Source organism: Callionymus lyra, chromosome 5 (genome assembly GCF_982586985.1).
Source record: "Callionymus lyra chromosome 5, fCalLyr1.hap1.1, whole genome shotgun sequence".
Lineage (NCBI taxonomy): Eukaryota > Metazoa > Chordata > Actinopteri > Syngnathiformes > Callionymidae > Callionymus > Callionymus lyra.
The window spans coordinates 32068897-32139691 of NC_141822.1; the positions used below are offsets into that span (position 1 = coordinate 32068897).

The window sequence follows — 70795 nt, forward strand, 5'->3', positions numbered from 1 at the left end:
TGTGGAGCGTGTGTTGCCAGGCAACAGCGACATGAAGGTACATTGTTTTATCGCAGTTGGCCACACACACACACACACACACTCATACACACATACTCACTTGACTGCCCACACAGACTGCACTCCAGTGTGGAGTCCAGCTCTGCATAGGCGAACAGCACCCGGAGGACTCACAGTGTCCAAATGTGCTCTCTGAGGGGAGGGGGGGGAGGAAGGGGGGGCCATGACTTCCTGGCGGACAGGAAATTCAACTTCCTGTCTTGATTAATGGGGACTGTGGGATCACAAAGCGGCAGTGAGGGCCCCCCGCACACATTTCACCTCCGTGTCAGGCCCTTTATCGTCTTGATCTACTGCGATGAGTTCCTCTCAGCCTGTGCTCACGTGGAAGGTTGTTTGCTTGTGTTGTGTTGTGTTGTGTTGTTTGTGCGAGTGTGCGGGTCAGATCCAGCAGAACTGCTGTTTCTCAAGCTGGTGTCAGCATCACTGCCAACAATGTAAACAAGGACCGGACTGGACTGGACGTCAGCGTGTGAGAGGAATGTGGATCTGGTTCTGCTCCGGGAGGCGGACCTGGACTCACTGAGGCCCCGGGGCCATGCCCCCCCCGGAGCTGGAGGTGTCGAGTGTCGGTTGGTGTCTGTCAGGAAAGAAGTAAAAACATTTTGTGACTTTACAGTCAACACACGCATCTGAACCTTTAGCTCAGTCACATCAGTGTGTTTGTGTTTGTGTAGCATATGACAACAGTTATCTTCCTGTTCTTGTTTGACTTTTTTTTTTACTCTAAAAGAACAATATTGTTTTGGTTTAATTGTTTTAACTTTTAGTTGGTTCAAATAAAATACTTTTTTTTTAGCAAGTATTTTTATTTTTATTCAAAATAATGTTTCCTGGTTATATATTTTAACTTCCTTTTGTTTGCATCCAGAATTTTCATTATCAATTTTTTTCCAGGTACCAGGTACTTATTTTTCATGTTATTTACTATAACGTTGTATATATGAATGTACTGTATATACTATATACCGTATATTTGTATATTTTTGCATGATTTCATGATTTCAAATAGTTCCAGCTTTAGTAACTTTTAATATAATGCGACCTAACTTTCTTTAAATCACATTTTCACTTTTTATTAATTCAATTTTAACAATTCCATATTTATTATAGTTTTTTTTTAATGCTGAATGTTTTTACTTCCAGTGTCAGTTGATTTATTTTTACCTTGTTTTCAACCATATTTTTAAAATCCTGCACTGATCTGTTACGAGAAAGTCTTTGAATTTGAAACAAACTTTAACAACTCGACAATTCCTCGAAACTCAAAACTTCTGGCCTTGTTGACCTCTGACTGACCCTGGACGAGTCCTCCCACGCTACAAACTCATCAGGTGAGCGCTGGTTTCAGCTGGTTTCCACACTCATATTTTGCAGCTCTGTTTGGCTCCTGCTGGTTTGGATGACCCCTGGACTGCCTCCTCTCGTCTTCAGCTCCATCTGCAACTTCCTGTGGAGCCATAGAGCATTTCCACAGCGAGCTGGAGGGTCTGGATTCAGAGCGAGCTCCTCCAGCCCCCACAGTTTGCTGATAAAGGTTGCTGTTGCCAAGGTGACAGCAGAGAGGAAGAGAAGGAATCTGACTGAGATAAGATGATTTCAGTTCCTCCTCCGCACTACAGGAGATGTAGCCGATATCAGGCATGAAAGCGATGTTTGTCGATCAATGAAGGGACATATTTACCCACAGGATTTCACAAACATGAACTTATCAAACTGATTGATTGTTGTAGTTTAATAAAATAATAAGACTTGCGTTAAAAAGTGAATTGTTTTAGTGCAAGTCTTGATTAGCATCCATGCTAGTATTGTATTATCCATACATAATTCTGAATGATATTATTATTATATTTTATTATTGTTGTGGTCGTCACCATTAGTACTCTTAGTACATTCATTGAATAAACACTTCAGTTAAAACTTTTCATGTGCATTTAACAGATATTGAATTGTGTTTGTAACTGTCATACAAAAGGTACTTGTGTGTTCGCCTTAAAAGATGTGCGAGCAAGTTTCCCATCAGTGTACAAGGATCAATCATTTGTGTGGAAGGTTACATGTGTTTAAAAGATTTCCATACTGAGTTTCACATGCTGTATAGAAGGTTGCATGTGTGTGAGTTTCAAACGCTCAATGAGTTTCTAATGTATGAACAAGGTTTTATAAACCTGGCCAGGGTTTTGTGTGAAAGTGTATACTGTATATGTGCATGTCAAGATATGTGTGATTATGTCTTACATGTTGAATTTAGAGCTTCCACACAGATAGTAGGTACCTTTTTAATGAAAGGTTTCATACACGGATGAGACATGAAAATAAGTGCGTGCGTTGGAGTTTTAAATGTGTATTTGAAAGGTTACATTCCTAAGGGCAACTAATGTGAAAACCCAACTTTCCAGATATTTTCACATGATTCAAAGGCTGAAGAAGATGCAGTAAATCCCTCATCATAAAGTTCTCCCCCGTCTGTAATTGCGGCGAACAAAAGGTTACGAGAGCAGAATCCATTATGACGTAATAATGGTCTTCACTTCTCCCCAGCCAACTGTAATCATGCCCGCTTTGTTTATACAAGAAGTCCTTTGGAGGTGAAAACATTCGGGATTGATTTTTGGCCAATACCAGCAAAGTGGGTGTGGTTATTGTAAACAAGAGTTTGTCTCCAGAAAAATGTTTTCAGTGGGCGGGGCTTAAGATCATTTTCTAATGTAAATAGTTCAATGAAAAGAGAGTTTTGTATAGACACATACTGATGAGTACAATATTGGTCCAAGATCTTTTTAATTGACACTTAAATCAACACATTAGATGTACTTTAAGTGAGGATTAAAGAGACGTTACATGTTATAACTCAGTACGTGTGTGTACAAGATTCAAATGTGCGTTTAAAATATGTATATGCTTGTATACGTTTTACAGATTCAATGTTTGTTCATAGTATTTCATATACGTATATAGGTGTGGGTCGGTTCCTGCATAGCTTCTGGTATAATCTAAACACTACAAAGTCAAAAATGAGAAGAGACCGTTTAGTCAAGAGGAAAAAACTCTCATGTTTATTAGCCATGGATTTCACATGGTGAAAAAAATCACATGTACAAAAAAATGTTGTAAAAAATAGAAAATGACCAACAACAAATGAAATCAACACGTTCATGTACATCGTCGCTCTGGGTCTCGCAGAAGAGAGTGGGCTGGAGACGCCACTTAGCAATTAGGTAGAAAACCAGGGGTCATTCATTAGACTGTTACCGGGGAGATTCCAGCGGAGCAGCAGAGACGCTGGAGCTGATTGGCCGACCGAGGCCTTCTGTGGTTGGAGGAGGTCACAAGGGTCTCTGGAAGAGAAACTGACGAATCCTTGGAAGCTTTTTATTAGAACTCGTTCATTCACCTATAATAAGATTTCCAAGCCTTTTCACAAGCCAGTTAAGTTCTGACTCAGGTGTCTGGTTCCATTTGCTTATTTATTCTTAAGCTTGAAGGTTAAAATAAATTTACATTTATTATATTAATCATGATTTCTGTTCTCATTAATTCTCTTCCACTAGAATTTGTCCAGGATATCATAATTTATATATTTATCTTAAAATGTGAATTTTGTTTACTCTTTTCCTTTTCTTCATTGGTTTTCTTTATATTTTTAAATATTTTGGTCTGATTAAAAAACAAACTTGCACTTGACCACTTCCCTTACACAATAGGAAAGCTATGATAAAAAAAAAAAGGTAATGCCATCCTAGTTTCTTCAAAAAACATTCGACATCTCCTGAGGGTCCATCAACCGTCCAAAGACGAGACCACAGGTCTACGACCCGTCTGTCTGTAGGGCTTTCACTCGCTCAACAATCAAAGTTAAAAATTGTTCACCTTCAAAATATCATATTGTTGAAGAAATATTGTCGTTTCTTTAGTTGTTAGTTTTAGTCAAAAATGATCTGGCAAAAGAAAATAAAAGTTTTAAATTTAAAAAAAGAAAGATTTAAATCATGAAAAAATAAGTGACAAATATCTGAAGGGTGGAATCTTTTTAAAATAAAGGACATTTAAATAAAAAAAAAAATTTATAATGGTTCCTCATCATTGAATGTTTCACGAGTGAACGTCACACAGACACTGAAGTCAACTTAAGGCCAGGTAGCTTAAAAAGACCACTTCCTCCCTCTACCACTTTTTTTAAAGTCATCAGAACTGGATTGTGCAAAATATTAAAGAACAACATGTTGCCATGCATGACAAAGACGTCCTGGTGAGGTTGCAGGCAGAAATAAATAGATCCAACAGTTATCTTGGCATAAATTAAGACTAAGATTAAGAACATGGCAGCAAGTTTTAAGACCACATCGACAAGTTCATGCCAGTTTTACTGATTCACCACGAGTGATCGGAGAGATGGCCGACGCTACGTCCATGCTAACATGGCTTTCCTTTTTAAATAGCTTTAAATACTTTTCTTTTGTTTACAGAAGTCATTGGGCCAACGTTGCGAAAAGTCATATTAATTGATTAAACCACTTTTAGTTAAAAGTTTCAATTCATTCTGAGTAAATAATTGTATTTATTCCATGTGATTATTTCAACAAGTTACAAAAACATTAGCATCTTGGTATAAGGCTAGCAACAACATGCTAATCGCCTAGTACAAAACTAATCTTTTCCAGCCCCACAAAACTCTGTAAACACCATAGATTTTACCCCTTCATAGTTATACAACTGTACAATGATTTAGGCAACTTATATTAATGCTTCATCTGTAACACTTCGCAATTTTGGCGGCTGACTTAATTCCTAGGTCGGAAAATGTTATACTTTGGTTTTTAGTTCCCATATTTCAGTAATAAAACGTTTTGCAAGATTTGGCATCTCATGCTACTAATTTAGCATTTGTCTTTAGCGTGGTACTTTGGCTCAAACGAGACTTGAGCCTAATTCGACATTTGTTTAATTCAACAAAAGATAAAGATAAAACATGCTAGCTTGGACGTAGCATCTCGGAATAGAAGCGCGTAGATAACAGAAGCCGGTCTTTTACAGCGTGAGTGTGACAGAAAGGCTGGAACAGTAAATTTAAAAAAAAGCTTATCATTCAAGGGGGCGTCTGCTCCTTCGTGGTGGCTCGTCCTCCCCGCACCGATCATTGCATCCACCCCCTCGACACCTCATGCAAGACAGTTGCAGTCCATCGAAGCATAATCAGGTTTTAAAAAACTTTGCACGGCAGCAGTGATGCAGCAGCCTGATATGTTGAGGCGAGCAGCGGCTTTGTTTTCGTTGCTACTGTGTCGCGAAGCGGCTCACGATGAGAGATGACGTCGGTCCGGTGACATGGTTCTGCGTCTTTTCTGTCCATTTTGACTGTACAGCGGCCGCTCGGCGAGGACGACTTCTTCACAGTTGAGTCCAGTAGATGATGAAGAAAGCGAGAGTCTGAGAGAGGACACAAGAGATCGAGTCCACTGTCAATATCAAGATCAGTTTCTTAACAAAAACTCCACCATTCCCTTGCATTGCTAACAGCAGAACAACTATTATGATCTACTGCAAAGTTGTAGGTGCTAAACCTGAAATCTGAGCAACTCATGTATTTAATCTGTACTTTTTGACTCAATCGTACATCACTTCCTCCTGGGCTACTATTTGACTTGGAATTACACAAAAAGTGTCACACAACATTTTCTTGTTTTGTGAAATTTTGTGTCATCTTGAGAGCACGCAGTTGTAATATACAGATAACTAAACATACTGCACATCACTATGGTTGAATAAGAGAAATCTAAGCAGACCTTGCAAAGACCTCCATGCCCTAAATTAAGCCCAATAAAAGAACAAAGTATTTAGCAATGAAAACCTTTTCATTTAAAATAAATACATAAAGTCAAAAATGCAATGAAATCCATTTGAAAATTCAGCTACACAAGGTCGTCCAATGCAGGTTCCAGAGGACGCTCCTAGACCAGCGATGGTAATGTAAAGGCTCAACATTGTGGGCCATGTCGGATAGTGCCATTTTGTCCACAAGATTCTGATTTTCAGACAATATCAGACCTCTGGGGAGAAGTCTCCTCCACCACCCGCCACCCCAGCACCCTTTTTAACTCCTTGTGTTTTTATATCCTGTTTTGATCGACTGATGACAACAATTCATGCTACTTTAGCTATGATGACCTATCATTGTCTCCCTATTTGGTGGAAAAGCATACTTTAAACTTATTTTCTGTGTTTCAATTTATCAGCCAAGTATTGCCAAATTAAGATGATATAGAAAGGCGCTATATAAATAGAGATTATTATTATTATTATTATTATATATATTATTTGATGTTATATGTATTATTTGTTCCAAATCTTTAACAAAAGTCACTTTTTCTTGAGTCTTTTCTGCTTGACAAGTGATTTTTATTTCCTCCTCCAAATGACACAATCGCAGTTGTTAGTCAAACTGTGATCAGGGCTGTTTCCTGAAGTGACAGTCAAGCCCACTCGCATCTCTATACGTTGCCATCACAAATGTTGGATTGCAGCGTGAGAACGAGGCTGAGGAGCTGGAGATGAAGCCGAGGAGACTGAGCGAGACCACCACTGTCAGCAATGATGAGTGAGGAAGGGAGGAGGGGGGGTGTCACTTCCTCTCCTGCCACTTCCCTCTCGCAGGACGAACACTCACCAACACTTACTCGCGCCAGTTGTCGCCGAGGGTAAAGACCATAACCTCATCAAAGCAAGAGTGGATTAGAGTCGGTGGGCTGTGTAGCCTGCTGCTTTGTGGCTTGTCTAATTGGCAGACCCTCCCTCCCCACCCCACAGCCATTACCCACTCTTGCACAGATTCTCCCCACAGGAGCAATAAAGGTATCCTATTCTCTTTCAATTACCCTCCCTGTCCTCTGGCCCATCCACACAGCCACATAACTCACTTAACTAATGCACACAAGCCAGAATCCATCCCCGAACAGCCCACCAACCCGCCTTTGCAATATGCTGACTCGACACCTTCTACTGCTTAGCATCATTCTTATACTGAAATCTGCAAGCCGGTGAGAGAACGACATTAGCAATACTTCTTTGGAGTAATATCTCAGTCCCGGTGGAATAAAGGAAGTGATTAAAGTTTTTTTTAAAGTCTTGAATCGCTGCAATGTAACCAACCAATCATTTTACTTTTGTGTGCAGCTGCTGAGTTAAGTAAAAGTTTTCAACTGATAAAGTTGAGCCAAGAGTTCACCTACCTTATTAAAGGTCGTCGTAAGGACCTGGCACTCATGCAGGCAGGTGTTTCCAGGTGCTGACGAAAGCAGTGGGGATGAGTGAATATGGCACAGTGGTGATGCTGTTCCAAGCATCCAGCGTGGGGTCGTAGCAGTCCAGAGTTTTACACCGTTGCGTGCCAAAGTAGCCACCCACCACGTAGAGTTTATTCCCAGACGCCACGGCTTGACAGCTCATTCGCTTCGCTGTCACATCGCCAACCTTAGTCCACTGGTAAGTCTCGCTGCTAAACTTGTAGGCGGAGCATGCAGAGAACTCTGTATCGCCGCCCATGACGAAGATCTGATTTCCCAAGACGGCGGCAGCAGTGTAGCGCCATGGCTGTGGGCACGATGCGGGCACGGTCCACCTGTTCTCTTGTGGGTCATAGCACTGCACTTTTGGAAGCTTGTCGTGGGTGACGCTTGTTCCACCAAAGGCGAAGAGCTTCAGTTTGACACTGACCACAGCAGCGTTACTTACGCCCTCCCTCAAGGGGGCAACCATAGTCCATTTGTTTGCGATGGGGTCAAACTGCTCCACTTGTTTAAGGGACACAGAGGGTGACGCAGGAAGGCAGCCTGTTGCCGCAGTATGGCCTCCAACCACATACAGACAGTGTTTGAGCTCAGCAGAGCCATGGCCAAATCTTGCGATGAGCATGGGTGCTGCTTTGGACCACTCTTCATGAACTGTGTCATAGACCCAAACATCTTTGGACACACCATTCTCAGAGCCTCTACCACCTGTGATGTACACCTTACAGCCAATGGCACAGGCGCTGAATTCCTTTCTTGGACTTGGAATGTCAGCCTTAGGGATGATTTCTTTGGCCTTCTGGTCCACCAGGTACAACTTATCACACATGAAGGTCTGTCCTCCAAGAAGAAAAAGGGCATGACTGGTCTTTCTCGGCCGAGCACACTGACTGTTAACTACGCCATCGTTCTGTAAGATCTTCAGCTTGCATCGGATGGCCTCGTCCACCAGCTCCTTGCTTTTGGCCTGGGCGTTGATCAGGTCTTCGGTCGAGACATTCTCCATTAAAAAGATTGCAGGAAGCAATGCCAGCCGGACCGTTCTAAGGAGCTCCGGTAGGTGGCAGTGCCGTCTTTCCAGATCATAGTTGATCCAGTTCAAGGCAGCTTCGTAGACAAGCCGTTCATCCTCAGTCTCTAACTCCTCGTGCGACAAAAGCTGGACAACCATATCTTTGGGCAGTTGCAGGAAATCCTCTGTCTTACAGATGGCAGGGAAGTTACTGAGACACATTCCCCACGACAGCTCAGACAACTTTGTACATTGGTGTGCGTCTGATAGCAGCAGCATTCCAAGACAGTTGGTTGGGTGGAGGTTTCTTTCCAGGAACTCTGCGCAGGCATCCCGTATGTCCTGAAATTCCAGCATGTCTCCGGCCTCCAGCAGTGACTCGGCATTCTCCTCATTGATGACCACGCGTGACGAGTAAGCATAATCCAGAAGGAGCTCTAAAACCTCTGGGTGGATGGAGTCATGGAAGTCCACCTCACTGGCCTGGCTCTCCCTCAGCCCACCACTGAACATAGCCTCGAAGTACCGACTGCAGGCAGCCAGGACAGCTCGGTGGCAGGGGAAGGAGCGACTGCCAGCGTGCAGCAAGACGTCTGTGAACAGCTGCTGCTGCCGCAGCGTGTTCAGATGCATGAGCACACTGTCTGCGTAGGAAGACTTATGGAACAGGTAGATGTTCATGGAGCCTGTGCTGGCTCGCGACTTTCTGTTCTCATGGACGCACACGGACATTTTCATTGAATCCTGAAAGACAAAAAAAGCAAAACGTTGATTATTAGTAAAGCACATCATTGACTATAATGTCTTTATTTTCAAATGCAGTCGCCGACTAGATTTATAAATTCAAATGATTTTCTCCTCAAAGGTTTATTATAGCTAGACGTGTAGAGGTTGACAAGATTTCCTCATGACGATTTTATACTAACCCACCAAACACAAACATTAATTTATATATCAAGTCAAATAACTGAAAAATCACTTCTAAAAAGGTTTTATTTATTTATTTTTTGTCTTAGACATAATCCGCCGTCTGATTGTAGGACGCGTTGCTACTTTGTCTAAATGCTTGCAGGTGTTTTTTGTTTTGCTGTGAAGATTATATTGGCCCAACAGCGACTCCCTCCTTCGACTGTAAATTACAATCTTGGGTCTGGGCAAACGAAAATGTGTCGCTGTGTCTGGAAACCATTTGCCGAGGGGAACTTATCTGTGGAATGGAATCCAGCTCCGGGCAAGGACGGGACAAGGACAGTCTATCACTTTTACTTTTCACAAACTAAAGTCCGCCGTCAAAACAGACTCACTGGAAACTACTTTCATAGTTAAAGTCCCAGAAGTGTGTGTGTGTGTGTGTGTGTGTGTGTGTGTGTGTGTGTGTGTGTGTGTGTGTGTGTGTGTGTGTGTGTGTGTGTGTGTGTGTGTGTGTGTGTGTGTGTGTGTGGGGCGCAGCTCTTGCTAAACGTCTCAGAGGACTGCAAAACTCCCCTCATTTATCATCTAATTGGCCGAGCGGCTGACGCTGTAATATTTCATCGCCGCTGACTGTGCGACTCAAAATTTGGACGACTTTCGTGCTAAGTAAGCACAAGTGAGACAACGAGTGTAAATAACTTGACAGAGTAAAATTTATGGAAATTAGATAAACAATTACAGGCACGTTTTAGGGGGCATTTCAAGTTGTATACTTAATCACTCAGTATAACATTTGTTTTACCTCCACAAACACAATCTGCATTAGAGCACGGCCCACCCTGATGGTTTAATAAAGAGCCAAGTCAAGCATTGAAAGCCAGACAGATTTTGCTCGACCACTAGAAGTCAAGTTAAAGCATTTTATTGCAATAAGCTCTGCGATTCATCCCCTGAAATGATGGATTCACAAGCAAGTATATAAAGTTTATAAAGAATTTTAATTAATTGCCACCATAGCTCTTTCAGAGTATCAAACATATTAGCCACCATTATTTAAACTGACACATCAAGTGATCCCCTGAGAGTGAAGATGCTTAAACAATCACCACTAAAACACTAAAACAGAGTGAATACTTTCATGGCAGTTATCAGGTGCTTGTTGTTTGAAATGTTTGGCAGGTTTAGCACCTTCAAATGTAAGGAAATTAAGTTGATCCTGATCACTATTTGTGATTCTTCTTGGCAATGAATTGAAATCAATAAACTGAGTAAAAGTAAAACGTTAGGCACAAACTGGGTAATTTGAAACAACCAAAAAATGTGTTTCTGAACAAAGAATTGTGATTTTCAGTTATGTATTGTTTAAAGTTGCACTTTTCCATTTTGCAGAAATAAGTGAGCACCCCAGGCTTCAAACACGATCACGTTGCTTACTACACAGGTCCACGTTACTCGAAAAACTAGTCTGAAATTAATTAGGTGAACACTCACTGAAAGCAGCTCGATAGAAAACACACACATAAGCAAACATTTACAACTGACTAATTATCAGGAATAACTAAGGGTTTGCTAGCTAATGTGACCTTTCTGGTAGTTTGGGCCTATGAGGCATCGAACAAATAATGTGAATTTTTGTGACACTGTCATTCTTTGTTTGTGACCCTGGTCTGGAAAAGCACTATATAAATACAAATTACTTACTTACTTACTAGAGAGGGAAAATAAAAAGTATGAACAAATGTAACACACACATGCAGTTATGCAGCACCTCATACAAAGACGCACAGTCATAGACAATCATACGTGGAAACACACAAGTTATGTATATAGATATGAACAAAGAACCACACAAACAGACACAATATAACACGCATATTTGAGTGTCTACATAGACAAGTATGCAGAAACATCTGCGCAAATACGAAAATATAAATGCAGGCACACATAGACATGTGTGTGTACTTAAATATATAAATGTGCACATGCTGTAGTTACACAGAAAAATGCACAGAGTGTGTATATACACTCATGATTGTATTTACACCAAACAAAGCATAAGTACAAAACATAAAAACAAATTCACACAATTTGCCAAGAAAAATCATCAAGACAGCGAAACAAAAACTACATTAAAACTACCAAACATAGTCACTCTTACATAAACATCTGTTGGCATTGAAACACCAACAGGTACCAGATCCAGTCGGGTACTAGAGGGTTAACAGACAAAAATCTCCAGTATGAGTCGGACAAAAGAAAGCGATTAAAAAGGAATGAAGCGCCTGGAAGTCAAGAGTTCTCACGGTCTGTGTGACAGCGTTGACTCAACAAGTAGGTTTCGGAGAGAGCGAGGAGGAAGAAGATTTATCTGGAAATATAAAAGAAACTCTCAAACTGCCTCACGACTGGATCCGTCACATTCCTGCGGCGGCTCGACCGGCTGCCTGTCATCTTCTTTTCTAGCCTCTGGCTCAGCTTTAATGACAATAGCCTACTCACCTGCCTGTCACAGTCACGTACACACACATCCGCTCCAATTCTACAGAGAAAGACTCTATCAAGTGCTTCATGAATCTGACTTCAGATCAGCGAGGTCGAGATAAAAAGGAGAAGAATCGCTGATGAGAAATTCAATTATATTACAGAAGGTCGGACTCATTATTTAGACTAATAATTATGTAAAAAATGCTAAATTAAGTTTTCAAGAACAATCGTACATATAAGAAAAAATCCACATGGCAAAACAAAAACACAAACACAAATGTATAAAAGTAAGTAAAACATTTCTGAAATATAGAACATAATACAAAGATTCACACATACTAAATCACAAAGTTGCGCACAAAGATAACTCAGGGACACAACAATACACACTCACACAAAGACTCAAATAGATGTGCATACACACACAAACAAACACAAAAACCAGATACACAATCACACTGTTATTATAATTAACACACAAAAACAGACAGGAAAAGACAAAATAAGAAGTGAACACACCTAAATAAAACTACACTGAACAACAACAAAAACAAGCATGCAGATACAACAAAATAAAAGTTCCAAGTGCCTTAATTATAAAACAAAAATTATGGAAGACAAAATCTTTAGGCACACTCACTCTCTTCAGTAACAACAAAACGATGTACACAAAGACTGACACGCACACAAGAACATTCCATTAAAGTGTACAACGATCTAAACGCGCGCGCACAACAACACCAACAAAAAAATGTAGAACAAATTGTTTGAACAAACACGCATATATAACACAAAATGTGAAAATGTATCATCCGACATAAACTCAGACACGCAACGATCAACACACCAACAGAGACTCGCTGAAATAATACACAACACACATTGCGCAAAAAGGCGCACACACTCATACACACTCGCATAAATAAATGTTCCACCACTAAAAAGATACAATAACACAGACATACAATATGAACTTTAGTTAAAAGCCTCGTGGACGAAGTGATTTTATTGTTATATGTCCACAGAATAACTTGTGTGCACAACACACATCCGCTCTACAATGTATCCATTATATTTATTTATTGACATCTAAACGTATAAGTTGTGCTTTAAATCACTGCCAGGTGTCCGTGTCCGGGCGCAGGAAGTGGATCCAGGAGCCAACAGAACCGGGGCGCACATGGTCGTGTCCAGAGGGTCCACATATTGATCCACGTAATTGTAACACAATCTAATAGAAAGACTCACAACAGCTGCTCACACACACATGTCGCCTCTTTAACGACGACACAAAGAACCAAGTGTCACAGGAGCAGCGACATATATATATATTATATATATATTGAGAAGGAAAACGTTGGATCAGGAGTAAAAGTGTGAAGATTCAAGTACCTCTTTGGGGGAAAGCAGGAGTTGGATCGTGTCCGCGGGGCCCCTCGAACATGCCTCTCCGGACAGAGCCACGATGCTGCAGGTCTGGACGCGGGTTAGACAAACTCCGGGTCTCCGTTCCAGAGACTCGTCTTTAGCGGCGCGTCTGTGCGTTGTTGTGGTTCTGATCCGAGCTCTGCTCACACTGAGCCGCTGCCTCCACGAGTGGGTGTGTTTGATGGGGAGAGTGGGAGGAGAGAGGGAGGCAGAGGAGAGAGACTTCAGGTCACGCACGTCACGTCCAACGCAAACTTCCGTGGAGAACATCTGACTATTGTAAAAGATATATAGAAAGTTACTTACAAATACATATGTCATGTCGATGGATAATTAAGAAAATGCTATTATATTTATTATTATTACTCTAAACATCAATTTAGAGACGAAGACAAATAATGTGCATCCTATACATTTTTTCAGCATCCTCAACAAATATCATATTAAAAAATCGGGATAAAATACACTCCAAATATAAACGTTTACATTTTCTAATTAAATAACGTATTTAAGTATTCACACCATTCAAAGTAAAAGAGCTCATTGCTTTCTTTTTCTCAAGGAACTGTGAAGGAACATAAAGCTCGCATTGTTTTTGTTATCTGCTCTATTGTTGGTTAGGAAAAATATTATTATTATTATTATTATCTTTCATCATCTGGTTCAAGGTATGAATTGTTTGAATCTTTAATTAAAAAAAATAATAATACTTTTACAACATCAAGGACATGGTGTTGATTCGAAGCCAAAGGTTTATATATCTTATTTTAAGTTAGATAATAGGAAGATGTAGTTCTTAAGAACTTTCCTTACTTACTTACTTACTTGAAATTCATTTCACATGATGGCAGTGGACTTTATGAACTGCATAAACAGTTAGTTGGGAACAGTTAGCATTGATTGCAAAAAAAGGTTATTACCATTTATTAAGCAAGCCATTGTGGTTTTTATTTTGGTGGCTGTTGAAGATATTCTGCATGATATCAACAGTCAAGTGTGTTGCTAGCAGTTAGCATCTCCAGCGTAAAGATTTGAAGGTACAAAAGAGGGGTTTTCAATGATAGTTTTTTTTTTATTATTATTATTTCTATTCATATGTTAACTGTATAAGGGCAGGTTTTCAAAAGATTATATATAAGTGGTGGGCTATTTATGAAGTTGAAAAAATGTGTTGGTTGTGATCAGCATCACTAATACAGTCTATCTATCTATCTAATCTCATGACTGTCAAAGAATGAATTGTGGACAAAAGAAAAAGACAAAGAGCATTAATCAAGTGTTTCCCGTCGTAATGTCACAGATTTCTAATCATTTTGTATTCAATCTACAAGGCACAGGTGAATTTTACATCAAAAGTTGGCTTGTTATTAGTTGGCATCATTAGTATCGTAATAGTAAAAATATTGAGCAGACTCACATGACCAGGAAAAGGAAAAATGAATTTAAAAAATAGTGATTGGGATCCATAGTTATTCATAATCATTTTTATTCTCTACAAGAGCGCAGTGAGGTTTGTTGTTAAGCCCAAACAGAAGTGACCTATTTGGAAGCTAAAGTTTGACTTTAGTTATAACCCCAATAAATGGCCAGTAGAAAATACTTACAAAAGGCAAGAAAAGAAAGGAAATGAAAATATTTAATTCAATTTTATCCAAGTGTCAAATCATAAGTTATCTCAAGACTTTACAAGTTCAACACTTTGTAAGAGAAGAAGAAAAACCTGTCTCTGTGGATCACAAGTCATTATTATACATATTCCTGTACTGGTAAGAAGGTCAATAACATGCAGCTTATTTGTCACATTAGTGGTTCAAGATGAATAACAGAAGAGGTTTTCGAAAAAAAAAAAAAACTTAATGCTGCACTCCACTCCGGTTGAGGGGGTTTGAAACCGACTGAGGGAGTGACTAGTTCTTTGGCTCAGAGATGAGTCTGGATAGAGATCCCTGACATATGAATCCTCATGATAGAAAGAAGTATGACTTTGTCTGTGGTACTGCAGTTAGGAATACTTTCTGTCTTCCAGATAATTTGATTTAATGCAATGCTGCGTCACAAGATCAGCTCTCTGATTCAATGATCAAACACTGCCCTTTGTCTGGACTCATTCTTCGACTCTCACAAGTATATTGAATTACTGGAAACATGAAATCTGCACCTGCCCGCCGGATCCAGTATCAGTTGCAGTTGTAAACAACACAGGAGAAGGTATAGAGTCGTCGTGAGTCACAACAAAGTGCAGACGTTCCGTAAGTCCACCAGGATTCTAAAGACATTGTGGTCTGTGGTCAGAGCGGGAAGTCCAATTTTATCTGTGGAAGTGAGTCACTTCTGCGGCAACACTGTTCAGCTCATTGGACCCTCGAGGACATGATGTGATTGTTGTTGTGCAGTTTCTTTTGACCACATTTCTGATGACAGAATAAGACATCACGGTCCTGTTGTTTCGTCAAAGTCCCTGCAGTAAACATTACATTATTAGCAAACCATTAAACACTCACGTTTGTAATTTAGCCCAGAGGAGTCCAGAGATGCTTTCACATGAACCCGTTCCTCTTGTATCAACTGTAGCACAAAACTGCCCCTACCACTGACATTGTACACATATTTAAAAAATGAAATTTTGCAATTTGCAACGGTAGGTTCATTTTATGTGTCGTTTGTGACCACCTTGTTAATAGTAGATAGAGAAGCCAACAGGATGTAGTAAAATGATTGGTAAACTTGACAGCTTAGCTAGTGACTAACAATGCTAGCTGACTCTCAGATGGATTTATAACTGTGTATATTCTGAATATTAGAATCCAAATTCTTTAGTAAGTAAATAACAAACTTGGTTTATTTTATATGGGATTTTGGGGATTTTATGAAAGGAAATGCAGATTGTTTGGAAATAACTGTACATATATTGTTTAAAATAAAACATAATGTTACTGGGTAGTGAAAATATGTCATATGTGTGTCGTTTAATTTAAAGACATGCCATTTTAAAACCAATTCTCATGTTGATATGTTGTACTTGTGTATTTATAAAATGAGTCATAAAGTAATAATTTAGGAAAAGTGTGTTTAAAGTTACAATATTGTTTAATTGACCAGACCGTCGATTGCGTAGCGACGAAATTGCTCCATGGTTGTGGTGATAGTGACACCTACTGGACAAGAAGACAATCACATGGTATTTCCTTAAATTATTATTTTCATTTTTATTTTAATACAAGATTGAAGTCGTATAAAATACATTCATTACAAGAGTTAATTGGTACAAAAGTATTTGTTCCAATATTTAATTTTTGTAGTGGCAACATTAAATTACATAGTATAGAAATAAAAGATAAAAATACATTTAAATTAATTAAACAATATTCATGATCCGGACAGCAGACGGGTATGGAAGACCCACCAGATAACACCAAGTCCAGCCCACAGGACTCAATGAGGACACTGTCATGTCCAGACAGTAGTTTTTGTTCAATACAGTTGTTTCTTCTTTAAAAGGCGGGACTTCCGGCTCCTGGCCCCGCCTCTTCTCATGACGTCTCTGGCTTCTGTTCATTCGAGAAGCTCCAGCCAAGGATTCTTTATCAGTCTCATGACTTCCTAAACACAACATGGCTTTTTTGCACGTTCTGTTGATGACCGTGTTTGTGTTGTTTTCCACGGACGCGCGTCGGTTCAAGGGCCCGGACCAGGACGCTCCTCCTGGAGCCTCCAGGTTCGGCTCTCTGTGGCCACTTCCACAGGCTGTTGACATCTCAGACCTTTCATTCAAAATAGCTTCTAGTCGATTCCAGATCGTCGATGCTGAAGGTTCTTCTGCTGGTGCGAGCTGTGGTCTCCTGCAGAATGCCTACAGGAGGTGAAAACTTCATGTGCTGCGTTCAGGGTCATCGGAAAATGTATGCTGTCTCTTTCACAGATACTATGAGTACATTTTCTCTGGTGTCAAGTCTGCTGAGAACCAAACCGTCTCCTCTGAGCTGACACAACTGCAGGTGTGGATCACCTCAAAAGACTCGGAGTGTGACGGTTACCCAAGTGTCACTTCTGACGAGTCATGTGAGTTTACTTCCTGGTGTTTCTCCAGAGGAGTTCAATGTTGGATTCCCCAAGACAGACTCATTATGTGACAGTTAAGGTTGAAATATTTTTAACTGCATGTTGCACGTTATTGTGTACTTTTTTACATTATACATTTTTCAATTGTCAGTACAACCTTTTTTCACTGTTTTGAATTGATTTTGTTTAAAATAGATGCTGTCCAATTTCAGTTTGTATGTTCTCCCCGTGTTTGCATGGGTTAAGTCAGGGCACCCCAGTATCCCCCCACTAGTGATGCGTAGATGGATGGATAGATTGATGGCTAGACAGACATGACGGACGGTCAGACAGACATACTTTAAAACAAGAACAGAGGCAAGGGATTACAGTGCAAGTATAAAAAACATAGATCGAAAGGAAATAACGCAAAGAAAAAGAATACAAAGATTAAAATAGAATACAATACATTATACTTTCACTTCACTCCTGCCCCCAGTCCCTGAGTCTATTAGTGTTGCATCTGGGAAGGAGCATTGGTGCTCCTTCCCAGATGGAGTGTTGAGAGGATGACTGTCATCATCCATGATGGAATGTAGTTTGTCCAGTGATCTCCTCTCTGCTACTGTCACCAGTGAGTCCAGCTTCATGCCAACCACAGAGCCAGCCCTCCTGATCAACCTGTCCAACCCGTTGACATTCCTCTTGGACACATTCCCACCACAACACACCACAGCATAGAACAGAACACTGGCACACAGACTGGTAGAACATGCAGAGGAATTTCCTGCAGATGTGAAATGATCGTCTCCTCAGAAGTACAGTCTACTCTGAACTTTCTTATACACATGGTCCAACCATCTCCACCTCGCCACCTCTGTTGGACATGGATTTGACCTGGACCTCCCAAAGTCCAAGACCAGCTCCTTGGTCCTTGAGGTGTTCAGCTGCAGGTGGTTCCTCTCACTACAGTCCACAAAGTCCTCGCTGTTGTCCCTGATGCATCCAACAATATCGACACCGGCCTCATGATACAGGATCAGCTTCATAAATGAATACAGTTTTAATGTTTAACTAGTACTGAGTATAAAACAAACAGTTGACAATCCTTTACTAGAGTGTTAAAGTCCACTGATGAAGTAAAGGGAATTGAAAAATGGTTATGTTGAAATTCAGTCTATTGAGTAACAGTCATTCTGTTTTGGAGCACATGTCCACTGGTCAGCAGCAGAAGAAAGCTGCCAGGACATGAAGAGGATTCACTAATTATGTCATCTATGTCTCTGCAGATGAGCTGACAGTGGATCAGCCGACGGCACTGCTCAAAGCATCGACTGTCTGGGGGGCTCTGCACGGTACAGTCATCAGCATCTCAGCTTCACGATGAATTCAGTACAAAAAACTGTTGGGCACATCTTTCAACCACCATTTTTGTCTTCTCGACCAAATCTCAGGTCTGGAGACGTTCAGCCAGCTGGTGTACGAAGATGACTTTGGCGCCGTGAGTCCAGATCTGTCAACTTCATCTCAACCAGTTTTCTAACTTCTTCACTTTGTTTTCTTCTACAGAAAACCATAAATTCTGCAAAAATCAGCGACTTCCCCAGATTCCAACATCGTGGCATCCTGCTGGACACATCCCGTCACTACCTGTCAGTCAAAGTGATTCTAGCCAATCTGGTACGTGCAGCGTTTTTCCTTTCATCGAGACCACTTTGTTCATCCTGGTTCTTTCTGAACAGGAACTAATGGCCATGAACAAATTCAACGTCTTCCACTGGCACATCGTGGACGATCCCTCGTTCCCCTACGAGAGCCAGACGTTCCCACAACTTAGCAAGAAGGTAAGTTGTTACTTTGAGTGACCCTGATGCTGTGGGGAAGTAAAAAAAAAAAAAGGGAAGCTAGAGGAATGTTTCAGTTTGATTGCTTGCTGTCAAGTAAAATTGTGCAAGAGGTCAAGCAAGTCTAGTTCCTCTTTGTGTGTTGATCATTTTCCTATGAAGTGAACAGATGTAATCCTCTTCTTTGGACATTTCAAGTTAATGGAACTCCTCCTAGATGAATCCTGTCTAAACGATTCAACACATTCTGGAAGTAGAAACGCAAAACATTTGATTATGTATATTACACTAGCCCATAGTTCTTCTGCAGTAGCAAGGTCCAAACATAGACCAGATTCACATGCACATGAACCAAGACACAGGCTTCTCAGAACAACAACTCCTCAACTATGTTTACAATGAAACCTGAAGTACAAAGTTTACACTTTTATTGATGATGATGGTAAACTTGATGAGTTCACCGAGAGGGAGTGGCGAGTGTTTGAGTTAGAAAGTGTGATGGTGATTTTATTTTAGTTAGAAGACGAGTTGTTCAGTGTTTCACATGTTCGAGTCTCACTCAAAAACATCATGTATAAATATTATTTTAGTTTCAGCTGAGGAATGTTTTAAGTCCTACTTCAGCAGCTACAAAACACCTGGACACTGACTTGTGATGAGTACAAGTCCAGGATTGAGTTTGTTGTTGTAATGTGTCGAATAGTTCAATTACTTTGGTTATTCTTCTTATTATTACGTCTGTTCATACTCCTGACCATGTTATACAGTTGTAAATTCCAGTTGATTTATTTTTGGGATTTATAAACGGCTGTGTAGAATTGTAATCTTTTAACCACCCTGCAGGGAGCCTACCAGCCATACACGCACGTGTACACGCCTTCTGACGTGAAGATGATCATCAGGTTTGCACGCTCCAGAGGAATCCGTGTTGTAGCAGAATTCGACACGCCGGGTCACACGCAGTCTTGGGGAAAAGGTATGTCAAAGCTTAAAGGACAACAACTCTTCTGACCTTTTTTATTAAAACCTCTGGAAACCCTCCAGGTCAAGCAGACCTCCTCACCCCCTGCTTCTCTGGGGCGGCACCTTCTGGAAGCTTCGGACCAGTGAACCCCATCCTGAACACCACCTACGATTTCATGAGGCAGTTCTTCACAGAGATCAGCGCCGTGTTCCCGGACGCATACGTGCACCTGGGCGGTGACGAGGTGGACTTCACCTGCTGGTAACTCTTTCCTTCATCAATCCATTATTCCACATTCATCCCTTCCTTACGGCCCCTACTGGACTTGTCATTCTCAAGACCAGTCTTGGAGAAACCTTAACCCATCTCTGTTACTTTTATGCAGATGTTATTAGGGTTGTTTTAGGTTGAGGGTTAAGTCTCTGGTCCTAGCTCCTCCATCCTTTATCAGAGACTCTCACCTTCTAAACAAACTTGTCTTTTTTTCAATAGGAAGTCTAACCCGGACATCCAAAAGTTCATGGAGCAGCAGGGCTTCGGGAAGGACTACAGCAAACTGGAGTCATTTTACATCCAAAGGTGAGTTTCCTGCTAAATATACCCCCGCAATATTTAATGACATTTGTTTGACTCAGACTTTTGGACATCGTCACCACCACCAAGAAAGGCTACATGATCTGGCAGGAGGTCTTTGACAACGGAGTGAAGGTATGAAACCAAGAATTGTCTTTGGAAAAGAAAAAACTATCCATGTTTTCAAAGTTTGTGATTGAACATTTCCGGCAATGTAGGGCAGATGTTATCAAGCTCCTGAACCTTTGCACTTAAAAGGGTCAGCGACTGCAAGTGTTACATTTTAACTAACTAACCTTGATGATCGAGTGCAAAAGTACTTGAACAAGATCCATGTTTGAATGATGGAAATACCTGCTCACAGATGATACCAAAGAGTCAAGCTGTGTGTACAGTGGAATATTAAGTCAATGTAGAGGTTTAATGTGCTACTGTTGCGCAACACTATGATAATGGAGGGTTCAACACATTTTAAATAAAATATGAAATGTTACAAAATATGAACTTGTTATCCAATCAGAGCCTAGATTTAACAGTGACTTGTATTCAGTATATATGACAAGGAAACAGCCTTCTGGTTGATCTTGACCCAATTTCACCAAGAGGATCTCCAGAGGGATTTATAAAGTTTATCTTTCTATTTATCCATCTTAACTTTTTAATCAATACATATTAACATTTATTAGTTATCAACACACATTTAAGCAAAATTATTAGTTGCATGAAAACCTTATTATATCTATACATCCTGCAAAAAATGCAGTTCAGTGCATGCCCAGTTCAAAGTTGTAGTAGTCAATTATAACGTTTTTTAAACTGATTTTAATGTACTACACTTTAATGATATATTAAAGTCATTGAAAATAAATTAATTTTAAGTGTCAATATTTAATTGTATTTCAGAACTGTATGCTTTGCAGATGCTTTAAATGGAATTTTATTTGGAGGCTAAACTAGGAAATCATGGCACAACGGACCGAATCATTATAATCCAAATGCACTCACTTGAATGCAGAAAAAAAACTTTTTTTTGTTTTGCTCAATTGGCCAGAAAACAATAATTCTGACTCACTGGTCCACCATTTTGATTTAACGCCAAGTTTTTGTTTTTCCCTTAAACCCATGACCAGTTTGTGCAACAGGTGTCGCCAAATTGTGGTTTGTATTAACAAGCATTTGGTAGTCGGGCTCAAATTCAATACCTTGATAACACCATCCCACTTCTGACACCGCTTGACACGGTGTTGGAGGCCAGGTTGGGACCGGTGCTCTCCGCCCGACGACTAACATCTAACCTTGGCGTCGACAGCTGAAGCCAGACACGGTAGTGCACGTGTGGATGAACAACATGTTAGAGGAGGAGCTGAGCAAAGTGACGCAGGCCGGCTTCACCACCATCCTCTCTGCGCCCTGGTACCTCGATTACATTAGCTACGCTCAGGACTGGCAGAAGTACTACAAGGTGGAGCCACTCAGCTTCGATGGTCAGTTTGGACCTGGATCTGTTCAACAGGCTTACGGTCACACCGTACAGGAGGGTGGGAGGGGGGCTGGGAACCAGAAGAAGAAGAAGGCTTCAACGGTTTACCTTGTATCGTGTTGGACTCTGACGTGTGTGTGTTTGCCGTGTAGCTGAACCCAGATACGGTCATCCACGTCTGGAAGGGAAACCAGCAGCAGTACCAAAGTGAGATGGCTAGAGTCACAGCCTCAGGGTACCAGACCCTGCTGTCCACACCCTGGTACCTGAACCGTATCTCCTACGGCCAGGACTGGCACGGCCATTACAAGGCCGACCCGCAGGACTTCCAGGGTTGGTGGCCGCATGATTCTGATTCTCTAGCGGTGTGTTGGGGGAAGTAGTCGTGTTTGTGTGTGTGAGCCTGTTGAACAGAAGGGTTTCTTGATGCACATTCTCATCATGGTTCCCTTGAACTTCATCCATTCTCTTGTTCTCACAGGAAGTGAGCAGCAGAAGAAGCTGGTGATTGGTGGAGAGGCGTGTCTGTGGGGAGAGTATGTGGATGCCACCAACCTCACGCCCCGCCTCTGGTACTGACTCTCACTGTACTTTAGTGATGCTTATTAGTCAGTTACGCTAGTGCAAGGTTTTTTTTCTTTGACAACAAAATCAATCTGGTCCTGTTGATTTTTGTCACATACTATTTTATGCCACTATTTTTACATTTAGCAAAGGAACAGATAAATGAAGATTTGGACCAATTTTTGGACCCAGGATTAGATTAAAAGTCGAGCAAGTTTGAGAAGCGATTTTAGTCGTAATGATTCCTGATCGTGATCTGCTTGGGTCTAGACAGAATTACGATAAACATGGAAAAGACACTTTAATGTCTCTTTTTTAGTTTCAGACATTTATCCATGCTGTTATATAAAGGCAATATCATATACTGTTAAAGTAAAAAAATTAATGCCTCTTTACTTAAAAATAAAAAAGTGCAGTTAGACGTGCTGCCATTTAAAATCTGAGAAAAGTACCTTTATGAAAAAACGTTTATGGCCCTTCATGTGGATCACAGCCGCTGCACAAATGAGAAACAATAATATTTCTCAGTCAGTAGCTAAAAAATGACAATTCAAAGTCCTTTTTAAATGAAAAGGCAGGCAAGCGAGAATCAGGATTCTTATGAGAATCGTATGGACCTCCGGAAAAAGGAAGGCATTATTACTATCAGACTCTTACCTGTTTACGATTTGCTAAATAAAACTTTTGTTCGGCCCACGAAAGCTAAAGCTTGTGTTATTGACACCCCTGTACTTATCTCTTCTGCAATATTGTCTTATCTGTGCTGAACTGTTTGTCAAGAGGGTTTGTGTGCGTCTTGACCATTGTTGGGTTAGTTACAGTTTCTAGTTCTTTCAAACATACTTGGTCACTTTAAGTTTAAAATAACTCAAAATAAATGTTGCCAAATATTTCGAGATTTAAAACCAATATAAAATATTATTAGTGTTCACATTTTTTTCAAAGTTTAGAAATTTTAATTTAAGACATTTATTGCCAAATAAGGCCTAGTTTCAGATTCATGATTTTAATGCCTTTTAAGACTCTTAAGGATTTGCAGAAATCGTGTTGAGCTTAAGTGTGTGTGTCTGTGTGCGTGTCCGTGTGTGTGTCCGTGTGTGTCCGTGTGTGTGTCCATCAATGTAAGTTGCCTGTGCATGTGTAATGAGGCTGACTCTGGACTCTCTCAGGCCTCGAGCCAGTGCCGTCGGCGAGCGTCTGTGGAGCAACAGAAATGTCACGGACATCAACGACGCATATGCTCGCCTCTCTCTTCACCGCTGCCGCATGGTCCAGTGAGTACCCAGAGTAAACCCCAACAGCAACAGTGAGGAGATGAATGTTCTGTTGTCTTCCAGGCGCGGTTTCCCGGCGGAGCCTCTGTTCTCCAGCTTCTGCCCTCAGGAGTACAAAGGTCTGTGACTTTGAGGAGGAATCAAAACTCTAGCACTTTCAATGTTTCCCAGAAATCATCTGCTTCAAAAACTGCTTTGTCTGGAGGGTTTCTCTGGTCACATGAGTCACCAGCGCTCACTGTATGATTTCTTTTTTTTTTAAATGAAATGTGAATGATTGTTTGATTTTCAATCTTTTTTATTTGAATAAAAAAACCTAGTATTAACACTTTGATGCGTCCATGTTTAATCATCCTTGAACAGGAAGTCACAGTAGACCTGACCTCTTCTTCAGCAGCACTCTTTGGTCGTTTGCGTTCATGGCTTCATACGTGTCCAGCTCCAGAGAGAAAGTAGCGCTGCCCGACGTCAGCGTCCGCAGGACTGTGGAATATCCCTGAACCAGGAAATGTACGGGTTAGCAGCGCTGTCAGGTTTACACTGAACATGTCGGCTACTTTAGCACTAGTCAATATGGAAGTATATCAGAATATTGAATGATTGAATTGAACATTTTTGATGTTGATTTTTGTTGAACTGATTTGTTTATATTGGAAAAGAAAACATAATGACACTATTATAGTAACATTATAACATGGAATTCAAAAGGCTGAATTTAGAGATTTTTTTCATTTAGTTATTGGAATGAGAAAATCAAACTATTCTACAAGAAAAACATTTAACCTTTCAATATAAATATTATTAAATTAAAATTCCCCATCCCCGCGACCCTGGTAAGGGATAAAGCGGTAGACATTGAATGAATGAATAAAATACTAGTACTAAAAAATTAAACTTTATATGTAGAAATGATTTAATATAATTATTCAAAAACAATAATTCAACCAACAATATTCTGATGCCACTAATCTTCAAGTTCAAGGCCTCATTTTAACTGAAGCCTCATTTACTGTACCTCATCCTCGAAGCCCATGATGACACTCTATGGTATAATCAAATTTCAACAAACGGCGCCACCTACTGTGCTCAGATTATGAGGACACCGTTTCATGTAGCTCGGTCATTGGATATGAATATCTCCCAAAAAACTCCACATAGGCCTTACCATCATCTCCGCCAGGGGCACCGTCGCCACCAGCACCTTGTCATCCTGGCGACCCTGGATGTCTCGGACTGTCCCTCGTCTCTGAGCCAAGTCACCCAGCACCGAGCCGAGGTGCTCCTCTGCCACAGTCACCTCCATGGACATGAGGGGCTCCAACACCTGCCCTCCGGCCAGCTTGAGTGCCTGACAACAGAAAGATGTTGATTTCTTGACCTCCCCTCATTGACCCCGTGTTACCTTCAACATGCAGCGAGAAACACAGGCCGACACCATCGCCGCAGACGTTCCCGGCTCTGTGGTGACGTTCCGGATGAGTGTTGACACGTCCTGTAGTGGGTAACCCAGAACTGGACCTGCGGGTGTTGATTTTAGAGAAGTTTGCAGATTATTCAGTCTTGCAGGTGAGCCGGAGCTCTTCTTCACTATTACCTTGCAGGTATGAGCTCTGGACTCCGTTCTCCACCGCCTCCTTCATATCCACTGTCAGTTTGGCCTCCAGGTCCTCCGTCATCTCGTGGCACGAGTCTGAGCTCGGCATGACAGTAAGCTCTACCGTCACCAGGTGGCGTTTGTCTCCGATGGTCCGGTCCAGAGTGTCTGTGGCCGAGGCCTCGTCCAGGACCGTCTCTCTGTAGGCCACCTGTAGGGGGCCCAGGTGAGTCTCGACGCCGTACTCTCTTCTGATGCGGTCGTGGAGTATCTCGATGTGTAGCTCGCCCATCCCACAAAGGATCGTCTGAGGAGGAAGCCAGTCGTCATGGGAATGACGATGAGGTTGAATGATGATGATGAAGATGTTGTTACCTGTCCAGAGTCAGGGTCCACCCGGACTTTGAGGCTTGGATCTTCTCTCTGGAGGCAGTTCAGGGCGGTTTCTAGTTCTGAGAGACACACAAAATATCTCAAAAACAAAACTGATCCAGTGGTTCTTAAAAACTATAGGCCTCTCTCTAATCTTGTGTTCATTTCAAAGATTCTGGAGAAAGTGGTTGTTAGTTAGCACTGAAATGCTAATGTGCTCTGATCAGGGCTGTGATCTGTACTTGTTCTTCTGGACTTCAGTGCTGCATTTGACATTGTTGACCACCAGATTCTTCTACAAGGACTAGAAAACCAAATAGGCACATGTGAAACTGTTTTAAATCTTATTAGACAGGAAGCATTATGTACACGTCAACCACTTCTCACCGACACACATTAAGGTCAGCTATGGTGTCCCACAGGGTTCTGGTCTGGGTCCAATCCTATTCACAATCTATATGCCTCCACTAGGCAATTTGATCAGAAGACACACTTTCACTGTTATGCTGATGACACTCAACTGCACTTGTCAATGAAGCCAGATAAAGTCATCAGCTAACACAACTACAAACTTCTATTATTACAGTATTACAGATATCAAATCCCAGATGACCCGAAATATTATTTTTCTGAACTAATTCATATTAAATGAAATATTAAGGATTATAACGATAAGACATTTTATTTTAAAAATTCTATAAATGAAAAATGCTATTTATTCAGTTCCAATCTTCCAAAATATTTCATTTAAACAAGAAACAATCAGATTAAAAATAAAGCTTAATTATTAACTACATTTTTTGTCCTTTCTTTAATTTGGCTTTAAAGCCCCTTAGAACAGTCACAGTATGGAAAAAATATTGTTTGAGCGTAAAACAGTGTAAAATGCCCACCTCTGCCTTACAGTGATCTCACAACCCACCACTAGGAGTTAGTAGACTAACCTGCTTGCTTGGACAGAGATGGTGGTTCAATGCTGCAGAAGAAAACTGGTTCCGGGACTTCCACGCCAGAGAGCAGCACGTTAGAATGTTCCCGTTGTTTCTTGGTTTTTCCTTTGTCCCCCTGAGCTCTTCGAGCAGCTGCCTCCGCTGAAGCTTTGGACAAGACGATGGTGTCGCCCGTCACCGTCTTGAACAAAACATTGAGTCAGTGTGTATATTCATAGAAGCTTTCCAGGGTGTCCCTCTCTGCCATCATCTCAAAGTCCGACCTGCTTGAGTCCAACAGTGAGTGCGATGTTTCCTGCCGTCATGGACGGAATCTCCATATGCTGGTCTGCAAACGGCACCAGCAGTCGACTCACTCGCTCCCTTGTGAGAACACAACAGAAGTCCAGGACATTATGACCACTTCCACCTCAACTTAAGACAAACACCTTCTCACGTGTTGTTTCTGTTGATGTTGTGGACCGACATCTGAGCCTTCAGCGTCCCCGAATAGATCCGCAAGAAAACCAGCGGACCACGTTGTTTGTCATGAAGAACTTTGAAGGCCAGAGCGCACAGCTTGTCTTCGTACCAGTGTCTGTAGACAAACAAATACACACACGTGAAACATGTTAACTACATTTACAGCCTTACAGAACTTAATTTAAGTCAGGATATTTAATGAAAAATATATAATATATTTTATTAATGTTTAGCCCTCTTACACCATATACTTCACTTGTGTATGTGTACAAATGTTTATTATTATGTATATATTGATCATTATTTATTTACTTTTTTTTATTATTGAGTCATATTTACTTTTGTTTATATATGTATTATTATTAATTGTTTTTTTTTTAATCTATCAACACACCTTCATGCACATGCCACAGCGACGAATGATGAAGTTGAAGTGAGTGTGTATCTTTGTATCTGTGGGTGTGTGTTGCCAAGGTAACTCACACCAGGTCATGGGGTCTCTCGTCCGGCGAGGGCAGGTAGGCTATGATGGCGTCCAGTAGTGGTTGCACTCCCTTGTTTTTCAGCGAGCTGCCGCACAGAACCGGCACTCCCTTACGGGCCAGCGTGAGGCGCCGCACCGCCTCCTTTAGCTGCACAGGTGGCTTGATTTACACTCCATCCCACCCATGACGCCACTGGTAACACAGCACTTACCTTCACGGCTGGGACGGCATCAAAGTTGTCTGAGAAGTCAGTCAGCAGCAGGTCAGCAAACTCATCGTCCAGATCTGCCACCTGAGAGAGAAGAAGTCAACCTCCTGCTGCTCTTGGAACTTCAACCGTCAACCTCACCTGCTCAATGAGAGCCGCTCGGGCATCGCTGACCTCCTGCAGCAGCGCCGGGTCCTCGGAAAGGTTCACAGACTTGACTTCAAAAACCCGTCCATCATCCCAGATGGACGTTGGGTGCCAGCTCAGCTTGTCATTGGTCAGTAAGTCCACAACACCGGAGAAGCTCCGCCCACTTCCAACAGGTAGCTACAGAGAATGTAATCTCTATCTCAGTCACTGTGTTCCACTTCGGATGTTTTACACCAAGCTCTGGTTTTTTAACTGTAAACTCCGACGACCTGACCAACTCAAAGGTATTTTTTTACCAATCATATTCATAGGGCCTCTTTCTCAAAGTACAGATGTGCATTTATATCAACAAGTCTACTTGAAGAGGAGGACATTATATTATCCCAAAGTCTTGTGTACCTGCAGCAGGATTGGATTAGCTTTCAGCTTTTGCTTGATGCTGTCGAGGGAGAATCTCAGACTGCAGACACACAGAAGAAATTAAAGTTTGATGAGGAGTGAAGATTCGCAGACAAAGGTCTCACTTTGCTGCAGGTTTGTCCATCTTGTTCAGGAAACAGATGCAGGGAACCTTGTGCTTCTTCGCTTGTCTCCACACGGTCATCGTCTGAGCCTGTTGCCGTGACAACAGGCAAAACAGAAGTTGATTTTGGAATGCAAATGTATGAGTTTCCGTTTCAGTTTCAGTATTTTAAGATAAAAGATAAAAAGTATGTGCAAGAAAACTCTCACCTCAACACCAGCGGATGCATCAAACACTGCAATGGCTCCGTCAAGCACACGCAGAGCTCGCTCCACCTCCAGCGTGAAGTCCACATGACCTACAGACACACGTCATACCAGAGTTCCACAGCATCTTTGGATCCGTCTCCCACCTGGCGTGTCGATCAGGTTGATCCGATGGTTCTTCCAGTCGAAAGACGCAGCTGCTGACTGGATAGTGATTCCTCGCTCGCGCTCCTGAGCCATGAAATCTGTCACCGTGTCGCCATCATCCACATCTAGTCACAGATGGTGAGATCTTGAACATGAAAACAAAAAGTCAGGTCCCTCCTCACCTCCGAGTGCTCGTGTGTAGCCAGAGTAATACAGCATCCTCTCTGTGGTTGTCGTCTTCCCGGCATCGATGTGAGCCATGATGCCGATGTTTCGTATCCTGCACAGGCAACAATCTCCATTTATATATTTTCATAATCATTTATGAATATACAAGAGCAAGTGATGTGAAATTACAAATGGTAAAAGATTATTAATTTTTGCACCAAAACATGTTTTCTGCTCTTCAAATTTAGCTTTTATTTCTCTGTAAACAAACTGCTGAAGACGAAAGGAGCTTACTTTGAGATATCAGGGCACACCAAAGTTCGGGCTGATTTGACCTCATCTGTAAATGTGACAAAATAAATCACAGCCAATCAGCAACAGTTCATCTACGCAGAGTAAATAATGACAGAGTTTAAGATTCATAATTGGACATACATATCAGCATCATGAGAATGCAACTAACTAGAAACATGTTTCTGGAGCTTTATAAAGTTTAGTAAAATTGTTCCTTTAATTTCACCTGAGAAGGATACAATATTTAAATTATAGATAGATAGATACAACTTTATTTTCGTGAAAGCTAAGATTCAAAAGAACAGTGCCTATTCTGTATTTATTTTACAACAATACTTGTGAATGAATGTACCTTTAAAAAAGCTGTGACTTCTTCTAGGGAGAAATATAACTCTCCAACTGCAGCCCTTCAGCCCCACAGAACAGATACTCCTTCCCTGTAAATGCAAACAAACCTCCCATCAATACAGGCAAATGACAGTGTTTTATTCTTTAACTGTTTCATGTATATTAATACAAAGTCACAATATAAACTTACATTTACAGAGCAATATACACACGGTCAACACTTTTCTCATTGTGCACCAAGCAGCGACTGTTAATAATGAAACTAACATGCTTGAATATGTTGTATTATTTCAATTTTCTTAAACATGCATCATTTATTCATTTTTCTCATGTTTGCGTCGTTAAGAAGGTAATTTACCCAAACCATCATGACGATCGTCCTCAATGACTCGTTAAAATATTGACACCTTCGTCCTTCACTCCAAGCAAACAGATTCTTAAATAAAACATTATAAACAAAACATTATTGATAAGTGTCCTCTAAATCCATTTCTCTCGTGTATCGTCTGTACATGGCGCAGCATCGAAATATGTCCCAAGGAACAAAATAAATAGTTCCGCTATTTTAGAATGATCACTCGTAATATATTTCATTTAAGCACTAAAATGATTATTTAATCTGAAGCTATCATATGTGGTCCCATACCCCCCTAAATAGAAAAGTATATCCGGGGTTTAATCATCTATCCATCTATCTATATTTATTCCGGTCCTAATAGAAAACGGACAGGGCCTGTCGTCACTTCCTCTAAGCGCTGGCTCCGGGAAAAAAACATCGAAACTACCCGAGCCTCAAGAAAAACATCTAAATAAACAGCATCTTAAGCAACTGTGCCCTGTTGTTCCACCTGTCTTTGAACATCTAATACTTCAAACACAGAATGGTAAGGTCAACATATCTTTGCGTTCAGTGCTTATATAGTTTATTTGGGTTTTGGAAATGTGCACGTTGTGTTAGCATTAGCTACGGCTAACATGTGTCCATGTGAGTGCTAAGTAACCACTGTTTTATTTACCAGGTACATTAATATCTAAACTTAATTTATGCACAATTTCAATTTTATAAATATAATCTCAGAGCTGTAACATGGTGTTTTCTTATCGTGAAGCAAGTCAAGAAGTTGACACCTGACGTAAAAAAACAAACGTTTTATTTATATGACTAAACCAAGTTGTCAGTCTAGTAAATTGTAAATGTTAAACACATTAAGCATTAACAAAGGTTATAGCCAGTGTTGTAAACCGAACACAGGATTTTTACAGTGATGAAAGTATAGAATAAAACGAATGAAGTGATTACAAATTAGAGAAATTATATTGAAATAGCATATAGAATTAATCATTGATAAATTAACGTGTGAAGTTAAGTTGTTTCATGTGTATATATGCATATATATTCATAGCATATATTAATTTTAACTACTCAGAAGTTGTGATTAACATGTGTTTCTTGGCTTAATCATTCCAAAACCATTTCATTTTAGCCCCAGAACGAGCATATTGAGTTGCACCGTAAGCGCCATGGCTACCGCCTGGACCACCATGAGAAGAAGAGGAAGAAGGAGAGTCGTGAGGCTCACGAGCGCTCGCACAAAGCAAAGAAATTAATCGGACTCAAAGCCAAACTTTATCACAAGCAGAGACATGCCGAGAAGATCCAGATGAAGAAGACGTGAGTATAAATGGTCAAACTCAAGATCTTCGGGTCAAATGCAGCTTTCTAAGTCATTCTGCAATTTAGTTTTTTAGTGTGGAAAAGTAACGTTTGTTGAATCTCTGCAGCATCAAAATGCATGAACAGAGGAAGACCAAGCAGAAGAATGACGACAAGACGCCAGAGGGAGCCGTTCCTGCATACCTGCTGGACCGAGAGGGTCAGTCTCGGGCTAAAGTCCTCTCTAACATGATCAAACAGAAGAGGAAGGAGAAGGCTGTAAGTGCGGCTCTCGTATAACAAGGCTTGTGTTAAGACTTGTGCTCACCACTACATTTGTTGCCTTCAGGGAAAATGGGAAGTTCCCCTGCCGAAAGTGCGAGCTCAGGGTGAGACAGAAGTCCTCAAGGTCATCAAGACTGGAAAGAGACAGAAGAAGGCCTGGAAGAGGATGGTTACCAAAGTTTGCTTCGTGGGCGACGGATTCACTCGTAAACCTCCTAAATACGAGCGTTTCATCAGACCCATGGTGAGAGACCAGGATGACAAGTCTCTTATGACGTGTTGCTAAACCCACTGCTGTGGTTCTAGGGTCTGCGATTTAAGAAGGCTCATGTCACGCATCCGGAGCTGAAAGCCACGTTCTGCCTGCCCATCCTGGGAGTGAAGAAGAACCCATCGTCTCCGCTCTACACGTCTCTGGGGGTCATCACAAAAGGAACAGTCATAGAGGTCAACATCAGTGAGCTGGGCCTGGTCACACAGGGAGGAAAGGTCATCTGGGGTAAGAGTTAAAAGATCACAAGAGTCAGAATCTAACCATGATGAAGCGTCACCTGCAGAGAACAGTGTTCGTCCTGATGTGTTGTAGAAGTGCATGACCTCACTGTGAAATATAGTATGAACTTTTTTCTGCTCACCATAATGTCGACTAAGAGTTGGGATTATCTCCAGAGAAATCCTTTCCTTTTTAGAGTTATAGACAAAAATGTATATACATTTTATTGTAGCAACTGGAGCTCCGTTGTCTTCGTCTTTATTCTTCTGCAAAAAGACGTGTTTTAAGCTAATCTAGCAAGTGCTCCTGGAGCCCATACAATCCACTGTCTACACTGAACTAGCTCATAATATTCAATTCAATTTTATTTAAAGTGTCTTATCATAACAAAGTTATCTCAAGACACTATACAGTTGAAATAAGACTATAGGTGATTAAGTAAAAATAGATCCCAGCAATTCAACAAAGAGCAAGAAGCGAAACACTGTACAGTGACTCATTGTTGACGGCCTGCCGCTTTGACCGGCTGGGAGGAAGGATGGGGGGGTAGACAGATGGATAAGGAGATGAGTAAGGGAATTTTTTAGTGAGAAAAAAAAGGAGAGTGTAGGAGAGTCCATGGAGGTGCTGGAGAGAACTCGGGATCTGATGACGTGGTGAAGATCCTGGATCAGCAGCGGCTCTGGAGGTGGAGCCCTGGGGCTCCGGGAGAGAAATAAACAGGTGTGGGTTTAAACTGCACAGGTGATGAATGTAATTTAGAAAAGAAGGATATACAGAGCGCGGTGTCTAAAACTCCTCCAGCATTCTCAGCCTATAGCAGCTAAGATAAACAGTTAAGTTAGTTGTAGCAGCTAAAGATAAACAGTTAAGTTAGTTATAGGCTTTATCGAAAAGTAAGGTTTTAAGATTGTTTTTAAACATAGAGAGGGTGTCTGCCCTCCGGACTGAAGCCGGTAGTTGGTTCCACAGCAGAGGGGCTTGAAAACTGAAGGCCCTGGCTCCAAATCTACATTTAGAGATTTGTGGTATAACTAATAGATCAGCGTTTAAGGATCGTAAGGTCCTAGAGGGTTGGTAAGTTTGGATTAAATCTTTAATGTATGTTGGTGCTAGACCATGTAAGGCTTTATAGGTTAGGAGAAGGATTTTAAATTGTATTCTAAATTCTAAAGGAAGCCAATGTAGGGAAGACAGCACAGGGGAAATGTGTTCGCGCCTCTTAGTCTCAGGACACAAGCTGCAGAGTTCTGAATGAGCTGAAGAGTTCTGAGAGACTTTTTAGAACATCCTGACAGAAGAGAGTTACAATAATCCAGCCTGGAAGTTACAAAAGTATGGATGAGCTTCTCAGCAGCATCTAAAGGAAGTGCCTGATTTTTGAAATGTTCCGAAGGTGGAATATAAGCAGTCCGTGAGATTTGTTTTGTGTGAGTTAAATGATAAGTCCTCGTCAAAGCATACGCCCAGATTCATTACAGTGGTGCTAGCAGCAGGAGCAAGTCCATTATGTAAAGCTAGATCATTAGTTAAAGATTGTCTGAGATGTTGCGGACCAACTAGTAAAACCTCAGTCTTTTACGAGTTCAGTAAGAGGAAGTTTTTGGTCATCCAGGACTTGATATCTGTAATACAGGACTGTATTTGTGTTAGCTGATTTCTTTCATCTGGCTTCATGGAAAAGTAGAGTTGGGTGTCATCAGCATAACAGTGAAAGTTTATAGTGTCTTCTGATCAAGTCCCCTAGTGGGAGCATATAGATTGTAAATAGTATTGGACCAAGAACAGAACCTTGTGGGACACCATAGCTGACCTTAGTCTGTGTCGATGAGTGGTGGTCGACATGTACATAGTGCGTTCTATCCGACAGGTAAGATTTAAACCAGTTAAGAGCAGTTCCACGGATGCCTATATGGTTTTCTAGCCTCTGTAGAAGGATTTGGTCGACAGTGTCAAATGCCACACTGAGATCTAGAAGAACAAGAACTGAAACATGGCAGTAGGTCATTACTTACTTTTACCAGGGCGGTCTCTATGCTGTGGTGTTCCCTAAAACCAGACTGAAACACCTCAAATTGATCATTGTCCTGGAGATAATCACAGAGCTGACTTGTTACCACTTTCTCCAGAAGTTTTGAAATAAAGACAAGATTAGAGATAGGCCTATAGTTAGTGAGGACCTCTGGATCAAGAGTGGGTTTTTTAAGCAGAGGTTTAATTACTGCAACCTTCAAAATCTGAGGCACATAGCCTGATGTTATTGACAAGTTAATAATGTCAAGTATGAAAGTGCTAAGTAAGGGGAACAGTCCTTTAAGTAGCCATGTGGGAATAGGATCGAGAAGACATGTTGTGGACTTTGAGGAGGAAACCACCCCGGGACAGCTGTCGCGGACTCACTGGTAGAAAGGAGTCAAAATATGTATCAGTCATAGTGTCTGTGACCGGTGAGGCTGCACCGGTTGTATTAGAAGAATCTAGCAGGTCTTGAATCTTTCCTCTGTTAGTTACAATTATTTCATTAAAAAAGTTCATGAAGTCACTGCTACTGAGATGAGGAGGGATGGACTGCTCAATGGACTGATGGCTCCTGTCAGCCTGGCTACAGTGCTGAATAAGAACTTGGGGTTGTTCTTATTTGCTTCTATTAGTGATGAGTAATAGCTGCTCTGGCTTTCCGAAGAGATGTCTTGTATATTTTTAACTTATCTTGCCGCTCCTGGTAGAATTCATTATGTTTTGATAAACGCCATTTCTTCTCTAGTCGTCTAGAATCCTGTTTTAGTTTACGTGTTTCCTGAGTATACCAGGGAGCAAGACTACTTCTGTTAACAGTCTTTTGAGTTAGTGGTGCAATTAAGTCAAGCGTATTATGCAACGAGTCTGTAAAACTGCCCACAAAGTTATCAATGTCGGGGTGACTATGGGTAGAGTTTCTTGACACACTGAGGCTAGGCATTTTACTGAGCACTGAGGGAATTATTTCCATAAACTTGGTAACGGCACTTTCAGACAGACATCTTTTGAGAGTGCTCCTGCTCTGTAGACTTGGCTCATTTAAGGAACTCCGGGAACTCAGACAGAAATTCAGAATAAGGTCCAGGGATACGATAGACTCCAACAAAGAGAAGTGACTGACCTGATCTCAAGGTTGTATTAGATATGCTAAGTATAATACTTTCAAAAGAGTTGAAATCACATTGTGGTCTAGTAAAGGTTGACAGACATGAGTTGATGATGGCTGCGACTCCACCTCCTCGACCAGAGCGTCGAGGGGCGTTAAAGTTAGTGTGGCTGGGTGGTGTTGATTCATTTAAAGATGCGTAATCATCTATAGGCAGCCAGGTTTCGGTTAAGCAGAATAAGTCAATGGTTTTATCTGATATAAGTTAATTTATTAGTGCAGCTTTTGAGGACAGGGATCGGATATTCAACAGTCCACACTTAATTCTCCTGTCCTCTACAATGGTAGTGCAAGTATTTATTTGATTTAGATTTATTTGAATTCGATTTTCTTTAACAGCTTTTTTACTGACATTTTTTCTTGGTTTTATTAAGCGGGTCAGATTCACCCTCTCTATGTGGTTAGAGGCGGGTGGCTGTTGTGGGAGAAGGGCAGAAGAGTGTGGAAGACTGCAGTTCTGCCTTCTGATCTGTGCTCTGAGTTGTCACGTTACACTAAAACTCTCAACACTGCTAGACAGGAGAGATGCTCCTTCCAACGTGGGATGGATGCAGTCTCTCCTAAGCAGACCAGGTTTTCCCCAGAAGGTTTTCCAGTTGTTAACAAAGCCAACCCCATTTGCGGGGCACCACTCCGACAACCAGAGATTAAATGATGAATAGCGAGTAAACATATCATCATTGGCCATATTGGGAAGGGGTCCAGAGAAAGTGCAGCGAAGCACTATTCACCCATAGTGCAGCGAAGCACTATTCACCCATAGTGCTTCGCTGTGTATCGCTTGTTATCGTTTAAACGTATGCTACAATCGAGCTTGGAATGTATACTTGTTTAATTTTTTTTACAACAATTCCTCATTTCGAAGAACATCACATAATTTTGGATTCTGATTGGTTCACCCCTAATTCAATTTATGTTTCTTTTATTTGATTTATTGTTCTTACCTTTTTGTCTAAATTGATTAATCACAGCATCCAAACCTGTTTACTTGGAAAGTTTGCCTTTCTCCATTTCTTACAAAACGTTACTTTCCCTGATGACTAGTTACTTTGAAATTAGCAGGTACATTTTTATTTTTTATTTATTAGTAGCATATCTTCACCAGTTACAAACGGATATAAGAAAAACAAAACTAACTAATACAGGGTATAATAGTATTGTGTTCATCCTGTGGTGAGGTATCCATGTCCAACAAGTTTTTCATAGATGGCTAATTTAAGATAAGTTGTTGTGGTTCATTGAATATTGGACCTGATGGGACCAGAGCTTCACAGCCAACATTTATCTCTGTATAAGTGAGTAATGTTTGTATTATTTACAAAGATTTAATCTTTGGATTCATGGTTCATTATTTACATTGTTGGTTTAAACTTGCTCTATGCTACCAGTGCAGCTCTAGTTCCCTAGGTAACTTAAAGTAAGTTACCTTTAAAAAAGTAATGTAGCTCAGTTACTATTTTAAAGCAACTTGCCCACCAATGGTAATGTCTATCTTGTACTGAAGCCTCAACATCAGGAATTGTTTAAAAAAAATAAAAAAAAACATTTGTCTATAACCGTAAAAAGTTCAACGTGAGTAGAATGAGTGAATTTTATTTTTTAATCAGAATCCTTGCATCAGAACAAACTTCGGCTGCTAACTTCCTCATCCCTTGTTTCTTTCTCTTCCAGGTAAATACGCTCAGGTGACAAACAACCCTGAGAACGACGGCTGCATCAACGCTGTGCTGTTGGTTTAAGACTCTTGACTTTATAAAACTGCCTGGATCACTTATGTTTTTCACCAGAGGAGCTGCAATTTCGCTGCAGATGGACACTCGTATGTAAAGATTTCTGTGAAAAGTGAATAAAAATCAACGACTTTCAAAATCTGCATCTAGGATAAGGTCTGTCTTCAGTCCAGCTTGTATGGGCCAACAACCTTTTCAGTCTTGAGTCACAATCATCTTTAATGTTCCGTTACATATCTTTTGCTTTGTCCTTACCTGGTCCTTGCACTTTCTAACATCTCGCATGTTTAAATTGTTAAAATGTTGAATAGATTTTTGATTGTATTCTGTATTCAGTTGAAGCACAGACGAGTCTTCCGGTCAAATAATTGCAAACAAAACTTAATCCTAGAATCAAGGAGTTTTCCATAAAAACAAAAACTGAATGCATTACATCAAGGGCACGTAAGGTAAACCGCCATCATCATCGATTTACTTTGCAACATCAGTCCACAACTGGGATCCAAGTGTACTTTTATTGCACAAAAAGCTTATTGTTACACTGGAGTTGTGTAGAAAGTTAGTGCAGCAACCTCTGAGGCGTTTGTCTCTTATTTCCTTCAGTTTTTTCTTATGGACATTTAAAATTGATATGCCCTGGATCACTGTCACCCACATGAACATTTTAGCCGTTTAATTCATGATGCTGGTTTGATATCAAAGTTTAAGTAAAAATGCAGACATCTGGAAAAGACAAATTAATGTAGTTTCTGAAAAGCACCCCCTAATGTGTCTTTTTTTTTTACAATGTTTGGTCTGAATTTAACTGATTTATTCTTGTATTCATGTTTAGTTTTAAATACCTTAAATATGTTCGTTGTAGAAATATCAAAAAAGCATCGACCTTCGTGGCCAAGAGTTGTGATACGTTTACATACCACAAGGGGCGCTGTTTGATCGCAACAAGAGATCACATGACTGTCTAAACTTTCACCTTGTTAAGGAGATTTGAATCCTACACACACACAAAGGTTTTTCTTACAGGCCTTCGGTTGCACGAGTCTGTGAGGTTCAGGAGGATGACTTTAAGGCCACAACTCATGAAGTTGGCCAGCAAAAAGTTTAAAAGTTGTTTAAAAAAGGAAAACCCCAGGTTCATGAGGGTCATTAGAATGTCTCCTCAGTCATTGAGTCTCCTGGAGGCCGGACTGGATGAGTCTCTGGAATCAAGCGCTCTCCTCTCACGTGTAGTAGTCCAGCTTGCTCTCGATGGTCTTGCAGCCTTTGCTGGAGTAGATCCTCTCCAACTTGGGGAAGTAGACCATCTCACGAGCCACCTGCTCGGCCACGGCGGGGTCGGGCGGGACATCGCGGTTTGACATGCCGACCATGGCGCACTGGACCACGTGGTTGAACTCCAGAGGCAGGAACGGGACAAAGAAGTCGACGAGATGCTTGTCGATCAAGTTGGTGCGATAAAAGCCACCTGAGGAGCAGGAAAGAGAGTTAAACATCTTATCGTAGTCGGCCTGAGAATGAGCCACTGGAGATTGCTTTTGTGATTGCAGATGAAAAGAAAACATGGATCTCAATCAAGTCACAGAAATCAGCCGATTACCATCAGAGCAGCACTAGATATTACCATCTCAAAACCAACAACATCCCACTGGTCCTGCATGTCGAGCTGAAGCTAGGACTGGGATGACATTCAATTCATACGTGGTACACATTTAACCTGTTCACCATAACGGTATATATCATGGTAGATATTTAAGTTTCTGTTGTAAACTTTAAGACTCAACTTGGTACTTGAGGTTTAAATAAGGCAAAAGGTTATGTAATCAAAAATAGTGCAAAAATGACCTTTACCATGTTGTTAAAGAACACAACAATTAAAAATATATTTTGAATAACACTTTAAGTACACAGAACGGGCTTTTGTTCCGTTGTACAAGTGTCAAGTGGCATGAATTTACTTCCTGAATGCAGCAGAATCTGATTTTGGGTCAATAGAGTAGTCACATACATTTCAAACTTTTCTTTGTTATTCATTAACTCTTCCCAATTTAATAAAAGTAGTATTTATGATTGAGTATCTAGTGCTGTGAATCACTTCATAAAATAACAAAGCTTTCTCAGAGAATCAAATTTGTGTTTGAAATAGGATCCAGCCCATAGTCCTGCAGCAGAAAAGGTTGCGTTGACATTCTACTAAAATATTGCAAAGACACTCACTGTTTTGGTTGTTGAACACAGACACTGAGAGGAAGTTCTCCAGGTCCTTCAGCTCGATCTCCTCGCGCTTCTTTCCGGCATTCCAGAAATCCAGAGTCATCTGGAATATTTTTTCTCCTCCGGCATTGCTGTAAGAAAAACACCCGAGTTGACCTCTGACAGCTGGAAAAAGGCGATTTATTCCCCTCACCTGAGGAAGATGAAGATGGCCTTCCCGTAAGACACGCCGTCCACCTTCTCGTAGTAGTCCAGGTAGGGCTTGATGCTGTCGATCAGACCCGGGTGCATCTTGTCCATCTCGTCGAATATGAACAAGGACTGAGCGCAGTTCGAGACGTTCCCTCGGATCCACTGCTGCAGCTGCACCTGAACACAGTGAAGCCGAGGTCCAGCCTCCATCACGCCACTATTAAAGGTCGTAGTTGGTACCTTGTAAGTGTCCATCTGGCTCGCGTGAGGGAAGTGCAGCTCGGAAGTGAAGACGTGGACGAAGCTGCTGTCCATCCCCTCCTTGTAAATGTTCTCGGCGATGAGTTCACTGACAAAGTTCTTTCCGGTTCCAGTCCAGCCGTGTAACGACAGAACCAGTGGCTTCCTCGGGTTCTTGTTGTTCATGAAGCCGGTCACTGACTTTAGGATGAGGTGGGATGCGATGTGCTGCCCAAACAGCTTGGTGTCCAGGTCATGAGCCAGACCTGCAGGAGCATCAAGAGTCATACAGGGCGTACAAGTACTTCCATTCTGAGATCTGTAGAGTTAATTCCACACAAAGAAAAACTGCTGCACTGCTGTTGTGACTCTAACACCCCTCAATCATTGACATGTGACTGAAGCCAGTGAGTGAAGCATTGAAACTTGAGTGTTGACCAACACATTATACATGCAAATCCTAATAACAACACTACTACTGTTGTTATATGTAATAACAAACTTTATGCTAAAACATCCACAAGCCTTTAATGTCATTTATCAACAATAATCATATGTTAGTTTTGCTTTTTGTTATTTTGGACCTTCAATATTTTCCACAGTGTCTCTAAGAAACGGAACTTTTGCGCCATTCAAATTCAAGGACTGACCAGCGTATCCTTGGACGTTGATGATAACAAATACATTTGCCATTTCCGCCATTAACGGATGTTCGATCGACACTTTCAAAGTTCAAACATGATCTGGGAAGTGTGACCAGCTTTCGTTTTAACACTTTCCCAGCCGTGCACTTGCACACATGCTCAACAGAACCACCATATCAACACAGAGATCTCCCACCTGTCGTGTTCAAGCTGATCCACTTTGGGTCACAACTTTCGTGGAAATAGTTGTAGATGGTTCGACCCAGAGTGGCGCTGATACCGACGACCACCGTCGTGGTTAAAGGGTCGAAGGCTCCACATAGCAGCAGCATGATTGCTAGCCAGTGCAAAAGCAGACCTAATCGTGCTAAATTCATGGTGAAAAACCTTCAGACCACACGTTTAAAACACATCTGGGCAGCACAGCCGCGACGCCTGGGCTGGACAAAAGTGGCGTCAACACGGCGTGGACTTCCGGCTACGTCACGACGAGGCGACGACACAACGCGAGTTGCGTTCAAGGACTAAGTGTCTGCGAGGAGGTTTTATAACGCATCTATATAACTGAACGAGTCTTTGAATCCTATGACGTCTAAAACAACTACAAGGACAGTGAATTTAATAGATACCAACAGCGATCCAATTACGATTTTAAAAAATTGTATTAATGTGTGAAAGTTTTAGCATCATAATAAAACGCAATGTACCAGAAAAGACTCTCTGTAGTTGTAATCATTTGTAAGCTTCTTTATTTTATTTATCTACAAGGGTGTATAATGTACAGTATATTCTTTAGTAACAAGAAAAGCAAGTCTATTGAAACTTAATTATATTAAACATCATCAGCTAAGAGTGACTTGGAACAAATAAAGAATACATGGTCAAAATAACAAAGAAATGATGCAAATAACAATAAAGATTTTAACTAAGGAAGATTTTAGTTTGTGACCATCCATCTTCCTCTTGATCACACAGAGGTTTTCAATAGGGTTCAGGTCTGGAGATGGGGCAGGCCATGACAGGGTCTTGATCTGGTGGTCTTTTATCCTCACATTGATATTCTTGGCTGTGTGGCGTGGAGCTTTGACCTACTGGAAAAACCTATCGTTGTCAGAGCATAGGGAAGCAAGTTTTCTGCCAAGATAACTTTGTATCGGCTTGATTCAGGCGTCCTTTAGCTAAGACCTATCTGCCCAATTTTGACCATTTGTCAAAAAAACATTCCAAATGGCAATATTTTATTTGGGAGAAATGTTGTCAGTAGTTTATAGAATGAAACAAACATGTTATTTTTAAATACAACCGTACCTTAAGTAGTAAAAACTGATAATTATGCAGTGGTCTGTTTTTTTCCCAGAGCTGTATGTGTACTTAAAAAATTGTTTCTTTTTTAAGGATCTCATTAAAGCGTTGATGTGTTGATTTTAGTGCCCGTTTAACTGCTTTTGGACCTCTTTTGTACTCTGCTGGGTTGGTCAAGCATCGAGGTTTGTCACCGCACGTTATCAATCGCCAATCATAATCAAGTCTCCAATTCCAAGGGACTTGTTGTATAAACAAAGCAGGGCACGATAACAGCTGGATGGAGGAGGAATTAATTATTACGTCACAATGGGCTTCGCTCTCAAACCTCATGTTTGGCAAGATTGCTGACAGGGGAAAAATGTATAAAGTATTAACTTCAAAACGTCATCATGATGAGAGACTTCATCTTGAAGAGGAAGACTTCATTATTTGAAACATGCGAGTAAGTCAGGAAATTAGTTTGAGATTAGTTGCCCTTTAACATGTGGTCTTAATTTAATATATATTAAAAATGTTTTAAATAATTCTTGGAAGAACATTACATTTCACATACGCTATTTGTAGATAATTGCAAAAGTAAAGTAAACCGTAAAAATTTCAATACTGTGCTGTTTGACCTCATTTCGGTTCATTGTGATTCTAGAACAAAGGTTATGATATCAAATAGAAGCAGTTACCTCTAGGAAGTTGGCAATGTTCCATTATTTTTCGCCAATTCAAAATACATTTAAATTATCGTACTTTTTATTATAATTTTAAGAAGTCATATTAGGTAAAGAAACATGTAACCACCCATTTAATATTCCTGAATAAAAATAAAAATGCAGTTTTAGCTGGTAGTTGAACTCATTTAACGCATGCGAACTCGCGTGTTGCGTTCAATAACCCTTTTTGTTTTGTTTGGCAATTTAGTAAATATAAATAACGTTAAAAGTCAGAATTGTTCAATAAAACATTGGTTTGTTCTGTTAAGCAAACGTTTATAGAAACCAATATATGGTTCAAATATTAAGTGATAATGACTCATAATAAAATAAAAGTTGGTTAGCATTATGCTACCACAACACTTGAAGTGCCCACTACCGCGTGTACTTCCGCCTCACCTGTGCGGTTCAAGGCGATCCACTCTGGGCGACAACACTCGCTGAAGTAGTAGAAGATGTTCTGGTAACTGGCCAAGAAGCCGGTGAGAGCCGCCGCCATGCCGACGGCGATGCTGGTGCTGATGGGCTCGATGGCTTCAGTCATGCCGGAGCAGAAGAGCAGCCACAGGAGCAGCACGTGTCGCTTCATCTCCGCCTCCTGCGGCACAATGAAGTGTGTCGGACTGTCACTCAAATAAACCCAAACTTTCCGACCTGAACCCCTCGAAGTGGACCTGGCTGACGGAGGTTCCTGCCAGGCACGCACGCTTACGTAATGACGTCAGCGTATAAAGGTTACGCGCCACGTTTTCTTATTTACGTTTGAAAGATTGAGCCAAATAAGTAATATTTAGATCAAATAAAGATGTTTTTGTATAGCCGTTAGCGCGTTAAAATAAATATGTAATTACAAATTTGATTTAAAAATTTAAAACGTGCCTGCTTGTTGTGTGTCTATGTTGTTATATTTCTTTATTACATTCTGTTGGAGGCCTTTTGAAAATGTTGTCTTTGTGAGTGTTTTCAAGGTTAAAGTATCTGCATATTTCCTGGTGTATATTTTGGTAATGTAATACTTAAAAAAGTGTGTACATTTATTGATATACTTCTTGTATATCAGAAACAGGAACATTTATTGTCAGTGTTGTAAACACAACATGGATTTTTTTTGGTAGCAGTACAGAATAAATAGTTCAATATTAATTATTTATTATTAATAATAATAATAAATATAATTCATATATTTTACACCCTGAAGTGGGACTGTCCGGGTCTGTGTTACAGTGGTTCTCGTCATACCTTTCTGGGCGCAGTTTTAGTGTATCTGCCAATCAAATGAGGTCTGTTGTGTGTCGTGTTCTTTTTTGGGTCCTTTATTGTTTTTGCTGTACTTGATTCCCCTCGGTAAAATCATTTAGAGATTTCCTGATGTTTCTTACCACATTTTTGCTGATGACATCCAGCTCTACTGCTCTTTTGATCCAACTGAGCCCTGGAGGCTGAACAGCTTAGTCAATTGTTGAGATAAGATTCCAGGGTTGAGTCAGTACTTGGGTGACTTACAGTAAGTCAATCTGTCAAACTGAGCCTGAGAAACCTGGGTGTTGTATTGGACAAAGACATGTCTCTTGTTCAACACTGCAGAAAACTGACCAGAAACTGTTTCCTTCAACTGAGAAAAATCTCTAAACTTAGGAAAATATTGTCACAACATGATCTGGAGCTTATTATCGATGTGTTTGAACAAGAAAGAGCTGTCTCGCCTGCAGTTAATACAAAACTCTGCAGTGAGAATTCTGACCTGCTCTAGTAGAAGAACTCACGTTTCCAACGATCCTTAAAACTCTGCATTGTAAGTAAGTAACTTAGTAATGACAGTTTCTTGCAGGATCGATTTTTAAATTCTGGTTCTTACTTTCAGAGGTATTCATGGTCAGGCTCCTCCTTACATCAGTAGATTCTGATCAACTCCTGGGTCTGTGGATCAGAATCTACTGATGCCGTGCAGACGTTGCTCCTAAGCTATGGTGCAGGCTTTCCCCTGATTTTCTGGGACTCCTTTTAACTGTGTATTGTTTTTAATTGTTAAAGCGCTTTGTGACCCTGGTCTAGAAAGGCACTAAAGTAATTTCTGCTGTTTCATTGGTATGTGCTTGATTAGATTAGATTAGATTAGATAAACTTTATTGATACCTCTAGAGATCTCCTTCGAGGATTGTTTTTCCAGCACACAGACGACAGAAGATAGATTCATAAAACAAGAACGAAGTGCAATAAAAAGAAAGTGCAAGATGACACAATCTAAATCTAAATCTATATATAAAGAATACAGATAAAAGAAAAATAACAAATAAAAGGATACAAAGATAAACATGGAATAGAATCATCTTTTCACTCCATTCCTGCCCCCAAACCCAGAATTAAGCAGCCTAATAGCACAAGGAATGAATTTGGTTGATGTTTGTGTCCATAACTTTTACTATACAACAAGCACAACTAATAGTTGTACAACAGCACATTCTGGAGATATAACTAAGTGTGCCCTCTTCCTATCTCCAAGAAAGTCCCAGGAGACCTCCTGAAATGTTTCCACATCTCCCGACTCCTCTTGGAGAAGCAGAAGCTCTACTTTGAGTCACTGACTGTCTATGTCTGTTAAGCCCAATTTTTTATTTCATCAGAGTAAATCTGTGCCCATCTCTGGCAGTCACGAGTCATGATCGGACTTTGGACATAAGTACAACTGATAATGAAGAAACCTACAAACACGTACAGATGTCTGTGAGCTAAATTTATCCAAAATAGCGCTTTAGCCTTCACCCTTCACCTCTTTTATCTTTATTCAGGGAAAGTTTGTGAATTCCGAGACAAGGCACTCGTTGTTACACTGAGGTGAAATAACTGAAGCCAGATCAGATCTGGAAAATGTGACGACAAAGTGTATTTTGCATCTGAATATGTGGCCCTCATTAGGTCAGTCAAACTTTTAAACTAAAACAATGAAATATTTCTTCAAAGTACCTGTATTTAAAATAATAAAAGCTCCCAGAGATCACACCAAGGGAATAATGAATTAAAGTAGATTTTTAGATCAGTTTAGATTAGATAGTCTTTATTTGAATCTAATCTAAAATCTGCTTTCATTTTTTAGTCTTTTCTCTTTCTTTGCCTTTGTTCTCTCCCTCCTTCTCTGCTGAAGAGGAGCACTTGTGAAAAGTCTTTAAGAATCAGACCAGAGGTCAACTTTTCATCTCAGTCCCCTCTGACCCCATTCAGTCACCTCAAATAACCTTTTTATTCAGCCTCTTCTGAACGATGTGCAACGTCAGTCTCGTGTCTTTCACCAGCAGGGGGCGCCCCAGCCTTAAATTGAAGGGCTGAAGAGCAATACAAACTGTGATGGAGAGAGAGAGCGAGAGAGGGAGCAGACACAACAGTCATTGAGGGATTATTGTTTGATCCTGTTTCTGTCAGAAAGTTTTTCTTTCCTTGATGCACGATAGTGAATTACATCAAACAGAAGTTGTGTGTGTTCGTGTTTATCAACATCTGTGTGTCAACTTGACACACTTGTGTAAAGGGATTATCCGGCTCCTTCTCATTGGCTTGTCAGAGTATACTGTTGCTTGGTTTTCAAATCATTTATGAATTGTATGAATGTGTTGCTGTTCACAAGGGGTACCACAGGGATCTGTTTTGGGGCCCAACATTTATTCCTGTACATCAATAATGTTGAACATCATTTCACGGATGCTAATATGCACTTTTATGCTGATGATACAAGTACGTATTATTGGCCTGGGTCATCTTTTGAACAGGCTGCAGAAAGCCTTTGATTCTGTACAGCGTTTTAATCTAAAACCGGTCCTCAGTGTGGCCGAGAAAAAGCAAATGTTGTTTTATCATAAAGAGGTGCCTCAAACCCTAGCTAGTTTCCACTCTTGAAGAAAATGTCATACAAGAGGTTCATTTGTGACACTTTTGAACCTTTAATTGTCTTCAGATGCTGGACTCTGTTTCCCATTCTCCGAAGTTCATCACAAACTGTAGCCCCATGGTGCATCACTGTGAACCCTTTGGTGGGATGGTCATCTCGCGCCACTAGGAGGCAGTGTCAATGGTACACATCTTCTCACAGAGTAGTTCCTTGCGCTTGGGACATGCTACAAAGAGACTGTAAACTGACTGAGAGAATTTGCTGCCTATGTTATCTTTGCTTTATGTATGGGAGAGTAAAGGTGAAGGTTTGCAAAGTGTTTTAAATCCTCTTTTGTAGCGTTGTGTGTTCAAAAGTCAGAGTTATTTGGTGTGTGTATCGTTTCATATATCAAGTGCATGTGTTTATTGTATGTTGTGTTTTTGCTCTCTCTCTATTGGTGCTTGTTCATGACTCAGTTGGTGTTTGTTTTTAAGATGCTTCAGTGTAAGTATACATATGTTTAAGTGTGTTTTTAACATTTAGAGTGAATGTGTTTTTGCAACAAGAGCTTGTATGTGTGTTTATGTGTGTTTAATTCTTGGCGGTCTTAGGTGAGTATACTTTTTTGTACTTGTTTGTGAATGTTTTTTGCTGTGTGCGTCTATAGTAAATTTTGTGTGTTTATAGTTGCTCTGTCTGTACACTTTAGTGTTACTATTGAGCTAATTATGTGTTTTTTTTGGTTTAATTGATGTGCCTTGTGTCTTGAACTTTGCATTGTTCAACAATTCAAGTGTAATGTTGTAGTTACACAAGTAACACCAATGTCTACTACTAGCAGTACTAGTGTAGCTTCCCCTCTTTATGGAAGAGGTGGTTTAGGTGGTTCTGGTCAACAAATACATGTTAACTTCTACCAAGGATGAACAGGTTGTCCACAAGGGAGGAACATCTCCCAGCATGCCTCAGGAGGGCCAGCTGTTACTTCAAATACAATACATGGCGTCACGTGATAAACATGCGGTCTGAGGTGGCTATTGTGTGGGGTTCAGTGGTCCGCTAGCTAAACATCCGGCCTGCACACCATCAGGACTATATTCAGACCAGGAAGTGATTTCATTTCCTACATCCTTCTTCGTCTTCCTCCCGAAGGTGTTGCCAGAGTGAGGATGTTATGTGAAGCAGAAGATTCGGCCATCTCTCACCACACCTATATGACGCTGTACTACTATATCTCTACCACGAGTAACACAATTACTACACATTATTTTCACTGTCCAACACTACTGCAAGAACAATCTGACTGATAACTTATATCATAGCAGCTCCTATTACCACTATTGTTCAGTTTACTAACTCTTTCTGATGTCACAGAGAGACAAACAAACTCAAAAATTCACACAGAGCGACACACACACACACACAAAAACACACACATATTCACTTACAGACAGAGACACACACCTCTCTGTGACTCTTAAATGTAAAGACAATTTAAATTGAGTTTCTGCTCAACTTACTGAAAGTTGTAGTGAGATGGGCCGGTGAAGCCACTGTGTCATGAAACAGTGTCTTCATTTTAAAAGGCCACTAGATGTCACTCTCTGGTTTAAAATATTTGGCTCTGATCTACTAAATCAATGAAACTTGGCATCATTTTTAAACTTAGAGTGCCATCTAGTGGCCTTTCAAAGGTAAAACACTGTTTCATGACCATGGCTTTACTATGAAACTGTTTCATGAGGCCTCATTGACTCATCTCTAGAAAGTTGTGTAGATGTGTGCGAGATCATTAAAGTCATGGAAGAGAATCTTCATTCATCCATCAATTCTGTGGTAAAAGCTTGAGTTTTATGAAACGTAAACCGTGACGAGTTCTTTCTCCAGAGAATCAGGAGAAGGTCACAGACAAACACACCTGTGAGGTAACACGTCCTTTCAGTGTGTGCTCAGGTGTTTTACTGCTTCAGTAAACACACTGTCAGGGTCGCAAAGTCTTGAAACTACTGAGTGACCTGCAGGACTTTCAGGTGCAGGAGCTGAGAGGAGCATCAAGACCTTTGTTACACATTCAGAAGATCAATGCTTTTTAATCCTTAATCTAACATAAAAATAAAAAGTTCTGTGAATTAAAAAAAAATACAATAGAAAGTTATAATAAATAATATTACTTAAATAAAGAATACATTGCTATGATTTTTATGATTATTAAAACCTTAAAAACTTTCAAAAAATTATTTCATTTTTTAGTTTAAACATATTTAAACGACTTAATAAAAAACAATATTAAATACATTTCCATGAATAGCAGCAGATATATGATAGCAATATATGATAAAAACAATCAATACTAACAAATAATAATATTGTGAAAAGGATGTGTTTTAATGTAAAAATATATCAGAATTTTTCTTAATAAATAAAAAGGATCTATCTAAAATAAATTACATAAATCAAAAGCTAAATGATGAGACTTTTGAAAAGTTTTAAAAGGTATATGAACATATGTGACTTATTCTTTCACTCATGGTTCTAAAAGTATTCGAATAATCACCTAATGTTCACTATAAATGTTTTAAGAACACTCTTCGCTCTTGCGTGTGATCCAGGTCTCCCCACAATCCAACGGCCTGATCAGAGAGCATCATGGGTAGTGGAGGATCTGAGGTTTCCTGCTGCTGTCCGGTAAAAACCTGCAGACGAAGAGGAGCAACTCAAATAAATAAAAGAAGGAAGTGACTGCAGGTGGGTTGAGGGAAGAAGGGAGGATGGTAAGGATTGGGGGAACAAACAAACACACTTTGAACACACACGCGTGCACACACACACACACACACACACATTAACACAGATAATCCTGCCTCAGTGGAAGAACGACCCCCGTTGTACACAATAACTGATGGACTTTTGAACAGACAGAAATACTCGGGTCGTCTTGGGAAATTAAAATCACTTTTGGACTAATACATGAATAAAAACACTTTACACAATTGAATTCAATAATCATATCTTGGCTCCATGTTTGTGATTTCACTCCCAACAAGTTATTTTTGTTCTCTCCATCCAACCAGTTCCCTCCGTTTATCTGTTGCCAGGTCACCGGGGCAGCAGACCAAGAGGTCCGAACTTGCCTCCTCTTGACCTTCTTGGCTTCTCAATGGAGGAGAGAGAAACCAAAGATACGAGATCTTCTTCATGTTGTGACGAAGACGGAGGACAAAGGTGTCATCTCAAACCTCAGAAAATCCTTTCCCTGTTTGACCTTTGACCCTAACCACTCCTCCACTCTCACTGAAAAGGACAAAGAGATAGAACGCCGTTGATAGAAGAACAACTAGAGACAGCTGACAGGGCAGAACTTGATAAGTGACCACTGAGTAAACAATCTGTACGAGTCTGGACGTTTGTTCTTGTGGGTCACGAGACCTGAGTCATGAGGAGGAGCTGCCATGAAGGTTTAATTAAAGAATCTTCTGGTGTCCACATCTCTAACTTCTAGCTCAGCAGTCTTTTTCCTTTAGGAGCTTAAGATTGATTATCTACATATATCTTAATTTATTTATTTCTACTGTTGATCATTTTTCAAGTGGTCATTTAAATTTCGTTTGTGTGTCCGTTGTTACATATATTTGTATTTTCAATATTGATTTCAATGTTTATTTAATTCAGAAAACCTAATTTACTCTATCAAACTTTCATTTTCATACAATGCAATTATTAATTTTTCATTTCTTGATTTGTGTTTAATTTGATGGGTCATTTTTTTATTTAGCTTTTCAAATTTAAAAACAATGATTTGAGATTTTATTTTTATTATAATGATCAACCCTTATTTATATGTTTGGTCCCTGATAATAAAATATATTTTTCAAGGGGGAACTTTTCTGTGGATTTTTAGTGTTTAGTGTTTAACTGAAAGTGAACCTGTTTTTTAGTTTGTTTCTCTTTGATAAAGGGCATTCATTTCTTCATCAATCATTTCATTGGACATATTTTATACTTTTGTCTTTCCTTTTTGACCATTTCAAAATATTAATTATCACCACTTTTTGTGCCTTTCCCTTTTTAATGTATCCTACATATCTTGCTTGTTTGTATTTGGCCAAGTCAATTTTCTTACTTATTTCTTACTATTGTACTCTACTGAGTTTTAAGTTGCTTGTGTTAATCATGACTCATACTTGTTTTATCTGAAGTCACAAACTGAATATGACCACTTGTCGGACCCGCTATGGTGTAAAGGCGATCGGGTCGGAACAAGCTGAAGCTCAACAGCTGAACAAGGTTATCTTCTGGACGTCTCTCCCTGCGAGGCCTGGATCACTTTTAAACCTGATAACTCCCCGAGCGCAGACCGACAGGCTCTGCAGGAAGACGGATGAGCCTGCAGAGACTAGTTAAAAGGAGGAACCTCGCCGCTCTCCTCCGGCCAGAGGATCATCGTCACTCACATTAGCAGCCTTTAAATCTTCTCCGGAGCACAACACAGATTGCTGAAACCTGAACTTACATTTGTGCTCCATCTAAGTGCTTTTCTCTGGCCTAATTATTGCTTGTTGTTCTTCTTCTGTGACGTTTCTAGTTGGGTACAGATGGTGCCACTGAGTGGAGGACAGCAAGATAGATCTGAGGCAGGGAGCTCATTTGTTCACCTTGTTTTGCTTCCTTGAATGCAACTGGATCCAGACCCAGGGTGGTCGAGGAACCACTGAGAGAATTTGGCTATTTTCAGAGTTTCCTCGCCAGCAACTTTTCTGTTGTTACACAGGCGTTGAGGCTTCGCCCTCCTGCAGGACTCGCAGCGTGATACTGTATCTTACGCTGTCCAAACACTGATCGCTGCTTTCCTACACTTCAACCACTCAGCGTGACTTCGCTCCCGACCGTCCCCGACCTGTATCAGGCCGCGACGTGACTCATTTATTATTGTAGCGTTAACACGGGGAAGCAGTCGTCGAGCGGAAGATCTGCTCCTGGAGATTGAGGCACTGACTAAATGATGCTTCCTGGCTCCCACCCTGCATTCTCCTCGTCGAACACCGCAGATAAATCACTTATAAAACTTGTCATGTGCAGTCAGAGTGGAGAGCTTGTAGGGTCTAATCATAGATGACGAAGTGCAGCTTTTTCAGAAGGATCATCATTGGAGGGAGATTCCAGGCAGTTACCTGCCAAAATCCCTCTCACTTGTCCATGATAACGTTCGGAAAATCTCTATTACAAGCAGACGCCGAAACCCTGAACCACAGTCGCTGAAAAGGCTCATGACATGTTTTCTTAATTATATATATGTAGGTTATTAGAAGCAAAAACATTGGTTTAAACTTAAATATTAATCGTATAGGCAAACATGACATAAAATGACAGAAGAAGACGAATACAAACACTATAAAAAAAAAGATAGAGGAGCAAAATAACTAGGGAAATAGCACCACTTGCTTTGCTGGCATCTGACCCATGCCCTCAGAAGCAGCTTAGGATATACTAAGGATCACAGCTGGTCATCCAGTACAGAGTCAAGAAGTTTCTTTGCTTCTACACTTGTCTCAGGCTTCTGATCGACACCTGATAAATGAGGAGAAACTGTGAGGTGTCCCGGGGGCAATTAACAGAGGTTAAAGCGAAAAAAAAAAAAAATTCACTCATTTTCTACTCTCCCTCATGTCAACTTAGGGTTGGGTTTATTTTCAGAGTAATCTGTTCCATTATAGTGTTATAGACTAAAATGTACATCCGTTTGACGACTGGAGCTCAGTTGTCTTTGTGTTAATCACCTCGTCCAAAAAGACACTTTAAAAACATCCAAATACCTCCGTGATGCTCGTCTGCAACGTCCATCCTGTAATGTAGCCTTGACAAGACGAATTGTTCCAGAAAAAAATGAAACAAGTCTATATTTTACGCTTGTTTATAGCAGACCAGCTCACACTGACAGGATCTTCTATAACTATCGTCAGTCTACTGTCTACAATACTGTCTACACTGGAAGCGCTCGCTCACTCGCATGTTGTCTACATGAGTATTAGAAAATGAGTGAAGTTTGAATTTTGGGTGAACTATCACTTTAAAGGGGCCATTTGTATCACACATACAGTATCACCCATTCATATGAGGCTCCTACTTGCGTTACGTCAGTGCCTGCATCTCAGCAAAGCTCAGCCAATGGCACATGAAAGATGCGGCTCAGTGAATAAATACGATCGATCACTCTGGAGGAAGTGTCATTACCTAATAAGGATGAGACATTCACAAGCCACAGAGAATTTTCTACAGTTTTCTTCTGGGAAATATTTAACTTTCTGAGTCAGTCCTTTATGATTGACAGTGAGTTGTCATGGAAACCACCCTATAGAGTCATTTGTCACATTGAAGTGACTCGTGGCAAAACAAACATTGGTGGGGAAAGTCCAGAGTTTATAAACGACAAGCTGCCCACCATGTTCCCTGGAGTGCACAAATGAAGCGGGGGTCAGCGGTCACAGCAGGTTTTCATGAAGGAACCACAAACTACAGTCGACACATGTTGCACACGGACCCCGGGTCCTCTCGGCACCAGCACATCCACATGCACCCAGCGCAGCTTTGGTAATCAGAACCAGGCGAGGGCCTGTTAGAGAGTTCACACAGCCAGAATCAAAGCCGGGCCTGGAAGTGGAGGTGAACCCAGATGCATCGAGGGGTCGGGCCGAGGAGGGCGAGCTGGTCCAGTCTGAGCGGGAGGTGAAGTCTGCAGGACTGAGATAAATCCAGCAGGGAGTTGAGAGGAAGGGGTCTCACATCACTTCCTGTCTTTGTTTCAGCCGCTATTTTCAAGGCTCGGAATGCGGTTCCTGTCAGGAGGTGAAGGAATTCAAAACAAGTGCATTAACCTCTGAAATGTTTGCGCCCACGAGTTTTAGCCGCAATTCTACCAGCAGAAAGGAGCGTTTCATTCTCGTGCTGATTGCTGCGCTTGTGTTGTGTGTGTCATGTACGTGTGTGTGTGTGTGTGTGTGAGAGAGTGTTGACGCACCACACCCAGGCTCACATCCTGTGTCACGATTGTCCTTGTGTGTTTCTGGGATCAGGGTCTTCTGAGGCCCCGCCCCTTGGTCCCCGCTGACATAAACACTGACCCAGAAGAGGAAGTGTGCGACTGTGTGGTCATTATCTTTGTGTGTGTAACTTCTCTTTGATTTAGTGGGACTTCAAATTCATAACATTTGATATAATATTAGGGTGACAGCCAGCACATAGAGTCGTCAAGAGGTCTGGATGCCAGACACTCTGGTTTCCTCCCACAGTCCAACAACCTTTTGTATAACTGGGGGCTACTTGATGTTGACAAGAGATCAGTGGTCCTCACAGACTATGTTCCCACCGTTACAGCATGGGTGAACCCTACTATACATTGTCTATTGGTGTGAGTAGATCTGCCAGAAGATAAACTGGATATCACTCCAGAGTGTCCCTCACCTCTAACCCCAAGTAGCTTCGATAGACTTTAATGTCAATTAGAATCTTTTACAGCAGTTCTTTTTGAGGATTTTCCTCTTTGAATTTGAGATGTTTTTTTTCTTTTCTGTGGTTAATCAAGAAAATAAAAGTTGAGTTATTCAATTTTCAAGGAGTTTCTAGTCTTTTTTTTCTCGTTTAAGACTGCTGTTTTCTTCCTTGTCAGCTTTACTTGATTTCTCTTCTCCTTCTATAGTAGACAGTGTTGAAAGCACAACTTACTACTTTTTTGTAGTAAATAATTTTCATTGTTTGTTTGTTTCAATAATAAATTATTTGTTGATAAACGTCTACTATATGGCTGATACTTATTTTATCTTATATAAATGTTATCTTGTATATAATATATATATACATTTCACAAAGGTTACAATACTTGGTCACATTTTGTGATAATGTAAACAAAGATACAATTAAAATTTATTTTATAAATTTATTTTATTCTTCTTATTCCGCCCAGTTTCCACTTTCAGGAGGGAGGCAGGGGACACCCTGGACAGGACGCAGGTCTGTTGCAGGAACACTTATACAGACAACCATTCACACACACACTCATAACTACGGACAATTTGCCCAAGTTTGCAAAAAACCTCTGTATGTTTTTGGACTGTGGGAGGAAACCAGAGTTCCCAGTGTAAACCCACGCAACACAGGGAGAACATGCACACTCCACACAGAAAGGCCACAAGTTGCCTCCTCCCATCCGTGGAAATGAACCTGTAACCTTCTTGCTGTGATGCGATGCACCCTTTAGTTAAAATTCCCTTTACAACGTAGGAACCTGTAGTATCTACTTTTATTAAACTGAGACATGCATCGATGTGTAGGAGACGACAGTAGGTTCATGTTTTGATTGGGAGGGGAGACGTGTCTGCAGTGCCCACTACTTGCTCGGAGACATGAGGAAATTCACCATGTTTCATAAGAATAGACCTCAATCCCACTAATGACTCTCAAGGAAACCTCTGTCAGCAGCAGCAGGATTTACAGATGACTTTTTCCGAATCCACTTCGACAGGCAGCGAGGAAAATGCAGGGGGCAAAAGTTTGGGAGTTAAAACGAAAACATCATGTCACTCCAACGTGTGACTGAATCAATGAAAATAATGCTTTTTTTATTTGTTGGACGATGTAATCGATACAAATGTTTCATTTTTGAGGGAAATTAAATTGAGTTAAATTAGTTGTAGTAAGGAATGGTGTGTAGGACATCCTTTTTTTTGTGAAAAAAGGGGGAATATTAAAGTGTTTTAAGTTCAACTCAGAGACAATATCTCGCCAACATGTCCTTTTTCTACTTTAAGACTCTCTCAGATGTCTCTCAAAGAGATCCAGGACACCTGCAGGGAAAACTTAATGTTTAATGTTGTTCTTTTTCGCAATAACAAGTCTGCTGACCACAGGTGAGTGTGGAAATCAATGGCTCAATGGAAGGTTTGGGCTCAGCTCTTTCCTCACCACCACACACTGAAGGAAAGACTGTAAGATTGTTGACCTCCACCAATAAAGGTGGTCATCTCCAACTAGAACGGGACATTTGCCTAATGGTCTTGGATTTTGATGAGCTGATTCTCATTCAGGTCTCGAACCCGTCCAGTGAAAGTGTACAATATGTCCTTCTGTACTTACATTAGAGCTCCTCACTTGACGTCCTTGACCTGTTCCTGGGAGCCTTTAGTCCCTCAAAGCAGCTCTGAGCTCCGTCTCACGCGGCCCATTCATCAAAAGGTCGAGGGGTCACCATTTTTACTCTCCCGCTCTCTCGTTAAAATGATTGACACCGCTTCGGAAGAAACAAAAACTGTACGGGGTGTTTCTTTTCTAAATGTTTCCAGTCACCAATGTCCCGTGTGTGTCGGCCCTACGCGCAGCTACGATTTATACACCAACTGTCGGCTTGGATTTGTGTTGCGTCGCACTCTACGGCGGGGATGAATAATCAGATGGATGTGGAGGACACTGGAGCTCGGGATCTTCTGTGGAATGAGACAGACGGTAGATCGAATAGCTGTAACGTTGAGACTTGAGCAGGGTGCAGCTGCATTTTGACATAAATTTCCTCCCCAGGTTCTGTCTGTTGCAGTGTAAAGGCCTCTTTGCCATCTGTGCTAGGTTAGCCGGCGAGATACCTTTTTAATGAGCCCATCATTAAGACTTAGCGAAAGGGTATCAGGGTGGTTGCTGCGGTGCACTGAAACATTCCCAAAAGTCCGAATCGCACAAGTCGAAGCAAAAGACAGACAATCAACTCACCACATCAGTCCGAACCCAGCAGTTACCCGACAGAACCACAGGACCAGGAGACTGACACGGAACAAGGTGAACATTTATAAAGACCTCAGCACAGCCAGAGTTCCTGCTGCTTCTTTGACAGAGGCTCATCACCCAAAGTCAATGATCCTTTTTCATAAGAACCATGCTGAGGGAAACTACGTGATCGGCCCATTTCCAAACTTGAATGGTTTGATATAAAGTTTGCTATGTACCTGAGGGATGGTTCAACTCTGGAGTCAGACACATCATTCAGATACATATCAGACAGTTCTTCTGACTGAGAACCAAGTTAATCCTGCAGTCGTGCATAGCCAAGGTGAGTTGCTCAGGTAACTTCCTAATCGGCTCAGGATCTATCGTCTATCCATCCATCAATGAGTTTCTGCTTAATCCATATTGGTGTCGTGGGGGGATAGTGTCTATCCCAGCTACTTGGGGGTGGAGGGAGGAACACCTCTGAACAGGTTGCAAGCCTCCCACAGGGCACACACACAAACATAGCAATTTAATTTTGATCAAGTATCTTATGCTCAACAATAATTAAGTAGTGAAATTTGGTTTATTGGATTAAAATGTGTGTGACTGAATCCCACCAAATTTCGCTTAGGTAGCTAATGTTTGTGTATCCCACCCCTCATGCATAATGCCCCTTGTCATGACCATATTGCTAAATATTTGTACATCAGTCCACAACACATTGTTCCAAAATTAAGCTGTCTTGTCCAAATGAGCTGTTGGTGGCGTGTGTGAAGAAAATGCCTGTTCATTCCCACCATCCATCGTCTCTCTCTCTATCTTTCTTGGTCTTTCACTTCTGGCCTTAACAAGAACTGTGCCTGTGGTCTTGCAATTTCACATTGGGAAAATGACAGCTGACCTTAACCATAATCTTTAACAACCTTTATTAAGGTTATTTGAGTGCTTTTGTTTTGAGCACCTCATATTGTCACTCTTTAGGTTGCAGGTATTTGAAGATGAAAATCTATTTGTCACATCTGAATTCAAATCGTATTCAGAGCAAACTGAGCATTTTATAGAAAATGTAAGCAATGCTACTGCAATAATTTTCTGGAAAGCAGTCTCAGAGGGGGGTGTGGGATGCGGGAACGATCTGTAACGCAATGGCATATTTCGAACCTCCATGTTTTTACAGCAACCAAACCAATGATCAATTTGCGCATGTATGTTGCATTCAAAGGACAAATCTTTATTTAAGAGACTTGTTTTGAGACTTGACACAAGTCGTTCCAAAAGCTTAGGAGCAACAGCCTGGAAGGATTTCTCTCCTCTGGTCCTGAACCGTGTGCGAGGAACCATCAGTAGATTCTGATCCACAGACCTCAGAGCCCGAGCTGGGGTGTAAGGCTGGATCAGATCACTGATGTAAGGAGGAGCCTGACCATGAATAGATCTGAAAGTAAGAACCAGAATTTTAAATTTGATCCTGAAAGAAACTGGCAGTCAGTGAAGAGTTTTAAGGATCGAGGAAATGTGAGTTCTTCTACTAGAGCAAGTCAGAATTCTCGCTGCAGAGTTTTGTATTAACTGCAGGTGAGACAGCTGCTTCTTGTTTAGACAAGAAAATAAACTATTAAAATTAACCTTAAACAAATAACAAATGTATGTTTTTGGAATTTGAAACCACAGTGACTGGACTGTACATAAGTACAAGAACATTCCACAAAGAAAGACCACAATTCACTGTTAAGTCGTTCTTCTTGTTGTGAAACTGTAGCACCACTGCCCTGCATACTGTCTGACCACTGTTCTGGAACAAGAATGGTAGATAGTTGCTGAAATATAGAGGTTAATCAAGGTAGCAAAAAATGTTAGATGAACCTTACATCTCAACCCTCTTTAAATAACCACGTAGCGTAGGGGTTTACATTATCAACATTAGGGCATTGTTGCTTTATCCAGTCCTCGGGGAGAAACCCCTCAAAAAGGATTCCATATTAGAGAAACAAATGGTGATTGCTGTTTTTCTTCCTGTGTAAAACTCAAAACTATACAGCCTGCACAGAAGGCCCACACAATCCTCCATTGTTGGATCCAAAGGAGCCATTGTTATCCTGTACGTTATAACAACATATTCTTCTGACCAATATGCTGTAGTAGTTTTTCGCTATAGGTGTGTTTCGGATATGTGTCATGAGAAAAGTTTTCTATTAGCCTCACATTTGCTAACTGTCTCTGTGAACTACTGCTGACATCGATAATAATCAAATGTAAAATACTTTTTCATGCACTTGCTTAATAATTATCCCCTGGGAACACAACACACCAAACAGTAGAAAGTCCAGCGGCTAAAAATCATAATAATAGTTGGCAACTTTACAGCAACCCTCCACCAATAAATCTCAAATTTCATGTAAAAGAGCAGCAACACCTCAGGGCTCGGGCCGTACACTCAGTCATTTTGGAGAAAAAAATGAAATCCAGGATTAGATTTGCAGAGCTGTCGACACTTCACACCCCCGCAACGAAAGAGAGAATAAATCTAGGGAAAAATTGGCCACTGGTCCAGACATAAAGCCAAAGAGTTGGATGACAGAGGAGAACAAATTAAGCTGAATGTTGAACATGATGTTTGAAATCATAGAGCCGACTGATTGATATTTGAAAGATCCACAAAAAGAAGCCAAGTTATGTTCCTTTTTCAAATGAGACCACTCAGTTTAACCTCTATAACATCACCTAAAAAGTTGTCAAAACTATCTATGACGCTCTTAAAGCATCACAAGAGTTTTTTCAATATACCGTAACCCAGCTGTTCACCAAAGTCTTACAGGGGTGAGGCCTCAATGGACAGCTTAGCAGTCTGTGATGTGGATATAATATTGACAGAATAAAATGAAAGAAGACGAAGCAATGTCTTACAGGTTAAAATGTGTATTTAAGTGTCAAGATACTGTAACTAAACTGTTTGATATCAGTCTGTAGATCTTTAAAACCTCAGGGAGTGATGTTCTTTGTGTGGTGCTAGGTTGTGAGGTACATGTTATAGGCCCATGTAACTTTTCAAGATGGATCGAATTGGTGCTGTCAGGACGTCCTGCTTTGGTTTAAGTGGTGTCTGTCTACTGCCTGAGAGGGCTTGGTAGTCAAGCAGGATTTCCTGTTTGGCTGTACAGCACGGAAAACTTGAACTGAATTGCATAGACATTGTAACATCTCAGTGGGCAACTTAAACTCACCAAACAGGCCATTTTTGTTTTTGGAATCTTAGATGCACAGGCTGTTTCCTGAAGAAGAGGGAATTTTGGATTTATTACAGGAAATCCCCAAATACCCCAGATTCAAACGGTTGTGTTGTTGTAGTCATAGGCCTTCTGCTACCGTCCTAACTGGCTTCTGTGATACCTTCCATTAATGTGAGTTAGCAGCAACACAGTACTATAAAAACAGTAACATACAATATACACATACAGTACATACTGATTATATCAATGACCTCCTTACAAATCCTAACTACAAACCTCATTACCAAACTACTGCTTATTAAGTTCAACAGCTCCATTGAAGTCCTCCTGCCTGAGTCAATCTTTATTAGCCTTCTTCAGCAACTCACCTTTCAACCCCCAAAATGGCAGTCAGACATTAATACCTGCTTACTTCCTGAATGATTACTCTATGACCTTGAGCCCCTTATACTAAAGGACCTTCCCACTTCCAAACCAAGAACCCCTTGGCCTCCAGGCCAACTGTGTGCAACAGCAGTACAATCCTCTCTGTAGTGTCTAACCATGTTACCTGCCGACAGTCTAAAGAACCTTCAAGAACCTCTCAACCTCTCAGGGGACTCAACAAACAATACCGACCACTGGTGCTATCTTAGAAGGAATTGTAGATTCACTGACCCACTCATTGACGCAGATAACTTTGTCTTTACTCCCCAACAAATGTCATAAAAGCTGCCACGTCGATCCTTCAAACCTCAACATTCACTCAGGCGTCATCTCGTTCAGATTTGAGTAGCCGTTATTGTGCGACCATCAAAGCCCCTGCACAAACATTTTCTCCTTTTTCCAGCTCATTGTTGGGCACAGCTGCCCTCTTGTCCGAGGCCTATCCAGGGTCAGCGTTGCTGCCCTTTACCAAAATCTGTCAGGCAGTCCTTGACGCAGATCCGCTTCCTGTCGAAGCGAGATTTTTATTGTTCAGCTCCTGAATCTGTCTCCTCCAGCCTTTTCCTGTTTCCTCCCATTGAGGAAACGCTTTTTCCCTGCACAAGCATCTTCTCCGGGACAAATGTGGAACCGCAGAAAGTTGCCTAGACCGCGTCTTGATTTCAAAGAATGCAGAAATAGTCCCACCCACCACTTTACACACATCCCAGAGAACAATCCCACACATCACTTTACAGCCTGATCTGGGTTGTGCCCCCTCCGAGTCTGGAAGGTGTGTGTTGGCGTCTCCTCACCTGCGACCTTAAGCCTCAGGTTCCCATGCCGGTCTACACGTAGCCTATTTGTTATTGTGGAATTCTATTAACATCAATGAACACTATAATGCTGCCAATTCTCTGTAATTTGATCCTAAAAGAAGGTCCTCCCTCTGCTGGGTTGACTGTTGGATCAATGCCCCCGAAGGCCCTCGAACCAGCCGACCATGGACATGGAAAAATGCTCATTTACACGCTTGTGTGGGGGTTTGCGTGCTGATTTACATTTGCAACTGTGTGGCTGAAGTTCTGCACACTCTGTAAATGAGATTCAGGTTAATCTGAGTTTGACCTGGGAGGGGGTCGTCTGTCAGCCCCTCGAAGCTCAGTGTCAGATCACTCAGCTTCTCTGACACTTCAAAAAGACCTCAAGTTAAAATAACCTGTGGATTAACAGATGGTACTGGACTGTTCCAACAATATATTTGAAAGTATCAAACACTTTCTAATAGTCACAGTATAGCACAGTAATAGTACCATATAAACAAATGAAATTTGCTCTAGTTACTGTTATTAAGTCTATAATACATTATCTCCTCTATCTTGTTCAGGTGAAACCACTTAAAAATATTGTGTTCGGGGATTCAAGGATTTTTTATTGACATTATATTCATGAGGAATGAAGCGAAATTAGTTACAGTGGCCAGTCAGTCTTCCACACTACCTAATAAGAGACTACTAATAACCAGTTATTAGTACTTCATTCGTTATATCATTTCACCACAGACACCATCCCATTACAGAAACAGACACCATCCAATTACAGAAACACATACGACCCCACTACAGTAACACACACGCACCCCTTTTACAGTAACACACATCACTCCATTACAATAACACACACCACCAGAAACACAGCACCCAACTACAGTAACACACACCTACCCACAACAGTAACACACTCCACGACATCACATGAACACACATCATTCTAACAGAGAAACAAACAGACTACCCCACTACAGAAACATGAACCAGTCTAACAAAGAAACATAAACAAGCCGACACCACCCCAAAACTCAATCACACCAACAACTGCTGCACAGAAAAGGAAACTGAGCCATTGTTAGTTGCTGCATTATAACAACATATTATTCGTAACAATATGGTTTCGTAGTTTCAAGCTAGGTTTGAATTGAATGTGTCATGAGAATAGTTTTCTATTAGCCTCACATTTGCTGACTGTCTCTGTGAACTCCTGCTAATAATCTAATATAAAATACTTTTTTAAGCACTTGCTTAACCCTTGTGTTGAGGTGAACGGCCTCCCTGGCTTCCATAAATACATATGCAGTGGTGGAGGTCGTTCACCTTGACCCAGAGGTGACACAAGGGATACTAAAAACACATTTGTTTCGGACCTTCAGGTCACCTTGACCCAGAGATAACACAGGGGTTATATCCTGGGAACACATCACAGCAAAAACCGAAACACAGAAACTGAAACTGATGAACAAACATTTTCAGTGAGTGTTTTTATTTCCACAGCAGTTACTGATGTTCTTCACTCAGAGACATTGACAGCTAAAGTAGAGGTTGATAAAAGCTTAAGAGTCAAATGTGACAGGTGAGTGGAATGAACCTGACAGGAGGGTTAAAGTTACAATTTGGAAATTATGAATTTGCGGTTTCTCAAGTACATGTTGTTTGACGTATTGTATTTACAGACTTAAAAACTGCTATTACGCTTATTCAGGGTCACTTGTAAGAGAGAACGCCACAAACTGACCTTTTAGTTGAAGCTAGTTATTGTTTCTCTGATGCTTAATAGGCTGAGAAATTTAAGGAATCGTACTGAGTGATTGATCCAGACTACAGTTTGTCCAGAAAAACATGAAGCTGGGAGTCTTCAGTGCTCTGAGGAGAGACAGAACTCATCGTCTATCTCGCTGTAATTTAGCAGATTTGATCTCATCATGTAAACATATACAATCTCTGGCTTCACTGACTCAGCTTTGATAGATGTTTAAGAGAAAATCTCCGACTCCAGAAGATTCCTGAGCACAACTAGATGAGGTCTCAACAATGGGGCGAGCAAAAGGCCCCAAAATCAGATTGGTTGAGCAGGATGGAGAGTGTTTGTGCAGCAGAGCGGTTTTATCAGCGACCAACACTCACAGGAATTCCTGTTTGGGATTGTCCGTTCAATTCCTGCGTTCCACAGGAAGCCCTGCATAAAAAGCAACTGATATACGCCCAAAGACATTTCACTTGTGGATCGTCGCCTCGCAGGGAGCAGCCAGAAATCAAAAGGGGTTTTGATATCGAATCCAGAGAGCTTTAAAGAGAGTCGGTCCACCATGACGGGGTCTTCTCTTCAGAGGCGGCGGAGGCTGCTGCCCGCGGCCGCTGCTCGGCGTGTGTGCGGCTCTGCAGCAGACGACCTCCATGCTGGGACGGTAAGATTTTTCAACTTTCATTTTCTTTTTTTTTTAAATGCATCTGAGAAATAACATTGTTTAACAATTAAAAACATTGATTATTTAAACATTTAAATAAAATATTTGTATTAGTGTACTCTTAGGTCAAAGAAAATATGAAACAAATGTATTATCTTTATCTTTAGACTTAGATTGTTTCATCTTGTTCTTTTTCTTTGTTTTTGTTCTTATTTTATTTTGATTTATTATTTTTTATGAAATAAATTGCTGTATTTGCTGTGGCTAATTGGAAAAAAACAATTTCCTGAAGGAGACCTCCTGAGGGATCAATAAAGTTCTACCTTACCTTACCTTACCTTATTATTTCATAAAATGAAATACCAAATAACATGAATGAGCATTAAATAGAGAATCGGATGCCGATTTCGAGACTTACCTACATCCCAAAGTATTAAATAACACATCTAGTATTACTTCAAGGGAACCTTTTATACAGTTTCACTATATTTTTAAATGTGTTTTCCCCCAGATTTTCGATAAAGATTGTATTCATGATAACACACAAATTGAAAAATAGAAAGAAAATCTACATAATTCAATTCTACTAATCCTACGAAAGCTAAATATAATAAAATAGGTCTCCATTTAAAATATAATCCGCAAATATTCCATAAAATGGTCCATAATATTTTTGCGTGCAACATTTTCATAATTATCTAATAGCTTTAAAAAATATATGTTTTCTCAAAGTCATCTGAGCAAAAATTCTATGTTTAGAAACAAATAAAGTCAGAAATATCTCGCGTTAGAGAGGGATGACGTCACGAAAGGGTCCCCCCACTGTGCAGCGGGACACCCAGTAGGATGAGGAGGGTCCTCCTCCCATCACCCCCCACGCTCCCTGACACTCGCAGCTCCAGCAGGACGCGGAACCACTGGCCCACTCGTGTCCGTGGACTCTTTCCACCCGCAACATTCACGGGACTTTAATTGTTTCCGGGGATTTTCTAGCGCGAAGTTTTGACGAGGTGTTGTCATATAAAGGGCGGACTGACCTCGGAACAGGTGATTATTGACCCGTGGGTTTGACCTTCGTCCACTTCTGAGTGTGTTTTGCGTGGAGACTTTAAAATGAGTGGAATTTTAAAAACAGCGCTGCGAACTGTTAATCGTGAGATTGTGATTCTGGGAAACAGCGAGCTCCAGCGGCGACTATTGGCAACTGCAGTTGCTGCGCTAAGGTAGTAATTCACGTTAAAAAACAATAAAATATGTACTTAGCGACTAAGAAGCATTTTTGGTTAGTTAGTTCATACCAATACATCAATCACAATTTGATTTAAAACAAGTTTTCGACTCATGTTTTCAGCAGGAACGTTTAAAAAACAGAAATTAAGATGGAGGACTTAAACAACGAACAAATAAAAAGCGAAATGTATTCAAAATATAACCCACCTATATTGAATATGTATGAATCATAGTTTTTTCAAAGAAAACAACAGTGAGTTTTGCCAATTGTACAAAAAGTTCAGCCTTTATTTGGAATAAAACAACCGACATTAACAAAAAAGCTAAGAATAGCATGAATAATGTTGCAATAGTTACATCATCATGGATAAAGATAACATTGTCTTGTTACCATGGCAACATACCTTCATGTTGTCTCTTCATTCCTATTTAGACTGGTTTATAGTGGAATAAGATTGGGTTCATTTGTCAAACGTAGATTTGAAAATAATTTTAATTAGGTGTGTGTCAGGTGTTGTAGTGCGTCTATTTTGAAACGTGTGTGTGTGAAGGTAAGTTGCAACAGTTGGTGTGACGAGTGATTCAGGTGTTTGTTGTGAAGACAGGTGTGCATGTTAGAGTCTGTGAAGCTATTATAAAAATGTGAGACTCCTCTTGTGTTCTAGAACCTTCTGTGAGGAGGTCTTCCTGTAATCCTGCTCAGTATGTTATAATCTAATGTGGTGTGAAGTCAGTGAAGATCTGTGAGCGGAGAATTCTTTGATTTTTTTTCTTCTCTTTTTTCAGCCTGTGTCAGTGAGAGTTCAACAATCATGTGTGTGTGTGTGTGTGTGTGTGTGTGTGTGTGTGTGTGTGTGTGTGTGTGTGTGTGTGTGTGATGACAGAGTCTTGTTTGCTGTCACATCCTCTGCAATATATTAACATCAGACAGAAGGTCAAATGTCAAAATTGTAGGTTTCAAAAAACCCACAAATGACACTTTCTGGGACTCAGCATCAGCCGGAAAAGATCAATTAGCATTTCAAAGCAGATGATACGATGATTCATACGCAACACTGGAGCTTTCATGCAGATTTAAAGCTTCACTGTAACTCACTTAATCCAGTAAATCTTCTGCACAGTTACATGAACTCAAATAATGTATCTAAAGGATGGGTGAGGTTTGTTTACATTGGCTATTACATATTTGCAACATAGCCTTTAGCTCTGGTCAATTTCACACAGTGATGCCATACTTTTGCAATTCATTTAAAATCATATTTTACTTATTTTAAATCATTTAAATTCAGCATTTACAATTAAATTGTATTATTTGATTGTATTCTATATTTAATATAATTGTTGTATAATAAAAGAGCCTGCCACTTGTTTGTTTTAGCATTATTAAAATAGATTTAAAAAAAGTATAAGAACTACTAAATGTTTGTTTTTAAAATTGAATTTAGATCAACATCATCAATTATTTACTTATTTGCTCTAATATCTGTTTGTAAGACATGGATTTATACAACGTCCAACACTTTTCATAATCATGCAAGATAAAATATATGCAAAATATGTATTTTTCAAGTTGACCCTGTCCAACAAATAGTTGTGTTAACACATAATAATCTTAAGTCTTGTGTGTTTGTGTTCAGGTGGCTGCAATCATTGTCGAGGAGGAGACGTAGAAAGACTTTCCCTCCCTCCTCCTCTTCTTCCTCCTCTAAGTGGCACAGAAGAAGAGAGCGAGGGAACGTGGGAACGAGGAGAAAATGTTCCAAACTCTGCTGCTACTGGTCTGCTGCTCGCTCCTCATCCTCCATGTGACGCCCCACTTCTCAGGTCACCACGGGTAACTACACGCCTGTTCACTAGGGTCTCTGTCACACAACAATACTAATTAATAGGATCATATATTCATATAAACTGGACATTGTATGAATTTGAATCAGATTTTCTTTACACGTTGTTTAATGTATCATTTAATAATGGTTTGATTGCATTTTCTATTCAGTTTTTATTTTTGGATATATATGCATTTTGAATTTAAAAAGTAGTTTAAGCTATTTATATTATTATTTATTTCCAAACAAGCATCATCCTAATCAAACGAGATCATACAATGAAACTCAGAGAATAAAAACAAAACAAAAAAACATCTTTCTTGTTTAATTATTTTAATATATTTGAAACTCCACGTATTCAAACATGAATATAAAACTCTCCTGAACATCTTCTGTGAGGAAACACAAGTGGCGCCAGCTTTGTTGTGTCACGTTTAATGACTCACTTGGTGAAACTGCGATGACAGCGGCGATGGTTCGGGTCATGTGACTAATTTTAGCTGCGAACACGAAAACTCTTCAATCATCTTTATGTTGACCAATGGTTTTTTCTTCTCTCAGGAGGAGAGTCTGCGGGCACAACCCGCGTCACACCAACGTCGTCATGGCAACAGAGTCATACGTCCGGCCCGTCCACCAACCGTACATCACCGTATGCGACGGCCATCGTCTGTGCAGCACTTACAAGTGAGACTTCTGCTGAGGCAGCAGACGTGTTTGTTTGTCTTTGTTTGGAGAGCAGACGTTCGCAGGAACTCATAAATACAGCTGAGATCTGTCCCAGCGAACCGGGTCAGACTGTAAATATCCACAACAACGGGAAATCAAGTGCTGGTCCACTGAGGCCGGTTTCTTGTTTGTTTTGGACTGATGATGATGATGAGAGCTTCAACTGGTCATTTCAAAATGACATCACATAACTTTCACCCTCATGAACCATTGATCCAGGGTTCAGATCGAGAAGACATCTCTATGTAAACAAGCTCGGTACGATACGAAAGCTTTAGGATGCTATAGTTCAATACATTTATTAAGCTGATCAAAAAGTTAAAAAATCTACAAATGCTTTCTATTTGAGCATTATTTGAGTTTCTTTCCACCTTTTCAGGGTTACATTCTTAAAATTGGCTGAATAATATTGATCATAATGATGGATTTATTTAAGAGTGCCTTTCACGACTCTGAAGAACACTTGACAGGTAAAACAGGAACAAGAGAATCCCATAAGCAAAAAAGCAAAGTTTAAAAAAGCTGTAGAATAAAACCAGCACTGTTGAAAATAGTGAAGGTATGCAAGACAAAACAGGTAAATAGATCTATATTTTTATATGTAACATTGAAGTTCAGTTTCTCATTACTACATTTAAAATATACATTCATGTGGATGTTTTAATATAAAATCAATTTAAAATATTTTACAAGGGAAAAAGGGCAAGTTCTGTCGTGAACCAGTAGGGGGCTGTTGTTGATCAACAGAGAAACTCAAATAGAAGCAATTCAAAATAAAATATAACTGAAGCCATAAACATGAGGATGTCTCTCTGATCTGTCATGAGATAATGATGAGTGACATCAGAGATGGACCAATCTGGAGCCTGTATTTCCAAACTTTAGAGGATGACAACTTGTTTTTTATGTTTGTTCTGTGAGCGTCACTCTTGAACATGAAGTCCTTATTCAGGCTTTCCTTAAACTGCACAGTCATGGAGTCAGTGTTCTGTTAAAAGAGGAGTACCTGGAGGAGTCTCCTGAAACTATTCTGAATCCATTCAGTGCATCTCCGTCCTGCTCTTGCTTCACTGCTGGACGGAGCCAAAAGCACCAGACCTGGACCCCCCTCAGACTGTGTATCAGATCTCGCTCTCAGAGCCAGAGACCAAATACTCCCACAACCACATCATCAGTCTGGGAAATCAACAAGTGTGTTTGTTCTCCCACAGAACCGTGTACTTGGTTGCGTACCGGCAGGTGAGCAAGACGGCGCCGCCTCAGCAGTTCTACCCCGAGTGTTGCCCTGGATGGCGGCGGTTCCACTCCATGAACTGCAACCATGGTAACCACTCATCACGCCACCACTGATGTAGCTCTAAGAAAAACAATACACAGTTATTAGCATCTTAAAAACATCCACAAAGAATGTCAGTGTTGACTGTAAAACTAGAATAAGTTACAATTAATTCAAAAAGGTTGAAATTGGGTTAGTGTAATGCTAAAGTTTGAGAAAGTTAGCATTTTGACAGAAAGTACAGATTAACAGATATTTAAGCTTAAATAAACATCCTGTCTGTATGTCTGTATTAAGGCCCCAACATGAGGTTTATTTTTATTTTTGCGCTAATGTATTGCTAATGATGGACTGAAAGTCCTTCTTTAAAATATGCATTATTTAATAACTAGTTATTGTCAAGGTTTGGTAAAGGTAGCATAACAACACAGCTCACACGATTAAATTCAAACTCAAATAAAGCAAAGCATTGCTCAATTAGCATAACCACAACTTTGTATTTTTTATTAAAAGTTTATATATTTTAACACTTTGTACTCGTTAATATCTGTGCTAACCAGGCTAAAAGGAACTAATTGAAAACTGTAATATGTTCTAGTTAATAACTTTGGTTTTCTTTATTTTTGTAATGCTTAAATTGTTAGCTTTATGACTAGATGCCAATACTTTCTTGCCAAACATGTTAAATGGTTTTACACTAAACGGTTACAAGCTCAGAGACCACTTTTTGTTCATGGAGAAAGATAGTATGCTGGGATAAGCACAAGCCACCAGTGTAGATATAATAATAGTTTAGGAAGCTTCATTTAAAATGAATGCATCATTTAGAAGGTGTTTTTGTTGTGTTTTAATGGTACATTAAACCACCACACTCACTACATGTTAGAATGGACTTATTTGTCAGGTAACTGGAGGCGTGTGAGAAAGTAGACACACACTTGTTCAATTAGACGGAGCATCTCCCGCCTGGCACCGAGAAGCTCAACTATTCCCTCCTTCTCCTGCTCCTCCAGCTGTGTGCGATCAAGGCTGTGCGAACGGAGGAACGTGTTTACGCCCGAACCAGTGTTCCTGTGGCCCCGGCTGGACGGGTCGGCGCTGTCAGACAGGTAAGGGATCCTCTCCGTGATGACCGTGTGTCGTCCACTGACGCTCTCGTGGTGTCACAGACGTGGACGAGTGTCAGGAGCAGCGGTCGTGCGTACAGCAGTGTGTGAACACACCCGGCAGCTTCCAGTGCACGTGCAGGGATGGATTCCAGCTGGACACGGACGGACAGTCCTGTCTTCCTGTCTCACCAGTGGGTGGCCATGCAGGTGTGTGTGTGTGTGTGTGTGTGTGTGTGTGTTTGATTCCTAGAGCTGGGAGAGAACGCACGACGACCAGCCTCGCGGTTCATTATTACTTTTGGTACGCGCTATGCCACTCTCAACTCGTACCGTGAGTAATAATGCACTGCGACTGGTACAGACGCCGGACCATCACTTCTACCCGCAGATTTCACTTTGAAAAGATGTTGTTTTGCAAAATTGTGCCAGAAGGTTTGTCACAAACTCACTCAGAACAAAACACAATGTCTTTTCTGTCCATAATTCAATCTGTAGTAAGCTATGAAATCTTCCACAGAACTAGTAACAATGTTTAAAATTGAAGCTTTATTTAAAACAGAAATGTAGAAACCAATTATATACTTTAATACATAAAAGCCACAAGTGCTTATCCAAACTGAGACAAAACAAGCTGACACTTCTAGTAAAACATGTTTAGTTATAAACTTTTTTTAATGACACCACATTTAAACAGCTAGCTCATGCAAAAAATAAATGTGACAGAACATTTTCTTATGTTTCGTTTGAATTGTCAGACGAAACATGAACGTCTATGGAGTGACCTGCAACTCTCCTCCTGAATGCTTTGAAAACAATTCCATAGTAAAATAAATTGCAGAAAAATGTATTAAATTCAAACTGAATTTTAAAGCTAAATTGTAGAAAGCGTTTCAAATCCATACTTGTATTAAATACAAGCCACATTTGCCCAAAAGCTTATCCATGCTAAACTTTTGTTAAGCTGAAACAAATAAAGATTTATGTTGTAGTAAAAACATTTAAAAGGTTTTTTTTACGAAATGTCCAATAACATGTATGTATTTGTTTTATTGCTACTTCTGTTGCTTTATAAAAAACAGGGCAAAGTTATTTTAAAATTGTAAGGTTTGCAAAATCGGAGACAAATGTATAAATTAATGTTGAACGCCATGACCTGAAACCTACCCCGGGGCTTTCCACCAACATCATCTCCCTCACCATTTATAACAATCTATTTCCTGAGAATGTCGCAACATTGACTTAAAGTATGAAATATCTTCTTGTGTGTGTTCTTGTTGTATCCTGGCGACCGAATCAAACACCCCCCTCATCCCTATCCACTTCCTTCACTCGGGTATTTGACCCCTTGATATTCATTAGAACCCCTCTGCTGGGACGTCGTCCTGAGTGAAAGCTCTGAAATAAAGATTGAAATCCAGCTCTTGGCAAGTCCGTCCCCAAATTAGAGCCCTGACAGTACGATGATAGAGAGCCTGCGTAAACTCTGGGCTGCCAAGTGGTCCTCGGGCCTGACATTTATCAGTGATTCAAAGTCAAAGATCTGTCGAAACTGAAGGTTCCTAACTTCGAGAGTCAGCTCGCTAAAAAATAAAATCCTGCCTGCGCTGCGGACACAGCAAAAAGAAATAAAAAATTGATTCTATAAAGGATCTGTGCTGCTATTTCTTTCCTGAGCGAGCACATCACA

General features: G+C 40.6%; 6 protein-coding genes across 8 annotated transcripts in view; 3 read left to right on the forward strand and 3 right to left on the reverse strand.

Annotated features, from left to right (window-relative positions):
• Positions 1-3088: 3088 nt before the first annotated feature.
• On the reverse strand, positions 3089-13274 carry enc1 (ectodermal-neural cortex 1). Its single transcript, XM_087791987.1, has 3 exons — positions 13144-13274; positions 7287-9099; positions 3089-5487 (listed from the first exon to the last, which is right to left on the reverse strand). The coding sequence occupies exon 2, from the start codon at positions 9091-9093 to the stop codon at positions 7318-7320; it is 1776 nt and encodes a 591-aa protein (XP_087648113.1). The 5' UTR covers positions 9094-9099; positions 13144-13274; the 3' UTR covers positions 3089-5487; positions 7287-7317.
• Positions 13275-16722: 3448 nt separating this feature from the next.
• On the forward strand, positions 16723-24242 carry hexb (hexosaminidase B (beta polypeptide)). 2 transcript variants are annotated; one of them, XM_087791989.1, is made up of 14 exons: positions 16723-17038; positions 17099-17238; positions 18507-18572; positions 18672-18718; positions 18787-18897; positions 18960-19061; positions 19905-20037; positions 20106-20286; positions 20518-20604; positions 20661-20733; positions 21908-22082; positions 22560-22650; positions 23812-23916; positions 23980-24242. In XM_087791989.1, the coding sequence occupies exons 1-14, from the start codon at positions 16791-16793 to the stop codon at positions 24041-24043; spliced, it is 1623 nt and encodes a 540-aa protein (XP_087648115.1). In that variant the 5' UTR covers positions 16723-16790; the 3' UTR covers positions 24044-24242. The 2 variants fall into 2 exon arrangements, with proteins under 2 accessions (XP_087648115.1, XP_087648114.1); XM_087791988.1 differs by lacking the exon at positions 21908-22082 and adding an exon at positions 22231-22411.
• gfm2 (GTP dependent ribosome recycling factor mitochondrial 2) lies at positions 24241-30325 on the reverse strand. Its single transcript, XM_087791986.1, has 19 exons — positions 30182-30325; positions 29828-29912; positions 29476-29521; positions 29196-29293; positions 29013-29138; positions 28870-28958; positions 28662-28750; positions 28537-28597; positions 28129-28314; positions 27991-28071; positions 27778-27926; positions 27269-27409; positions 27096-27195; positions 26827-27013; positions 25886-25962; positions 25511-25817; positions 25319-25434; positions 25082-25264; positions 24241-24412 (listed from the first exon to the last, which is right to left on the reverse strand). The coding sequence occupies exons 1-19, from the start codon at positions 30191-30193 to the stop codon at positions 24284-24286; spliced, it is 2262 nt and encodes a 753-aa protein (XP_087648112.1). The 5' UTR covers positions 30194-30325; the 3' UTR covers positions 24241-24283.
• Positions 30326-30573: 248 nt separating this feature from the next.
• Positions 30574-37312, forward strand: nsa2 (NSA2 ribosome biogenesis homolog (S. cerevisiae)). The gene is made up of 6 exons (XM_087791994.1): positions 30574-30707; positions 31308-31495; positions 31606-31756; positions 31827-32006; positions 32069-32261; positions 37111-37312. Exons 1-6 carry the CDS (start codon positions 30705-30707, stop codon positions 37176-37178), a joined length of 783 nt encoding a protein of 260 aa, XP_087648120.1. The 5' UTR covers positions 30574-30704; the 3' UTR covers positions 37179-37312.
• Positions 37313-37665: 353 nt separating this feature from the next.
• On the reverse strand, positions 37666-43147 carry tor1 (torsin family 1). 2 transcript variants are annotated; one of them, XM_087791990.1, is made up of 5 exons: positions 42865-43147; positions 39813-40078; positions 39574-39749; positions 39384-39511; positions 37666-38634 (listed from the first exon to the last, which is right to left on the reverse strand). In XM_087791990.1, the coding sequence occupies exons 1-5, from the start codon at positions 43052-43054 to the stop codon at positions 38390-38392; spliced, it is 1005 nt and encodes a 334-aa protein (XP_087648116.1). In that variant the 5' UTR covers positions 43055-43147; the 3' UTR covers positions 37666-38389. The 2 variants fall into 2 exon arrangements, with proteins under 2 accessions (XP_087648116.1, XP_087648117.1); XM_087791991.1 differs by lacking the exon at positions 42865-43147 and adding an exon at positions 40653-40956.
• Positions 43148-62634: 19487 nt separating this feature from the next.
• Positions 62635-70795, forward strand: part of egfl7 (EGF-like-domain, multiple 7) — a 10274-nt gene continuing 2113 nt past the window's right edge. The window contains exons 1-6 of the mRNA XM_087791996.1: positions 62635-62938; positions 65806-66002; positions 66556-66681; positions 67935-68047; positions 69013-69108; positions 69169-69315. Coding sequence (XP_087648122.1) covers positions 65923-66002; positions 66556-66681; positions 67935-68047; positions 69013-69108; positions 69169-69315 — 562 coding nt within the window. The 5' untranslated portion in view covers positions 62635-62938; positions 65806-65922. The remainder of the gene's footprint in view (positions 62939-65805; positions 66003-66555; positions 66682-67934; positions 68048-69012; positions 69109-69168; positions 69316-70795) is intronic.

Coding starts and splice junctions, on each gene's coding strand:
- enc1 (XM_087791987.1), bottom strand. CDS start 9,093: ATGAAAATGTCCGTGTGCGTCCATGAGAACAGAAAGTCGCGAGCCAGC.
- hexb (XM_087791988.1), top strand. CDS start 16,791: ATGGCTTTTTTGCACGTTCTGTTGATGACCGTGTTTGTGTTGTTTTCC. Junction 17,039..17,098: donor CTGCAGAATGCCTACAGGAG/GTGAAAACTTCA, acceptor TCTCTTTCACAG/ATACTATGAGTACATTTTCT. Junction 20,287..20,517: donor GAGGTGGACTTCACCTGCTG/GTAACTCTTTCC, acceptor TTTTTTCAATAG/GAAGTCTAACCCGGACATCC.
- gfm2 (XM_087791986.1), bottom strand. Junction 29,139..29,195: donor CTACACACGAGCACTCGGAG/GTGAGGAGGGAC, acceptor ATCTGTGACTAG/ATGTGGATGATGGCGACACG. Junction 27,196..27,268: donor AACATCAACAGAAACAACAC/GTGAGAAGGTGT, acceptor TGTTCTCACAAG/GGAGCGAGTGAGTCGACTGC.
- nsa2 (XM_087791994.1), top strand. Junction 31,757..31,826: donor AGAAGAGGAAGGAGAAGGCT/GTAAGTGCGGCT, acceptor TGTTGCCTTCAG/GGAAAATGGGAAGTTCCCCT. Junction 32,262..37,110: donor GGGAGGAAAGGTCATCTGGG/GTAAGAGTTAAA, acceptor TTTCTCTTCCAG/GTAAATACGCTCAGGTGACA.
- tor1 (XM_087791990.1), bottom strand. CDS start 43,054: ATGAAGCGACACGTGCTGCTCCTGTGGCTGCTCTTCTGCTCCGGCATG. Junction 40,079..42,864: donor GATCGCCTTGAACCGCACAG/GTGAGGCGGAAG, acceptor ATGCTCCTGCAG/GTCTGGCTCATGACCTGGAC. Junction 39,750..39,812: donor GCCAGATGGACACTTACAAG/GTACCAACTACG, acceptor CACTGTGTTCAG/GTGCAGCTGCAGCAGTGGAT.